Source organism: Phragmites australis, chromosome 13 (genome assembly GCF_958298935.1).
Source record: "Phragmites australis chromosome 13, lpPhrAust1.1, whole genome shotgun sequence".
NCBI lineage: Eukaryota > Viridiplantae > Streptophyta > Magnoliopsida > Poales > Poaceae > Phragmites > Phragmites australis.
In genome coordinates, this window is record NC_084933.1 from 12,664,230 (window position 1) to 12,736,318 (window position 72,089).

The 72,089-nt window shown below is 43.3% G+C and overlaps 3 protein-coding genes across 3 annotated transcripts; 1 reads left to right on the forward strand and 2 right to left on the reverse strand.

Annotated features, from left to right (window-relative positions):
- The first annotated feature begins 14,776 nt into the window (after positions 1-14,776).
- Positions 14,777-17,051, forward strand: LOC133889419 (serine/threonine-protein phosphatase 7 long form homolog). Its single transcript, XM_062329948.1, has 7 exons — positions 14,777-15,141; positions 15,230-15,314; positions 15,401-15,840; positions 16,027-16,123; positions 16,202-16,336; positions 16,410-16,618; positions 16,700-17,051. The coding sequence occupies exons 1-7, from the start codon at positions 14,777-14,779 to the stop codon at positions 17,049-17,051; spliced, it is 1,683 nt and encodes a 560-aa protein (XP_062185932.1).
- Positions 17,052-19,519: 2,468 nt separating this feature from the next.
- On the reverse strand, positions 19,520-20,525 carry LOC133889361 (uncharacterized). The gene is made up of 3 exons (XM_062329890.1): positions 20,279-20,525; positions 19,983-20,192; positions 19,520-19,902 (listed from the first exon to the last, which is right to left on the reverse strand). Exons 1-3 carry the CDS (start codon positions 20,513-20,515, stop codon positions 19,603-19,605), a joined length of 747 nt encoding a protein of 248 aa, XP_062185874.1. The 5' UTR covers positions 20,516-20,525; the 3' UTR covers positions 19,520-19,602.
- Positions 20,526-21,586: 1,061 nt separating this feature from the next.
- Positions 21,587-23,657, reverse strand: LOC133889420 (uncharacterized). Its single transcript, XM_062329949.1, has 3 exons — positions 23,631-23,657; positions 21,966-22,404; positions 21,587-21,780 (listed from the first exon to the last, which is right to left on the reverse strand). Exons 1-3 carry the CDS (start codon positions 23,655-23,657, stop codon positions 21,737-21,739), a joined length of 510 nt encoding a protein of 169 aa, XP_062185933.1. The 3' UTR covers positions 21,587-21,736.
- Between the last annotated feature and the right edge of the window lie 48,432 nt (positions 23,658-72,089).

Here is a 72,089-nt window from a genome sequence, read left to right on the forward strand (position 1 = left end):
CACTAGTATTATCCCTATCTTATTTACACTGCCGATTCGGAAATAACCGACAGTGATAAGGTATCACTGACAGTTTATAAGTTGAGCCGGCAGATCTAACCATGAACTCTTAAGAATTGGCAATGATAGTTAATATCACTGTTGGTTCATAGTACGAATCGACAATGATAATAACTATCATTGCCGAATCAAAAGCTCACCAACAAAGTAATAATTGAGCTAATACGAACTAGAAGTGATAATTCTTATCTCTGTCGGCTCGTATTCCAAACCGATAGTGATTAGAATTACCAATGTTGGTTCATATGCTCACCGATGGAGCAATAATTGAGCGAAGATGAACCGGGGGTGTTAATTATTACCACTACCAGTTAGTATTCTAAACCGGTAGTAATAATTTTTCTATAAATAGAGCATGTCTCACTCAATCGTGCCCTATCTCACTTCATTCCCAATCTCCAGAAGCCACTCCCGAGCGGTAGTGGCGGTCGAAGTGGTATGATGATCATCGTTGCAACTACAGCCGCCTCTACCCCTTGTGCCTGGCTTCCACGTCCTTCAAGCTCATCGCTGTCTCCCGAGCCCGATCCACCTCACAACCGCCCTCGTTTCCCAACCCACCTCGTGACCACTGTCTATCGAACCCGATACCACTCCCGAGGGGTAGTGGCGGTCGAAGTGGTCTGACGGTAATCTTCACCACTGCGGCTGCCTCTACCCCTTGGGCCCAGCCTCCACGTCCTCCATGCTTATCACCGTCTCCCCATCTCCCGAGCCCGTTGTCCCATCTCTCTAGCCCGTCCTCCCCATCTCCATGTCTCCCCAACTAAATGAGTGGCAAGTTTAGTAACTAAATTGGGGCAATAGATAGATCTAAATAAGTGGCAGAAAATGCATTTGCTTCAAGATGATAATATTTTTATCATTCATTTAGATGTACCATTGTCACTTGGATTGCACAAAATATAAAATGGATGACACAAGGTAGTTGTACCAAGAACTCTTTGATGTTCCCAAATGGAAGAGATCATACTACAACAGCTTTACAATATTCGTTCCTAGTTTTCTAAGTTTGAGATGTAAAATACTCTACCATGAATATTTTAGTATGGGTCTCTGTCTAAGTTCAAACTTAGACAAATACCCATACTAAAGAGTTTATGGTAGATTATTTTTGTACATGTGGATGGATTATCACTACCGATTATTGACTTGAACTGGCAGTATTGTATCACTGTCGGTTCATAAGTTGGTTGTATCACTGCTGCTATTTCACTGCCAGTTCTAAAACTGGCAATGATGACAATTTTAGACCGATAGTGATAACATGTTATGTAGTAGTGACTGCTCCTATTCTCGGTGCAAATCCTAAGAGGTCTCATCACGGTGGCAAGCCGTTGGATGGGTCCGGCCTGCTGGAGAACGGAATTGGGGTGGTGACGAAGATACTCGGCGCCGCAAGACCCAACCCACACTCACACTACTGCTAATTTGTCCAAATGATCATATGTATATCGTTCTTTCAATTGGGTCGACCTACCCTTGTGAAACTGTCAAAGGTTCACGCTAGCTTGTTGCCTCCATTTCTTTTTTGTTCATTCTTCGAAGAAATGAACTAATTATCATGCGTTTATATGAGCACAACTTGTTGTGTGCACATATTCAGATACTATAGTTGTATCCAGCTGAGAGACGTCTAAAAAAACACAGTTTGCAAATACACAATTTGATCTTTCTCTGGAGTATATTAATGATGACTTGTGTTTTTGCCTTTGCAAAAATATTAGATTTGGCGTTGTAAAAGTGAGAAACCCGACATTTTTGCCTTTCCAGTGGGGGTGTGTCGTGCTTTGCCTATGCAACCGGTGGCATTGCGTAGACAAAGCCCTTATACCGCCACTGTGGCTGTGCCATCCGGTCGTTGCTTGGCCACCGCTTCCACCTCGCTGTGACCTGTCTTCCTGTCACAATGGCCACATGATTGCGTGCAGCTAGAGTATAAATTGGTGAATCTAAAGATACCCATCGATCCTTTTTAGTTTAGTTAATTACATTAGTTTTCTAAAAAATTATTCAATTTAAAAAAGTAGTGTTATTGGTTGAATAAAAAGAGTTGGTGGATAGCATTAGATTTATTGATTTGCATCCTAGGTGAGACAACATGGCAGGATAAAGTGGTGGCACCATGGAGAAGAGAAAAGCTGAGTCATGGCGCGGGTGCTGATCGAGTCCCGTAGCCATGGAGAGGCTGGAGGGGGAGTGTCAAGGGTCGGCGGCTTTTTTTAAATTGAATAATTTTGAGTTGCAATTGTGTTATAGATGAACGTAACTCCTAACGAATTTCTTACCTAATGATGTACAACATAAGGAACATGATTGTAATCGTAGTATAATCTAAAACATAACTCATTAGCTTCTCATATTGCAATTATGTACTTCTGAACATACGGTTGTAATTGGTCTACATAGCAAATTGTAATTGATAGTTGATTGAGTTGTAACTGGAGGGTGACGTAATTGTGAACTACAATGCACCTAGGCGCATAATAGACTCAATACGAGAAGCTAATGAGTTACATACTCCTCTAATGGGTGTTAAAAACGAAGTATGTACATTTTGAAAAGTAATATATACCTATCAGAAAAAGTATATACTTCACTTATAAAAAAGTATACACATCTCACAAAATAATATATATCTTAGAAAGTAGTATATACATCTCAGAATAGTAGTATATACTTCAGTTATAACATGGTCAACTATAGATTAAGCGGGGAGTATGTATTCTCAGGAGTACATACTAGTTTATATATATAGCCTTTTCTGTACACCTGGATGTACATACTTCCCCTCTAATGGGTGCTCAGAAAGGAGTATGTACGTATTAAAAGGTAGTATATACATCTCGGAAAGTAATATATACATCTCATAAAGTAGTACTACTATAAAATATGTCTTATATGTTGGACCATCAACAATTTCTTACGAGCTGTTAGTGATGAAGTATCACTGATGGTTCATATCAAGGACTAGCACTAAAAGTGCATTCGAAAAGAATCGACAATGATAATGAATGATAACTTATCTTAAAAAAATCATAACTTATTCATACGAAGTCAGATGGGGACAAACTTTAAATGAAAATTGTAGTCTTCAATGAGATCTACAACTTTGTAGTTGAAAAACATTTTATTTGAAGTCATTTAGATGTCCAAATAATTGTTTAAATTTTTAAATAGAAGAGATCAAAATGATTGCATATGCTATTGTTATCACAAGCACTTCTATGGTGGGATGGTAAGAACGCATCACGCGAGCTGAGTGATCCCGGGTTTGAATGCCATGAACAGCACGTGCATGTATTTCACATGAAAAATCACATGATTTGTGACTGTAGTCATGCACGCGTGGGGATGCCTGGTCGGGCAAAAAAATCACTTTTTTCGGATAAAAAAATATCGATTCGGGCATAGACTATTACTACGAGCTGAAGTCCTAAGCCAGCCTTCAGCCGACAGTGATGATTGATTATTACTGTTGTAGCGAAAATGATCCTATTAGGTCATGATTATGATTTTGTTGATTAATGACAATATAGTTAATGGGACTAGCATGTTTGTCAAGAATATATGTTAGTATGTCTCATAGATGCAATACATGGAGAAGCCACCGCAGCCGGGACAAAGTTGGACTGAATTGGAGAAGTCTCAGGAAGATTTGCCTCACCGAATGGTCCGGTGATCAATGTGTTACACACACTGGACAATGAACAATGCAAAGAGGCAGAATGAAGATAAACGCATCGGATGGTCCGGTGATGAAGGTTGTGCACACCAAAGCATTATTTTCAAAGAGGATTGCATTGGCTCGGTTGATTGAAGTCAACTTATCAGATAGTCCGGTGATGAAGTGATGTTCACCGAATGTTTACACCGGAGCAATTTACACAGAAAAGAAGGAAATGCTCGGATGGCTCAGGATAACTCACCGGATAGTCCTATGATAGAGATGAAGTATACATCGGAGCGTCTGGTGTTCACAAAGGCTTGAGTGGGGTTCCAATAGCTAGTTTGTGAGAGTATACTCACCGAATGATCATATATTAGTACTATTGTTCTCACCGGATCATCTGGTGTTAACAACTTTTCTGAGCCGTTAGGTTAACGGGTAGTGCGCTACTTTGAGGCTATAAATACCCACTCACTCGGCTATTTGAAGGTGCTGAAGTCCAGAAAAGTTTATGTTCATCTAAGAAGATATCCAAGCCACCAAAATGCTTAAAGTGATTATCCAAGGTGATTAAGCACAAGATTAGTGAGTGATTAGTACTTATAGGCCTAGAGATAGTGTTACTAGGTGATTGCTGCCTAGAGAGTGGATTAAGGAGTGATCCAACTTTGTACCAAGTGGTACGCTGACACCTTGGAGTCTTGGTGACTCACCGGCAAGCTTGTTGACCCTTCGACTTGTTGTAGAGCGGCGGCAAGGTGATTGTGCGGGGACGCGGAGACCCTTACCTTGGTGGCTCATGCTCCATAGTGATCACGGAGCCAAGGAATCAGAAGAAAGGGTAGTAGTAAGATCTTGCCTTGGTGGCCTGGTGGCTCATCTGGGTGGAGCCTTGTCTTTGTAACTTGGTGGCTTAAGAGCCCTGACTGGGTGTCGATCAGGTGCATATATTTTGTGGAGTCCTAACGTATACTAGGGGTGGCATTCATAACATCAATACCACAGAAAAAAAATCCCTTGTGCCGAGTTTGCTATCTCTACGTTATTTACGTTTCCGTATTTATATTCTTGCAATTTACCTTCTTAGATAGGTTACAAGTATTTTGACCAGTAGAGTAGACACACTAGATAAACCTAGAGATATTTAGATAGAATTTGATATATGTTTATCTTGTGTTATTTTTAGAGCCGGGTTCTAAGTGTCATAATTTATCCCCCTCTTAGGACGTCACCGATCCTTTCAACTGTCAGCTGAATGCTTCAACTCACACTGATAACACCTTCAATGTTAGCCCCTGAGCCGGCAATGATAGTAGAGACTATCACAGCTAGTTATCTACTACAGGCTCTAAAACTGGTAGTGAATACCACTTTAGAGCTGATAGTAAATGCACTTTTTTAGTAGTGTATATAATTCAGTTATAGCAAGATCAACTATGTATTATACCGTGAGTATCTACTCTGAGAATATAAACTAGTTTTTCTGTATAGGAAGCCTTTTCTGTATATATCCACTCGTGGTCCTTCTGGTTTTAGTGAGAATATTCTCGAAGTACTTTGAAACCATCATAATTTTCAATCACCATCTTAGATCGTTGGATCATATACAACTATCCCAACTCACAAGTAGTTAGTTGTTGAGTCAAGGGCCTACCATGGTGACTGAAAAATAATTAAGTTGATTTTAATTGCTTGAAAAATAGTAAAAACGTTAATGTTTTTACATCTCAGATCAGAAGAAAGAATACATGTTTTTGTTCAACAAGAATGTGGACCGACGGATCGGTTCATAATTTGTTGAACTAAAAAATGTTCCGTGTCATGCATGACCTCCTCAGCAGTACAATTCACAAAAACATGTTTCGGTGGACCGATCATGGGCAAAACAAAAAGTGTTGCAAAACTTAAATTTTTACAGTTTTTACTAACCGAAGTACCGGCGCAAGTGCAACTGTACAAGTACTGAAATCAGAAATCAGGCATCCAATCTGATCTGAAAGCTTTTGTTGAATTTTGGAGAGGAATTCTCCTTGGAGGAATGCCCAAAATCGGATCACTTTGTCCTGTTGAATCGACCTAAAGTACACTAGAAATCAGATGATGACTAGGCCTTTAGCGGACTCTCTGTTCTTGCAGTTGAAGCAGCCGGGCGAAAGCTTCAGAGAGTGTTCGTCTCTAGTTTTCATCATATTTTTTTGTTTGACAAACTGATTGCTTGGACCAATGTGTTGGTTTCTTGTTTGAGTCGAGCACGTACAAGCCCTGTGTTTTTATCCCAGCGTATTAGTATTATGCAATTAGCTGCTAATCTATCATTGGTAACCACTCAAACTATATAATTTGACTAATAATACTTTACTAAATATCTCTAATAGTAGCATCGGTGGAAGTACTTACCTATGATTCTAAATGTTGTTTTTGGCACTCCTTATTCCGGGTTAAACTCAAAACTTCTAGATTAATCTTTGGGTGGGGGTCCCCGGGTTGCCACTTTTTGATTGACTTCAAGGTTGCAGGTTGAGGTCGGAACCTCCGGATTAAGTTGGAATATCCGAGTTTGGTTCCGAGTGAGAGTGCTCGGCTAATTCTAAATCGGATCAATCCAGAACTTCTGGATTGTGTCGGATGCTCTGGGTGAGGCTTCGAGCGAGGGCGCTCAGCTAGAGTTAAGTCAAATTACCCGGAACTTTCGGGCTACACCCAAAACTTTCGGATGGGGGTTTATGAGAAACCGTCAAAATAATATTCTAGTTAATCACCAAGTTGATCATTTATATAATCACGACTTCAACAATTAACCAGAATATTATCCCGATAGTCCCGACACATATTTTGTGCCTAAGATCGGAACACATGCCTTTCGAACATAAACAATCACAACCAAGTTTAATAAAGAGCGAGTAATTAAATTATATTACAAGTTTTGAAGCATTAACAAGTTAAACAATTTACAGCAAAAGAGATCTAGGAGAAAACTAAAACTGATCAACTCCTAGCTAAAAAAGAACTACGTAGCGGAAACAAAAGCTATAGACCATAAAAAGTGGGTGAAGTCATATGCCCTTAGACTTCACCCCAAAAGTGCAACCATCGAACAGTTGCCTACTTATGTCCTTCACCCTCGGCAGGCGTGAAGTAACCAAACACCGCATCTTCGTCACCTGCAAAACTTGTAGAACAGCTGAGTACGAAGGTACACGCATGACATAATCCATATATGGTACATATAAATAACCCGACTTCAAGGATCATGCATTAAGCCATTAGTAAGGAAAATATCACAAGGTTAAGTACATTAATATGCTTAAGCAACCCAGACATATATGTGTGAGCACCTATGCTTAACCAACATACGCTGTAACCAACAACTTGCACATAAATGTAAATGGGAATATAGAAAAGCATCAATAGCCAACATCAACATTTCCCAACAGACCATCCATACCATCGTCCAACACTCATAACTCTACGACCGATGAGGATGAACAGAAGCATGCTCATGATAGAGAGCGTGGAAATTCGAATTATATTTACACCATGCACGGGTACTCCTTTACCTACATGATTTGAGGATCATACGGCTCACATGCCCACACAGGCCCATGCAAGGGGCTACTCGAGTCAACCTTTCCCCCAACCATTTGCTCCTGCGCTGATAGGTGCGGGGGTCATCCAGAACTACTCCCGAAGCAAACTGGATACCCCTGCAAGCCCGCCCGTTCACACCATTAACTCACACACCAAAAGCCCACAGCTACAAAGGTATTCGGCTTGTCGTTCCCATAACACGACATATAGTAAGTACAAAAAGTGGTAAAGCCAACGGCACCGATGGACGGTGCTTAACAATGAAAAGCGGTCTATGGTGTCCGGACTCCTCTCCCGAACTATCCCAAGAAACTCCTCCAGGGCAGAAGACACCCCTAACACCGCCCACATTTTGTTTCATCCTCACCACTCATCCAACCAACATCATCAATTTTATCATTGTGAACCGTAATTAAACTTATAGCTTGTGGGCGATGGAACACTCCACCACTCGACTTCTACCGGTGACCTATGCATTGTTAAGCATTTCAAATGATCTTGTAAATTAGACATTAACAATATCGCCAAGGCTACAAGGATGTGGATATTCAACAACTCAAGGTAGAGGTAATGCAATCAACATAGGTTCTACCCACATAAACCCGACATTGACTCGCTACACATGCAAACATACATAGAGGTAATGCAATTCAAAGAGGGCAATATGCTTAGATGCTTGTCTTGCTGCTCTGGTGGTTACCTGATACTCCCTGCACAACACTCACAGAACTACGGGAGGTTGGTGTCGCCTTCAATCATGATTGCGCCACACTCTGGTTCTTCGTTTACTAAAGAAGAACGCATGCAATGATGAGCATGAATGAGGTGCAATAATGTATACTACAATATGTATGCGATGAAATGCCATAAAATATACTTCATAATGCATGAAAACATTTTTCCTAGCTGTAACAAGTTATAAGAAGACTAGCAAAAATGGTTTCACAACTTTTGGACTTGTAATGAATTAATGAAGCATCAATCTAATTAATTTATCTTAGAAATTGAATTAATTATTTCATAGCTAGGGATATTTTTAATAGGTAGATTAGGGCATTATGAAACCAATACAATTGGTTTCATAAGTTTTTAGAGCTACAGAGAATTTACTATGAATTTTACAAGTTTTAGGAAATAATGAACTACGCTAAAATGGTAATGCCTGAGTTGGCCACAGTCAGACCGCCAACATGGGCGATCAGACCACCGGGAGTGACGGCCAGACTGTGGGAAAACGTGATCAGAACCGCCAGCGTGTAGAGAGATTTGGGTCTAGTGGTTAGACCCACCCGATGGGCGATCCGACTCCTGGAACGGCGGTTAGACCGCTATGCACGGCCGGGGGAACTTGGTGAGCTCACTGGCGATGATTCCGGTGGCTTTTGAGTGGAGATTTTGGACCTAAAGTATCATCTTGACTTCCTCTACCGCGTAGGATAACATGCACATGCCAAAAACAACCGAAACTCGGCTATTGCCTCTAATGGTGGTGGAGGTCATTATTGAGCTTGGTGAGCTCAAATCCAGTCGATCTAGCCATGGAGAAGGAATGGGAGGGGGTCTAGGGTGCTCACCACGTTCTAGTAAGCCCGTGGTCCAGTCGTGGAGGTTGGGGAATGGTCGGAGCTCGAAATCACCATCGGGGAGATGGTGGATGGCTTGAGGAGGAAGAAGACATTGCCGAGGAGCTCGGGCTCGACGGGAAAAACCACCTCCGGTGGGGGAGCTTGCCGGAGACCTCGTCCTTGGCCTCCCCTCCTTGCTCCTCTTCTCCTCCTTTCTCTTGTTCGGTTGGGAGAGCAAGAGAGAAAGAGAGAGCACGTGAGGGAGAGGGAGTGGGTGAGGGTGAGAGAAATCAAATGAGATAGTGAGAGAGTGAGAGAGGCAATCGACCACCTTAAGTCGAGCCTCTGTGTGCTGGCGGTCAGACCGCAACTGGCTCCGGTCGGACCACATGAAATCCATATGGTAGCCCACGTAGCAACGTACCTGACGGTCAGACCGCGGGTGACCCCGGTCGGACCGTGAGATGGTTCTTTTGCCGAAATTTTTCTAAGGTATTTAGGGATTCTCCAAAGCGTTCTAAACCATATCTAAGGTATTTAAAACATGTGTAACTAGTCTTTGATAGGTAAACACGTGTAAGAACATGCAATAGTAACTATGCATGCTTAATTACGTAATTAGCATTTTTGGGACATGATAGGGTTCTCGGTTAGTGTAGTGAAAATAGCCTTATTAGGCCATGATTATGATATTAGTGATTAATGACAACATAGTCAATAGGACTAACATGTTTATCAAGAATATATGTTAGTAGGTCTCATAGATGCAAAATATGAAGAAACCACCACAGCCGGGACAAAATTGGATTAAATTGGAGAAGTCTCAGAAAGATTTGCCTCACCGGATGATCTGGTGCTTTGGGTGTTTGAGCTCATCGGAGTATATTTGTCAAATGGGAGGGAGGTCTGAAGATCTCACTGGAAGGTCTGGTGTTGAGTAGGGTGCTCACTAGAGCAATTCTTCTAGAGAAGGTGTTGTGCTGAAGAATATGCCTCATCGGATAGTCCAGTGATAAGTGGTAGTTGCACCGGAGCATTTCCAGAGAAAAGAAGAGAAAGTTCAACCCACCGGATGGTCTAGTGATCAAAAGGATGAATACACCAGAGCATTATTACCAAAGAAGGATGCAACCACTGAAGATCAAAGGTTCAACCCATCGGATGGTTCGGTGAGAATGGAATGAACATCGGACAATACACTAGACAATGAACAGTGCATAGAAACAGAACGAAGTTCAACCCAATGGATGGTCCGGTGATGAAGGTTGTGTAACACCGAAGCATTATTTCTAGAGACAATTGCATTGGTTCGGTTGGCTGAAGAAAACTAATCGGATAGTCCAGTGATGGAGTGATGTGCACCGGATGAATACACCGAAACAATTTACATAGAGAAGAAGAAAATGCTCGGATGTATAAGGATAACTCACCAGATAGTCCGATGATGGAGATTAAGTATGCACCAAAGTGTTTGGTGTTCACAGAGGTTTGAATGGGGTTCCAACAGCTAGTTTGTGAGAGTGTACTCACTGGATGATCTAGTACCAGTACTACTGTTCTCATCGGATCATCCGATGTTAACAGCTTTTCAGAGTCATTAGGTTAACAGATAGTGCATGGATTTGAGGCTATAAATACCCTTCCAATCGGTCATTTGAAGGTGCTGGAGTCCAGAGAAGTTCATGTACACCTGAGAAGACATCCAAAACACCAAATTGCTCAAAGTGATTATTCAAGGTGATTAAGTACACTATTAAAGAGTGATTAATGTTTATAGATCTAGAAAGAGTGTTGCTAGATGATCACTGCCTAGAGAGTGGATATGGAGTAATCCAATTATGTACCAAGTTGTACACTGGGACCTTAGAGTCTCAATAACTCGTTAGCAAACTTATTAACCCTCCAACTTAGTGTAACAGTGACATGACAATTATGCGGAAACACGAAGACCCTTTCTTTAATAGTTCAAACTCTGAAGTGATCACAACGACAAAAAAACTAAAAGAGAGACTAATGACAAGACCTTACTTAGTAACTAATTTAGATAGAGGCCTTGTCTACTAAAGAAAACATATATACACACCGTTCGAAAATCCTATACGGGATGTTTTTTCAAACCGTTTGAAAAAAATATGTATAAAATATTTTTACAGACGGCTTAGAACAGACAGTCTGTACAGATCCTTATCATTTACGGCTCAACACTTCGAGCCATCTATCAACTTAGAAAAAGTACAGACGACTTGTAATTTAAAACCATATGTACTAACTAAAAAATTAGAGCCCACCGCGGCTGCTGGCTACGCCGGCGGTACTCATCAGCTACAAGTAAGCATTGCAGAGAGAAATGGAAGGTTGTCCTGCAATCCACATATGCATGTACGTTCACTAATAATCAACAGAGCAGATACTACTAATCCTCCATGAGCACCAAATGTCCCAGCGCCTTGAGGCTCTTCACCGAAAGCGGCCTTACATCATGGATCTGAACAAAGAATTGCAGAGAGAAAATGTAGGTGATACTACCACCCATGTCAAGAAATTACACAGCGTTTGCACAAGGAAGAATTTTTTTTAGTATTTTTAAATTAATATTTTAATAATAACCCACCGGGACTTATATTTTCAGAAACTGGCCCCTTTTATCACGCCACATGCTTTGGCGTGACTGATCACTCCGTCACGCCAAAGAGCCTGGCGTGACTCCCGTGCCACGTCGGCGGGCGGTCCGCCCCGTGCCACGTGGCCGTGCCGACGTGGAAGCCTGAGTCGTGCCAGACCGCATGGCGCGACAGAAGCCCATACAGGCGCGCGGCTGTGTCCCCTCTGTCACGCCAAGGGCGCTGGCGCGACTCCAGTCACACCAACCCCTTTGGCGTGACAGAGGAGTATACAGGCCCGGCGCCGGCCCTCTCTCCCGCACGCGAACCGTTTCTTCCTCAACCGGCCGCGAGCAGGAGAAGGTCTCAAGCGCCGGCTCCCCCTCCCCCTCCCCCACCCCATTCTCCACGGATTTGAGCCCGATTTGAAGGGGATTTGAAGGAAAAGAGTGCTACGAAGGTATCTCCTCCAATCCTCTCAATTTTTTCCGGTTAAATCGGTGTGCATTGCTAGTTTTTGGAATGTTAGGGTTTAGAACTTGATTCGATTGATCTACGAATTTTCAACGTTTCAGTTTAGATCGGTGGTCATATATCATGCTATGTATGTATACCAACGCATATCTATCGTGTAGAATTTGTTGCATGCAATCAGTTGAGCGTAGGAAATTGAAATTCGTATATATATACGAAATGTATATGAGCAACGCAAGTTTTTGCATTTGTACGCTTGCGGAGGATGTTTTGCATTGTAGAGATGTAATGTAGTTGAATTGAAATGTTTAATGTGTAGGTTTTTAACGTGCTATAGCGATGATACACATGTAATGTTTGGATGGTTTGTGTAGATGGAATGCATTGTCCGTGTTTTTTATGGTGGCACGATTAGTACAACTGGGGAGATCGATAAGATGCGAGAGGAAGTGTTGAAATTTGGGAACGCTCCTTGCTTCAATGAAATTGTTGCTCGGGTTAGGGAAGTTTTGAATGTTGATGCAGAAGGAAGTAATGTTACCGTTCGGGGAAGGTTGGATGCCGGCAGGGGTGGTAAGGCTCACTATATTGTTATGGAGCTGGCGTTAGAAAATGATTGGAAGCTGTATAAGGATTGTTTGAATGGTTCTCAAGTCTGTTGCGCAGAGTTGGTAGTTGATGTGGCTGTAGGCAGAAGCTCGATGCCATTGGTTGATGATGTACCGGGCATAACTAGCCAGGATGTTGAGCCTGTTGAGCAATTGACCCAGGAAATTCCATGTATTGTCGCAGAGGGTGCCGGTACCACCATACTCGCGGATGGTACAGTTGCAGAGTTAACCCGGGCATCTGTTGAGGAGCCACATGCTGGTGGTTCAAATAAATTTGACCTGGCTGTTGTATGTAATGATTTCGATGATGATTATTTTGAGGATGAGGAGGCTCAGGAAAATGCAGAGGAAACTAAAACATTTTCCTTCGAAAGTGAGGATGATGTCGAAGATGATGAGACATAAGAAGTTGAACATGTTAGGCAACGACACGGTGGTGTTGAGGCGGGAGCAGAGGCGGGAGAGAATGAGGAGACAGCTTGGTGGGACGGAATTTACACGGAGCAGGAGGTAAGGACACTCAAGGCGGTACATGTGGATGTGCCCGAGGTGCCTGGTTACGAGGATATTTCGTTGACGAAGAATGCTCTATGTGATAATGGCTTAATGTCGATGGAAGAGGAACAAGACAGTGAGAAGGAGTTGGTTAAGAAGGGGATGTTATTTGATAGTCTTGAAGAGGTGAAGTTTTGGTTCAGGGACTACTCAGTTCGGCACCACCGGCCGTATGACGTGGTTCATTCGAATGCGAAAGAGAGGTACACTTTAAAGTGCCAGAAAGGTTGTGGATGGGGTGTATGTGTTCGGCGTATCCCAGGTGACGGCCAACGATGGAAGGTCATAAATGTAAAACAGCCTCACACTTGCGGGTTTGTGAGGCCGGAACAAGTGCACTCCCAGTGCACGGCAACTTATCTTGGTCGACGCATCGCCCCAATCATTAGGGCAGACCCGGACACGACTGTGGCCTCTCTAATTGAGTCTATAGTTGGGTTCACAAATTACCGGGTATTGTACGGCAAGGCATGGAGAGCCAAGCAACATGCCATGGCATTACTTTGGGGAGATTGGAAGGAGGCGTACGCAAGGGTCCCTAGGATCTTGAATGCAATTGCACACATCAATCCCGGGACGAAGTGGTTCATATCAACTGGTAGCATGATGGTCAGCGATGGCGGTATCATTAAACCAGTCATGCAGCGTGTGTTTTGGTGCTTCAATCAATGCGTGGAGGCCTTCAAACATTGCCGGCCCGTGATAAGTGTCGACGCCACATTCTTGACGGGAAAGTACAAGGGCACACTGATGATTGCTGTTGGTAATGATGCAGAGGATCAGTTGATCCCCCTAGCATTTGCGTTGACGGAGGGAGAGCAGAATAGTAGCTGGTCTTGGTTTATGTGCCTGGTTCACCGTCACGTAATTGGAGTGGGCCGACAAGTCTGCATGATATCGGATCGGCACCAAGGTCTCCTCAATGCAGCAAGGGAACACATGGAAGGTTACCCTCCTCTCGTGCACCGGTGGTGCATGCGTCATTTTGCTGCCAACATTTGGAGAAGGTAGAAGAGCAAGGAGGTACTTGCCAAACTCAAAGTAGTTTGCAAGGTTAAAGAAGAGAGACAGTTTGAAAAGAAGCTAGTAGAATTGGAGAAGATATTGAACGAGCCTGCGACAGAGTGGTTGAAGAGCGAAATACCTAACAACTCCAAATGGGCGCAGGCCTTTGATGCGGGTGGATGTAGGTACGGAATCATGACAACAAACATCTCTGAGGTATTCAACAACGTCCTTAAAGGCATCCGTGCAATGCCGGTTTCTGCCATCGTTGAGTACACCTTTCATAAATGCAACTACTACTTTGTCGATCGGTGGAAGAGAGCACGCGCAGGTATTGATGCTGGTGAGGTGTGGGGAAAAGCCACTGCTAAGCACCTCACGTCGCAGGGGGAGATATTAGTTACACAGGAAGCTCAGCTCTTTGATCCAAGGAGCTATGTTTACAGTGTGAGGTCCGCATTTCGGACATGCGTGGGGGGCGAGGGCTCCGGTGGCAGAATCTACAGAGTCGACTTAACCACAGTGCAGTGCACGTGCAGGACCCCACAATTGCTGCATATCCTGTGCTCCCATGTTATCACAGCATGCCGGGCGAGAAGAGTTGACCATACAAGTCCCGACTACTTGACCCCATTGTACTCTAAAACGATGGCTCTGAAGACTTGGGAGTCCACCTTCGAGCCTTTACTTGATGCTTCACAGTGGTCGGAGTACAATGGCGACGAATATGTGCCCGATTGTGGGCTATTGAAACAAAAGGTAGGGAGGAGGAAGAGGAAACGTCTTCGGAATGAGATGGATGATAGCAGCAAAGGTTACGGTGAAGACATGTACGGAGCAGGAGACTTTGACGAGGCACCTATTAAAATTCGTTGCTCCATATGCCACCGGTTGGGGCACAGGATGGAACAACACAAGGTGGGTCCGAAGAATAATCCTAATCGTAGGAAAAGGGGGAATTCTAGTAGCGGAGAAGTAGATCTCAGACAGGTAGAGGTGCACTACCCGCTATCGTTTAGTTCTTCTTTATGTAATGTTTTATACTTGGCATAAATTATTATTTTTCGCTTGCTAACAACTCTCTCACTACTTACATTGCAGGGCGATGGCGCACCCCGACTACCCGCTCCTTGAGACGTTTTACGACAGGGAGCATCGAGCGCACCTTATGGTCGACGATGGCGAGGTACGATTTATGCTTGCTTGTTACTTCTAAGTGCTACGTAAGATGCATGTGTCACTTACATTTTGAAGTTACAATGATTCTTTCAGGTGCTATCACCTCTTCGGATTTGCACTCACAACCCTCTCAGGTGGGATGAGAGGTACGCCCAATACATTGGGCGTGCAGGATTTCTACCGTTGGCCCGGTTGGTCACGACCGGGTTGTCGATGTTCGACAACGCAGCTTTGACAGCGCTAGTCGACCGCTGGAGGCCCGAGACACACACCTTCCATCTCCCTTGCGGTGAGCTCACGGTCACTCTCCAGGATGTGGCCATGATACTCGGGCTTCCAATTGACAGCCAGCCTGTTTGTGGGAATGTGCAACCCGCAGGGTGGAGAGACATGGTCGAGCTGATTGTTGGGACTAGGCCACCAGAGCCTGCGCAGGACGCGAAGGACAAGAAACCTTCAGGCGTCAGCTCCGCCTGGTTAGCTCAGAACTTTACAGAATGTCCTCACGATGCAGCGGAGCACGTCGTCGAGAGGTACGCCCGCGCTTGGTTGTGGCATCTTGTTGGAGGCTACTTGTTCCCAGACGGGAGTGGGAACACAGTATCGTGGATGTACTTGCCACTACTAGGAGAGGAATGGGAGAACGTCGGCCTTTACAGTTGGGGATCAGCCACGCTCGCATGGCTGTACCGGTAGTTATGTGATACTTGCCGGCGTAGTGGGGACCATGCCAACCTTGGTGGATGCACGTACCTCCTGCAGGTGTGGATGTGGGAGCGCCTGCCGATTGGTAGACCCGATCGTTTCTCCCCCAGGGTACGTTTTAAAGTTTTGTTTCAATTTGTATTCTTTGCGGATATTTCAAAATGTCATATGACGCGTGTTTCCTTGCAGGTTTGGCAGTTCGAGGATGAGGGCTCACTCCCGACCGTTGCTTTCCTATGGAGGAACGTCCGGGCAGTGACTGGAAATGCAGGAAGGCGCTACCTCTTCTACACTAACGAGCTAGACTGCATCATGCAGAGCCACGTGAGTGCGATTGGTTATGAATTACATATGGCACACACTTGCATATGCCAATTGACATTTTCGCTAATTTCAGGTGACATGGGAGCCATACGAGCGGCACAAGATCCTTTCGATGGGTCTAAGCCCTTTGTGCACACGGGACATGGAGTATTGGCGGTCTGTTCTCCCGCTAATTTGCTTTTATATTGTTAAGATGCACTGTCCAAACCATGTGATGAGACAGTTCGGGATTTTACAGCGGACACCTCCGGACACGACACCCACGTCCGTGGCTCTGCACAAGTGAGTACTAATACGTCTTGCATGGTCGAAGTTCTCTTTTATGTTGTGCTTATATGTGCCCTTGGTTCCGCCATCTTGCAGAATTGATAGGAGGAAACAACACGGCGCTCGAGATTGGCGTGACGTGCACCACAACTACTTGGTGGAATGGAGCAACCGGGCGCAGACAATCGTTCATGGTGGACCCGCCCACCGCTCGGGTCCGTACCGTGAGTACCTAAGGTGGTTGCACGACTCCTCCAGGTTGGCAATCAAGCCGCCACGAGTTGCAGTTGCAGCGGAGAATTTGCCGGACTCTGATGACGAGGACGACCTCGTAGATGAGTACGACCAGATCACGAGGCACAGCCGTCAGCCCGAGCGTGCTCCGCTTCATAACTACATAGTATTCGTATTTTGCCACATCGTGTATTCCTTCATGGTTTGTACCTAAATTTACGGATTGCGTCGGTTTTGCAGGGACAGCAGCTCGGGCGCCTTGCTAATGAGGCTGGGCAAGCTTTGCTTGTCCCTCCCGGGTCGGCGGAAGAGGTTGGCCAACTGCGTGCTTTTGTAGAGGTAATAGTTGTCTAAGTTATAACTGTTCAAACTGTTTCCTACTTGTGCACGCACTCAGTAATTTTGATCAATTTCTTTACAGAGGGTTCGTAGGAGCTGCCGTCGCCTTGCTTACAAGATGAGCTGCATGACGACCCCCGATGTGGAGTTTGCACATGGTGGGCCTTCTTCGGAGCCATCTGCTGGCCATACGGGTGCTTCAACACAGCAGTAGACGCCGGTGCATTACGGCACCCGGACTTGCACGCGTAGCAGTAGTGTGGCTCGGACGCAGTCGCGCAGCATGACTGGAGCCGCCTCTACTTCCGTTGGGACGGCTGCACGAGGCAAGGCCCCACAGGAGCAAACCGAAGAGAGCGAGGATCAGAGCTCGGACGATGGAGACCCATCGTACGACGCAGATGTGATGGGGACCTCGCAGCTCGCAGGCGCCCCTCCAGCTACCCAGCCTTCACAGCCCCCACGCCGTCGCCGAGACAGGACAGACATCGCCAGTGGCAGTGTCCTTCCGTCCAACACGGCCCGCGAAAGGAGGAAGAAGAAGCCCTACACCCTAGGATGTGACCGACTACATTGTTGGCTCGGCGAGTTGCGTTTGTCTGTTTGTGTTTGCAAGGACAACATGTACTGTTAAACTCCAAATTTACCATGTCCCATTCAATAACTAGTCTCTCATCTTTGATTTTAAGGAGTTTAGGGACTTTAATCCGTGATCTTAGCTACCACGACTTTGTGCTCTACCACTTGGTGGTCACTTTAATGTCTGAAATGTTAAAGTGATTCGATAATTCTGTGTCAAGCTTAGAAATCTGAGCAATAGTGCAAATTGTAAGCACCTTGTAATTAGTTGCTCCATTATATTTAATTTTCTTGAATGGTTACACATGATTGTACTAGAAACAGAAGGAAGCGTGATAGCTGAAAAGGTGTCAGCTCATGGAATGGAGGGTGGTACATCAATAGCTGAGCAGGTAGGCTGCAGCCACAATGTTTTTCAACTGAATGAAACTAGTTACTTCATCTTACTATCTATCGCTTTCTGCATGAAGACTTTAGTTCAAGCCCTAACGACGGCAAGAGAGCACTTGGCCAAGTCTCTTCTCATGTGATGTTGTGCTTTTGGGGCTGAAGATGGAGTATCATCCTATTATAATGTGTCAAGAATAATACATTCTTTTCATTAGTAATGGAGAAAGATAATATGTGAAATCTATGAATGTGTAGAATGATACGTTGCTTCCAATGCTCCCTGGTTCTTCACTTTTGCAAGTCATCGATGTTTTGTAATATGATTGTTCAATTTTTTTTTTGGGTTCAGTTCTTAGTCGTTTCGTTTTACCTTCTGCTGTTTGACAATGGAAAAATAACATGCTTATGGAGATAACGAGGCATGCCCAATCTTCACGAATTAGGGCTGTCTTTAAAATGGTACTAATGTCTCACCGAAACCAACATATCAGAATCCACCAAAAACCACCTTACAATTCCTGACTCAATGCTGAGTCGCGCCATAGGGTCTGGCGTGACAAACTGTGCAGTCACGCCGAGGTCCGCCCTCCCACCCCGGAAACGGTCCTGTTCTGCAATTTCACGGTTTCTGGCGCGACTGAGTAATGAGTCACGCCAGGCACGTTGGCGTGACTCCTTAGGCCTTGGCTGTTCTGGGTTTCGAAGACCAAAGGCGCGACAGCGTCTTGAGTCACGCCAGAGGCCTTGGCGTGACACAGTACAGAGTCACGCCGGGCACTACCCCCCCCCCACACGATCCTGGGGGGGGGGGGTACTGCAAAATGGTAAGGCCCGGCGTGACACGACACCTTGTCACGCCAGGGAGGTTGGCGTGACAAGGCTAGTCACGCCAGGCTCCTTGGCGTGACAGAGAGCGCAGGGTGGCAGGGGTTTGTGACCAGTACCCTTTTTGTAAAAGATTTATCCTTATTATGTTCGACAAACCATTCTTTGCTAACATGGCTCTTAACTGCACCAAGACATCCTTGTCGCCCTTCGCTTCCAACCAATAGCTTTTGGGCGCGTTGAAAATTCCCTCCCTCACTTTACATACGAATTTCAATTTACCCAACTCATATTTGGATATTAATTCCTCAGGGCGTGGATTACCCTTCACCACAGAGTCCGTGTCAGAATAGTACACATGCCACTCCTAACAAACAAACTTTGCAACCAAAGTTTACAAGAAAAAACTAGAACGACGTGGCGTCCGAACATGAAGTTATGCGAGACAGAGAGCGCAGGACAGTAGCGTTGAAACTAATACTACAAAATCCATTACCACATTTGACCTGAAAATGAGCAATGTTGTTGCCATATTAAATTTAAGTCCGACTTACAAATATTCATTGCTCGTCGACGATGATTACATATCACGTTCATAAGTAGGTGACATAAGACAATTTGTGCTGCTAGGTCTAATCGTCTAGCCCATCATATAACACCTCGTCGTCATCGTCGTCCGGGATAACCATGGGTAAATTACCAACAAGCGTCTTCATTGTCTCTATTTCCACCTCCGTAGCTGAAACATCTTTACCTGCCATGGTAGTACTTCTCATGGGGGGATACAAAGCACGGTAGTAATCACGAGTTTCTTTCTTCCTGTTCTCCAAATAGCTTGACAGCACGTTTGGAGGACGCTTACTCCGCCATGCAATCTCATGATCAACCGCTCCTTTATCGAGATACTCCTCCCACGAACATTTCCACGTTCTCTGCTTAAGAAAATAGATATGCACAACAATTACAAATATGATAGCACAACATTGAATATAAATACTACGCATTAACCAACCATATCATTGCCGATCACATGTCCGCAGTAGTACCCCACTCCAAGTTCCGATGGCACTATCCCGTGATTCGCATTCACATCGCAAGGGCACTTTCTTGGGGCACAAGGTTCTATAACTCTTTTCTCCTTCATTTCATCTTTTTCTTCATCTTTCCATTGACCATCAGGTCCGTACAATGGATCCCGGAAGCCACATGTTACACCATGGCGCTGCATTACAGTTCGATATACATGTTACATAATACAATACTCTTCCGAATTCATATCGTAAACAAGGACTCCTGCACATTTCTTACCCTTGTCATCCCTTCGCAACGAAAGTAAGGCGACCCCCCAGAAGGTTCACAAAGTACGCTTCGCTTTCCGTAATTGCACAATGGAGGATCCGCAACACGTATACTCTTCAATTGCCACTTCTCTTTATCCGTCAATTTTGGCGGATTTGGTGGTAGGGGGACCCAACGAACAAACTTGTCAAATGGCTTCGGATACTGACTAAACCGTTTCACCTGCAGAATCCTCTGATCATACATATCGGGTCCATCAATCCATTCGAAGAAATAGCACATCTCCCACTCCTACAAATTATTAAAACGTCATGTATGCAAAAGTATTGCCATTTACTTGTACCATTATCTTTAACAAAAATACACTCACACGATAATCCGAGCACAGGTAGTAAGCCCGACCGGCAGTATCTTCGTGTAGCGACTGAAGAACCACGGCTCGCTTACCACAGTCACAAGTCGGGACGGGGAGGGTGGGGGGAACGGGAGCATCTTTGCAACTCACATCGGGATACTTCTTATCAATATGTGCCCACTTTTGCTGCGCCATAAATTCGACGTCATACCGATAAACTGCATGAATATCGAAGCTACTCATTATACATTTTAATTCGACTACAAATCATCTCACAAATGCAAAAACTTGCGTTGCTCATATACATTTCGTATATATATACGAATTTCAATTTCCTACGCTCAACCGATTGCATGCAACAAATTCCACACGATAGATATGCGTTGGTATACGTACATAGCACGATATATGACCACCGATCTAGAGCGAAACGTTGAAATTTCGTAGATCAACCGAATCAAGTTCTAAACCCTAACAACCCAAAAAGTTGCAATGCAAACCGATTTAACCGAAAAAAATGGAGGGATTGGATGAGATACCTTTCTTCGACTCTTCCCGCTCAAATCCCTTTCTATTCGGCCACCAAATCGGTGGGAATGCAGAGAGGAGGCACCAGCGGGGTTTTGGGGTTCTGCCTCTGCTGCCTGCCTCTGCCTCTGCTGCGTGCGGGAGAGAGGGCCAGCGCTGGGCCTGTATACTCCTCTATCATGCCAAAGGGGTTGGCGTGACAGGAGTCGCGCCAGCGCCCTTGGCGTGATAGAGGGGACACAGCCGCACGTTTGTATGGGCCTCTGTCGCGCCATGCGGTCTGTCCAGTCGCGCCACGCGCTCTGGCGCGACTCAGGCTGCCACGTCAGCACGGCCACGTGGCACGGGGCGGACCGCCCGCCGACGTGGCACGGGAGTCACCCTAGGCTCTTTGGCGTGACGGAGTGGTCAGTCACGCCAAAGCCTGTGGTGTGACAAAAGGGACCAGTTTCTGAAAATATAAATTCCGACAGGCTATTATTAAAATATTAATTTAAAAAAGGCTAAAAAAAAACCTATCTCTCAGGGGCTCGAGGAGCCAGGACCTCACAGCTCGTCCGTTTCTCAGAGGCTCGAGGTTGCTGTCAACTGCTGCCGATCTCAAGGGCCGAAGAGGAAGAAGAACCACCTAACCAAACCTCGAAATGGAGGATTGAATCAGTACGGCACCACGTAGCACGCAAATCCGCAACCGAACTGAATCGAAATAGAGGGAGATTTGGACTCCTCTCACAAGAAGGAAAAAAAAAAACAAAATCCTAGAACAAGGGAATCCATCCACCCAAAGCAAGCCAGGATGAACCACCCACTCACCAGCACAAGAGAGTGAGCTAGTCCACCTCCGAACGGGTGGATCCCTGCTCCTCCGGACCAGCGCTGCGGTAGACTGGGGGAAGCTGCGGGTGGAGGATCCAGCGGCGGGTGGCAAAGGGAAGGGACCGGCGGCCTTGGCTTTCCTCCGCGCTGCAATTTTTGGTGGCTTGCAGGCGTGGGTCACCAGGTCGGCGCCTCGGTGCGGCCGCGCGGGGATCGGTGAGTGCGAGGGTCGGCGAGCGGCCAGGTGCAGGTCGGCGTGGCGGTGGATTCGACGACAACGCGCGCGGAGGAGGAGCGTGAGGCCGCCGCGGGTGGCGCTGTTGCCGGCAAGTCGAAGAAGAAGAACAGGGGACCACGCTCTCGCTTTCGGAGTTCGCTCTCGGAGCTCTGGATCTGAGGCATGTCCAGCAGATTCGGTTTCCAATGCTACAGTACCCTGTAAAATATTGTACCACTCGAATTCGTTCTTCAACAGATACAGTATCTAGTGTTACAGTGTTAAGGAGAGAGAATCGGGTTCTCTAAATTTGCTGAAACATTGTGGGTCCAGAGGGAGGATATAAATAATAGAAGGTAGAAAATATGGTAGCTGCTGCAGATAGAAAAAATAAAAAAGGTACTGTAATAGTGTAAGGGGATGTTGTAATAGTGTTATAGACAATGATTTTTTAGAGTATCTGCTGGAGATGGCTTGAGTTTGCTTTAGATGGAGAAGGTTCTAGGTCTACAATGCGTGAGGCGTTGTGTGTAGAGAAAAGCAGGACGCTAAGTTGCTGATGGGGAGTATATTTTTTTTAGCTTTAACCTAGATTAGGGGTGATATTTATATCATCAATATTATGAGGAAAAAAAAATCTCTTATGCTGAATTTATTTTATCTACCTTATTTATATTTTTTACATTTACAATTTTACAATTTACCTTCTTAGATAGGTTACAAATGTTTTGATCGGTAGAGTAGACACATTAAATAAATCTAAAGCACATTTAGATATAAATTGATATATGTTTATCTTGTGTTATTTTTGGAGTCAAAATAGTTCTAAGTATTCTAATTTACCCTCCTCTTAGAACGTCACCGATACCTTCAGTTAGCTCTAATTAGGATCACTCGCAACTTTCAGGTTGCAACCCTGAAACTTCGGTTCTGTAAGAAAATGCGTTCTCATTGATTTCCTTACCGATTCACCTTGCATGTTAAATCTATCACACATAAATATGTATATGCATTATGCCAAGGGTTCTAGACTAAATTCACAAACTAAACCCATATGACCTCTAAGTACAATTCAACAGGGATTTCTTAGTGTTACTCGAAACTTCCGGGTTGTACCTGGGACCTCTGGGTTTGAGGAAGCCTTGCATGGCGAGCTCGTGTATATAGCTGCGGTGCAGCCGAACCCAGGCAGGCGTACGGCTCGGTAGTCAGTACAGTACGCGTTCAGTCGCATGCATGGTTTGAAGTCTCGTGTTCTTTGTTCGGAATAGTATTATACCTGCACGGCTGGTTTCTGATCCGTTCCGATTCAAACGCGCGCGAGGACGACGAAGCAGGAAGAATTTCTGCGCTAGCTTTTGTTCCCCCACGCGGGGAGCTCCGGTCTGAACCGATCGTTGCCTGATGACCGCGCGACGCACTAGATTTCTTGGGACGAGTCGTACTCTGCTGCAGAGTACAGGAACGTGCATTGCGGCGTGTTTTTGAATTTTGAATGTTTACAGCTTCAGGTCAAACGAAAAGAATATTATGAGTTTAATGTTTCATGAGTCGGTCTTGCCGTCCCGGTCATGGAAAGACGATTCCTGGTTGCAAGCTGTGTGTCATCGTCCAGCGTTGGTGTCGCAAACAAGAACGACCCATCGCTGCCACATTAGTACTTGGTCAGGAAAAAGATGTTGTACTCAGTTTCATCTGACCAGATACTAGCTCCTGTATCTCAAATTCTCAGTGCGACCAGACTTTTCTCTTTTAAAAAGACAATTGTACCGTAGTACTACTTGCCAATTTCCACGAAGCAACATGCATGAGAAATGTCGACCTTCGGAGTTGGAAGTCAGAATGTCAGACTGATCTTGGCTGTCGGTTTTCTTGGCGAATCAAATGAAAGGTGCTGATCTGACGATTCGTTTGAGCTGCTTGCCACACAAGGTCAAAGACTCAAAGAGGCAACGGCAATGGCTGCGGCGGCAACGAGGATGGCGAAGATGGTGCTGGTGCTAGTGTTCTTGGTCCAAATGTTGAACGCCCTAGCCGTGTCGGCGAGGCCTTTGAACGGGGACGGATGGCTGGAGGAAGGGATTGGGATGGTGGTGCAGATACTCCGCGGCCTCAAGTCTAGGTCCAATTCCCCCTCGCATTGCAGCTAAACAGTAGCAGTTTCTGCAACTGGAGATAGCTATAGGTTGCATGCAGACCAAAGTGTACGCAGTGGTGCTCTATTTTTGTCCATTCTCAGTTTTGCCTCTGTTAAAGATAGAGAGGATTTTTTTTTTTCCGGGGGAAGTAGAAGAAGCCAAAGAGATGTAGATCCATTTAGATATCCTGTGGCTTCGAAGCTTCTGTTTAGTTAAGAAAGTGACCGTGACTGTTGAATTTTAGTTATTAGTTTTTATAATAAATTTTTAGTTTTTCAACCCACCCAAAAACTAGAAATTCCAATCACAATCCGTTTTTCAATTTTTAGTTTATTTTAATCATAACCACTTCCTTAGTTAGTCAAAATCTATAAAAAAATCAAGACTACAGTCAACCGTTTGAATAGAGTTTGATTTTTTAATAAAAAACTGAAAAAAAAGTATATTCAAATAAGGGTAGTTGTGTTGGCAGGGGCATGCAAAATCCATGTCTTATCATTTGATTCATTCAATTTTTTAAAACAAAGAACGGGCTCCCCATATCAGGGTTCAAAAAACCGTCGGTAACCGCCCAAAAATCGCGGTTACCGACCTTCTCGGTCCGGTCCGGTTTCAGAAACCGAACGGTAACCAAAATTTGAATTCAAAAAATTCGAAAAAATAAAAACAATTCAAACAAAATTCAAAAAAATCTTTAAAAAAACTAGATACAATTCTAAGACCTTCTGTTAAAAAAAGTTTCAAAAATAATGTCGTTTGCATCATATTCTATAGGGAGAAAGTTTGAAAAAAAATGAAAAAAATTGAAGCGTGCGGCTCAGTTATTAATTCACGTTAAGGAAAAGTGTAACATGCAAACACATATTTTTCTTATATAAAATGTATTTTAAGAGAATCTTTAAAATTGATTTCACTTTATTTAGAGTTTTATTAAATTCTCTATGATTTTTACAAAGTTCACAAGCATAAAGTGAATATGTTCAGAAACATCACTGTAATTAACTTTTTCATGTCTACTATTATTTTTTCTACGTAAATAATAGTATAAATAAGCTAATGAAAGTGGTTTTACTAATTTTTGAGGTGTGATGGGTCAGTTATGAATTAATCTAGTCGCAACACATTTACACAATCATGCATGTTACAATAACTAATTCATGAGTTCATGTATTTTGAAAAGACATAGGATCATGTAAGAAGACTAAAAAAATTAGTTTCATGATTTTTGGATTAGCAAAGAGTAAACTATGCATTTAACTTGGTTTAATAAATAAAATTTCTCACAGACAATTTTGAACTTTTTATGAGTATAAATACTTTTATCATGTAGATCATATTACAAGGAAGCCAACAAAATTTGTTTCACTTGATTTGAAGCTCAGATGAATTAGTTATTGATTTTACAAGGTTGAGCCTTTTTTTAGGTTTTTTTGTTGAACTGCGCTGAAATTCGATAAAACCGCTCGATAAATCGAGAAAACCGAGCGGTTACCGACCCAAACCGCTCGGTAACCGATCAATTCAAAAATGCGAGAAAATCACTCGGTAACCGACCCAAACCGCTCGGTAACCGACCAAAACCGAGCGGTTACCGAATAGCTAAAATTGCGATTTTTTTCCAAAATTCAAATTTTGCCAAATGAATTTTCTCTAAATTTTTTTGAATTTTTGACCGTTAACCGCGGTTATCGCGCATTTTCAGTTACCGTCGGAGCTCGGTAACCGTGCTCCGGTCGGTAACGTAAACCTTGCCCCATATGCGTGAGGTAAAACAAAGCCTTCCAATCGCCTCGAGCTGCCCACCCCACGCTCGTCGTATATATACCTCACCTCACTGGCTCACTCCAACTAACGGGCTCACTCCAGCTAACCTAGCAAGTGAGCGCACAGCTTTGGCACGTGCAGTTTCAGAGAGAGAGAGAGAAAGAGAGATGCAGAGGTCATCCATCGATCTTGGTGGGGGAAAGATCAAGCGGTGGCCTTCGCCATGGCAAGCCCGTCGTCGCGGTGCCAGTTCGGCTGGACGTGTTAGACTAAAATCATCCTAAAACATGAGCACTAGCTCTCAAACTTGAACACCCGACTTGATTCGGATGGCGCCATGAAATGCTTGATGATGATTCAGGGCAGTACAACTACGCTATCAGGTTGGTGAAAATGTTGCAACTGACGTCGGTGTAACCGATGCTGTGGACACCGGTGCCAGTGATGCTAGGTGAAGATGTGTGGATAATGTGGTGACATCGGCTTTCATCCTGTAGAAACGCTCTTAGGATCAACTAGGGTTAGAGACATAGGGGGCGGCTGGACCTTAGGTGAATTGATCAACCCATCATGCTAGGCTTCTCGTTCTGTTTCTATAACGTCACACAGGATGAGATCGTAACTAAATTAAGGTTGATTGTACCCCAATTAGAGCGCATAAAGGATGTACTCTTTCTTGGACTCGATCTCATAGATGACTCGTGATGAAGCTGAGATCAAAACATCAATATTCTCCTTAATTATAAGGTTAATATAATGAGTCTACTCTTAATAAAACAACGTACCAAAATAAAACGTTTCAACGCTAATGAAATACTACGTTAGATCACTATATGTTAATTGTAGTTACATCTATTATTGTGTATCTAACTGCATGTTGAAAAGGTTAACTTATAATATTCGTAAAGGTTCAATACAGGCTATCAGCAGTGCAGATCGTATCTGCTACTCGGCTATATTTGTTCCATCTTGCAGGTTTTACTGGTTTTTGTTTTGGAGATCGATGGCTAAGGTTCGATGACTTAGGCCTCACAACAGGAGCCGTACGATGGAAACCGAAGCATGCATCGAGCCGCCGGGGCAGGCGTTCGAACGGTCGATATGGAAGACTGCAGGCATGCTTTATGATAATCTTACTGTAGAAACGGTGATCGGAGAAGGTGAATATATGTTTTAATAATTTTTTTTAAATCGATGGTCTTCTTCTGTTCGGATCACTCAACGCATCTCAAAACTGAAACGGAATAGAGAGAAATTTTAACAAGAAAAAATCTTAGTGACACGACTCCACGAATGGTATATGAATCATATATTTTATTTAAGATCAATCCATATATCTTAATACTCGAAAGATCACAACTTGCAAAAAAACAAGAAAAGGTGAACACCGAGCAACGAAACTTTACAAGTTGATTATCTAGAGGCAAGGGAATTCAAGATCCTATCATAAAAGCGTCTGTATGTAAATTTTATGCCTTTAACAACAAGAAGAATGACCTCACAATTTGTTGAAATTTCATTCCAAAAACTAAAACGAAAATCAAAATTGAAAACCGAAAAACTTGCAAATTTGTAAGGGAATCAATAGAGATAAACTAGAAAGAGGAGAATTCAAACATATGCAAAAAAAACTTCATTACTCAAACAGATCAGCCTCATTTTAGACGGATTACAATATCAAAACTCTCACCTATTACATACGCTAAACACTCATCTTTCTCTCATCTAAAACCCTAGTTCTAGGCTCTCAAATGGGTGACATAAGTGGGCTTAAGTAGTTGGTTCAAACTCTCTCATATCCTTACCTCTCTGTTTATAGGCCTAAAAAATTTAACCCCTAAGTTTCCTAGTTTTTTCCAAAAGTACCCTCTTTTATAGTACACTCCTACCTACCACCGAGTGGATTTTGATCTATTTTCTTCTCTATTAATCGGACGGCCACAACGCCTTCACGACTTAGCTTTGCCTTGATGCAAGCTTCGCGATAGTGCCACATACTTCTCCAGTCCTCCCATGATTTTAAGGCCAAATCGTGAAACCGCTTGCACACTTCTCAAAGTGTGACTCACCGCTTTGCTTACATCTTAAGCAAGCATTTCGATGTCGATGCGTGTACTTCATCATGCGATGCTGACCGCCGGCTAGTCTCTCTTGCTCCTGATCTCTCTGACTGCCTTGTCACTTACACCGGCATCCCCTTCGCTTGACTTTGTCAACACACCGTCTCGATCTGCCTTGCATGCTCTGCTTGACCTCCACGTGTTCAGCTAGAATCACCCTTGACTCCGCCCGGCTTTTTTATCGTCTGGCACCAAGCATTCCGCTTGGCCCCGATCATCCCGCCATCAACCGCCAAGTTGCATCCATCATCTGCACACCTGAGACAAGCAAACATATATCTCCAACTCCAATTCCAGTTAGTCCATAATCAATATGCTTAAATGAAATCATAAACAAATTCAAATCACATCAAAGCTCATGCAAAACCGAAGATCATCAAGCCAAATAAATACCAATATCAATCATTTATTACCAGTAAACCAAAGTACATTTTAACTTGGTTTCTTCTTGGTGAAGGCCTCGGGGAGAGAGACGGGGACGACGTCAGGGTGGAGCACGAGGGCAGCATCGGGGAGGAGGATGGGGCCAACGTCAGGGAGGAGGACAGGAGTAGCCTTAGGGAGCAGGGCAGTGACTACATCGGGGATGAGGACGAGGCCAGCATTAGGGAGGAGGATGAAACCTGAGTTGGGGAGGAGGACCAGAACGACGTCAAGGAGGAGGATGACGATGAAATCAAGGAGGGCTGGGACAGCAGGCTTAGGGTCGTCGATGCGGACTCATGGTCCTCCAGCGACGTGGGCGAGGACAAGGCAGAGGTGATGGCGCTTGAGGACAGCGTGGGAAGCAATTCGGTGGAGGGGGAAAAGTTTTCTAAGTCTGGAGGGAGAACGCGACACATCAGTTATATATGGCGCCCTTCACTGCTGGCACACACGGCCCATAACGTTAGCTAGCAGTGAAACATCCGCCATCGCTACCGGCACACATTTTGAGCCAGCAGTGAAGGTGGTCTTCACTACCGGCTCAAATGTGTGCCGACAGTGAAGGCGAGATTCACTGCTGGGCCATGAAGAGCCGGTAGTGAAACCACCTCTCCCGCTGGGTGCGTTGCGAGGCAATTTTTTTTGGTTTTGAGCACTAGCGTCGAACCTGCTACGTCTGGTCCCAGTTGGGATGAACAAACTAATCGCTAAGCTACTCAAGTGTATTCGATTGTGATCCTACTATCTACATTTATTAACCTTCTTTTGACCTCCAATCCTAATACATATTTATTTTAATTGAACTTGCTATATACCAAAATTAAGTTTGCTATATACCTAAATGTCATGGTTATTTTTTGTAGTTCAATAAAATAGAAAATAAATATTGTTGGAGCTTGCTAATTAATTAAAAAATATAATTGGAACTTCCTATATATCTTAATTTCATAGATAACATTTTAAATCATTAAAAAGTGAAAAGAAATATGCTCATAACTATAGCAAATGTAAATCAATAGTAAAGACAACTTTATTAATACATAGTAATACATAACAATTAATACAATTTAGCTACTTTATATTAACGATTCGCCCTTCATTATGATCATGTCGTAAATATGGAGGTTTGTCGTTGTCTTTCATGGGACCTAGGTTGACGTCCTCTCCGAAAGGAGGTAGCACGTTGAATTGATTGTAATCTTTCTCGTTAATGACATTCTCTACTTAGACAATCCTTCTTTTTCCTTTAAGAACCACGTGACACTCCTCCTTATTAGCTGGGTCTGTGTCTTTTACATAGAATACTTGCATAACAAAATTCGCAAGTATGAATGGTTCTTCGCTGTATCCAACGGGTTTTTGGTCCACTGTAGTCATATCGTACTTGTCGATCTTCATGCCTCCTGGGATTCTGACCCATTGGCACCAGAAAAGAGACCTTTATCACTCCATAGTCGAGCTCCTAGATCTCCTCTATGAATCCATAGTAGGTCTCCCTATTTCCATTGCAGTCGTAGGCATCTATACGGATGCCACTAGTTTGGTTGGCGCTCTTATTATCCTGAGCTCTCGTATAAAATGTATAACCATTTATATCATATCCTTGAAATTTGAGGATTGTAGTTGACGGTCCGTGAGCCAACACATTTAATTGAGCACTCTCTATCTACTTATCCATCACATGTCTACGTAACAAGGCTCTAAAATGATCTCTGTGCTCTCGCATGATCCAAACATTAGACTTTCTTGGGTTTTTGGTGCGTAGCATCTTCTGGTGTTCTTCGACATGCGGGTCCACTATAACTGATTGTTGCAGAATTGCGAAATGTGCTTACGTGAATGAAACAAGGTCATTAGTGCGAAATGAGTTTGCACCTATCGTCCCTTTCCCCTATAGAATCCCCTCATAGCGAGATACAAGCACACCAATCGATTTTATATTCATGTAGTCGACGTAGAAATCAATGACCTCCTCGGTTCCCTAGCCTTCAGCCACGCAGCCTTTTGGCCGATTTTGGTTACGAATATATTTCTTCAGAACTCCCATGAACCTCTCGAAACGGTATACTGATGCAAAAACATGGTGCCAATAATCTGTATCTCTTTCACAATATGAACAATGAGATGCACCCTGATGTAAAAAAACGATGGAGGGAAACATGCCTCGAACTATGGTAAAACCTCGACCAAGTTCTCCTACAGCTTATCTAGCTTGGTCGAATCGATGGCCTTTTGTGATATCACGTTGAAGAATGAACACAACTTTATGATTGGGTTTCATACCTTTGGTGGCAGAATACCTCTAATTGCAATTGGAAGCATCTGTGTCATCATCACATGAAAATCATGAGACTTCATGCCAGTTAATTTCAAATCTTTTATATTTACTAGTCTCTTTATGTTGGCAGAGTAACTGAATGAAACTTTGATTCTATGCAAGCACTTGCATATTGCAATTTTCTCCGCCTTGCTCAGACTGTAGCTAGCGGGACCAAGATATTTGTCGCCTTCTTGCATATCTTTTGGATATAGATCCTATCTAAGTTTCAAACATTTCAGGTCCTTCCGTGCTTCGAGTGTATCCTTTGTTTTGCTAGGTATGTCTAGTAACATACTAATCAAGCTATCACACATGTTCATCTCAATGTGCATAACATTGATTGCGTGTCGAACCACCAAATCCAGCCAATAAGCTAAGTTATAGAAAATATATTTCTTTTTGAATATAGAAGCTCTAAGATTAGATTTCGGAACCAGTGTAGTCCCACATCCCTTTCCAAGGATAACCTTAAGTCCCTTTACCATCTTATATACCCTTGTGAAAAAATTTATGATGACCTATGTACACCATTTTTCGACTGTTCTTCAGCCACAAGCTCTCTTTTTTATCCAAGCAATGCACATATGCACAATAGCGTTTGACAGTCTGGCCTGATAGGTTGCCAAGGGCTGGCCAATCCTGGATTTTTACGAATAGCATTGCGCGTAGGGTGAAGTTCTCTCTTTTGTATGCATCAATACCTGCACACCTTTGTTCCACAGTATTACAAGATCTTCCATTAATACTTTCAGGTAGACATAAATATCGTTGCCAGGTTCCCTCGGCCCTGGTATCAGTACTGACATCATAATATACTTTCGCTTCATACACAACCAAGGACGGGTAGTAGATACGTAGAGTCATAGGCCAAGTGCTATGACTACTGCTCATGTTACCGAATGGATTCATCTCATCCGTACTCAACCCAAATCTTATATTCCTCACATCTTCTATAAAAGACTCATTGTATTTCTTATCGATGTTTCTCCACTGCGCAGAATCAGTGGGGGCGTCTGTAGGAATGAAAATGGCGACTAGAGGGGGGGGGGGGTGAATAGGCACCTCAACAAATTTCTTTCGAAATAGATGGCTTTTTCCTATTTCTCACCCAACGCACCTCAAAACGCTCAAGCGGAAGCAAAAGAATTAGAGAGACAAAGCAAGAAGACTACTTCTATGGCAACATGACTCCACAGATGGAATATGAACCATAGGTTCCATTCAGGACCATTCCATGTGTCTTTGTGCACAAAAACTCGCAACTTCCAAAGAAACTAGATAAGATAGACACCGGACAAGGTTATCCTCCAAGATGATAGTCTAGTGGCAAGGGGACTCAAGACCCGCTCAAATACATGAGTATGTGAGTATTTAAGCCACTAGCATTAAGAAAAATAACCCTGCAAAAGTGAAATATTGCAGCTCAAAGAAAAAGATCACAGGGCAAGAAACCTCTCCAAGTTGATGATCTAGAGGCAAGGGTACTCAAGACCCATGAGCATACACTCATATGTGAGTTTTTATGTCTCTAGCAACAAGAAGAATGATCTCACAAGTGCTGAAATTTCAGCCCAAAAACCAAAACGAAAATCAAAACCAAAAACCGAAAAACTTGCGAACTTGCAAGGAACCAATAGAGGAAAACTAGAAGGAGGGGAATTCAAGCATATGCAAAAATATAAACTAAATTACTCAAAGAGGTCAGCCCTATTTTAGGCGGATTACAAAGATTTATCTTTCAAAACTCTCACATATTACACAGGCTAAACACTCATCCATCTCTCCTCTAAAACCTTAGCTCTAAGGCTCTCAAATGAGTGTCACAAGGGGGCTCAAGTGGCTGGTTCAAAGCTCTCTCTATCCCTACCCCTCTATTTATAGGCCTAGAAAACTTGGTCCTTAAGTTTCCTAACTTTTCCCTAAAATACCCCTCTCTTGTAGTGCACTTCTACCTACCACCGAGGGTATTTTGGTCTATTTTCTTCTTCATTCATCGTACGGCCGCGGCGCCTTCACGACTTAGCTTTGCCTCGACGCAAGCTTCGCGATGGTGCCACATACTCCTCCAATCCTCCCACGGTTTTGAGGCCAAACTGCGAAACCGCTTGCACGCTTCTCAAAGCGTGACTCACCGCCTTGCTTACACCTTAAGCAAGCGCTTCGATGTCGACGCGTGTATTCCGTCATGCGATCCTGACCGCCGGCAAGTCTCTTCCGCTCCCGATCCCTCGGGCCGCCTTGTCACTTGCACCGGCATCCCCTTCGCTTGACTTTGTCAACACGCCGTCTCCATCCGCCTTCAATGTTTTGCTTGACCTCCACGTGTTCAGCTAGGATCACCTTTGACTCCGCCCGGCCTCCTTGATTGTCTGGCATCAAGCACTCCGCTTGGCCCCGATCATCTCGCCGTCGACTGTCAAGTTGCATCCATCACCTGCACACCATGAGACAAGCAAACACATATCTCCAACTCCAATTCCAATTAGTCCATAATCATTATGCTCAAATGAAATCTCAAATCAATTCAAATCACATCAAAGCCCATGCAAAACCGAAGATCATCAAACCAAATAAATGACAATGTCAATCACTCATCACAAGAAAAACAAGGCACATTTCAACTTGGTTTCTCAGCGTCTTAGCATTCCATCATTCTTGCGCTCCTCGGTGTGCCATCGCATCAGTTCGGCATGCTTTCCATTCGCAAATAAACGCTCCAGACGGTGGACTATAGAAAAATACCAAATCACCTTGACGGGAGGCCTTTTCTTCTTTCCTTCACCGTCGATATCATCCATCACATTTGTACTATGCTGCTACATAGACGAGACACGATTCTAAGTCTGCATGCTCTTCGCGATACAACATGCAATCATTTGGACATGCATGTATTTTCTACACTTCTAACCCGAACGGGCACACAACGTGCTTGGCCTATTATGTATTTTTTATAGCACATTTCCCTTAGGAAGCAATTTCTTCAAGAATATTAACAACTCTGTGAAGCTTGTATCAGATCACCCATTGCTTGCCTTCAATTATAGCAGTGAAAACACGGTACGTAACTTTGTGTGCTCCTTCTCGCAGCCCAGGAACAATGATGTTTTAGAGTCCTCTACCATACGCTAGAACTTTTGAAACTCTCTTTTATTGGTGAAGTTTTCCTCCCCATTGTGCAACATCTGCTCTAGATTATTGGCGTCGGCGGCGGCCAACATTTCTTCTAGATCATCATCGACCAACATATCTTCGGCAGGCGACATATCGGTATATTCATCAGCCGGCATATCGATGCACAAGTCTTCGTCTTCTCTGCCAATGTATTGCCCTTCCTGTACGATCTCAACTTCACTGTGCCTGGTCCAACGGGTATAGCCAGCATAAAGCCCATTGACATTAAGTGAGAATGTATCTAATGGGTGATCGAAAATTATTTCTTGTTCTCGCAATCGATGCATGGACAACACATGTATTGAGACTGTGTATTTGACTTGTGCGTTGCGACTATCACCAGAAAATACTCCACTCCATTCTTGTATTATGCGCTCACATGGCTCGCATCGCACATCCATCTTCTGTTTATCTACAATTATATCATTATTGTAAATCCAAATTCATAACATCTTGAAGATTTTGCAATCATAAAAAAATAAATTATCTCGCCATCTCCTACCAGCAATTGGACCGGATTGGAGGAGCCACCTTTTTTATGCTTTCGTGTCTGCTTCCAATGCGTGTTTGTTGGTGCTATCCCTAGAAATTTTCATTATTATTTAACCCTTATGTAGGACTAATTAAGTAAAAATGAAAAATAAATATGCTCATATATAAAGTTTCTATGTTAGAGCTTGCTAATTAAATAAAATATAAAAAATATTATTGTATCTTGCTTCATACCTAAATATCATGGTGAAATTTTTTACTTCATTAAAAATCAAAATAAATACGCTCATAGCTAAGTTTCTATATTAGAGCATGCTAATTAATTAAAATATAAAAAATATAATTGGATCTTGCTACATACCTAAATATCATAGCTAGTTTTTCTAATTCATTAAAAATCAATCATAAATATGCTCATACCTAAAGTTTCTATATTAGAGCTTGCATTAATTAAAATTAAAAATATAATTGGAGCTTGCTATATACTTAATTTCACGGCTAAATTTTTAATTCATTAAAAATCAAAAATAAATATGCTCATAAATATAGCTAATGTAAATCAATATATAATAAATACATAAGCTACTAATTGAAGGTTACATATTATAAATAAGGTATAATTGAATCTACATTGTCTTCAAACATCATGATCATAGGTTCATCTCCATCATTTTAAAATCTAGAGCAATTTTGCAAATAAAATTCAACTAAAAATAGATTGAAGATGAAGTTACATACCTTGGAACACAAAGGGCATGATGATTCCTCAAATTTTTGAAGCCCCTAAGAGCTAGGTTAGCAAAAATGACCGCCACCGACTAAGAAACAGAGCTCCTCTTTGTTGTACTCAGACTTAGGGAAGGAGATGACCACTTTTATATAGTCGAGACATCACTGCTGGCTCAAATCACCAGCTAGCAATGACACCATTATATTACTGCCGGTCGGTATCTTCAACTGGCAGTAATGATAGAGCTGGGCATCACTATCGGCTTAAACTATCGGCCGGCAGTCATTACCCTTATCACTGCCAGTTCATAAGCCACGATGAGTGATTCTTCCCATATGGCGTATGAACCGGCAATGCTACCCCATCACTGCCGACCTATTAGGAACCAATAGTGATAGACCAGCATATAATGCCGATTCTATAGTTGTGATTCAATTAGTATGATTTGACTTGTACTTCACCTGTTGTTAGGATCAATTTCCAGTGCTTTCTTGACATCTAGTTTTTCCAGCTCCAGATGAAAGCTCAATGTATGCTTGAGCCCTTCTGTGCAGGGCCTTAACATTTGTGCCTCAAGTTCCAGAACCTGAAATCAGTGTTGCATGGTCAGCTTGGGTACTTTAAGACATCAGGAAATCGTAATTGCATGGCCTGCTTTTTCAAGCCGGCCTCCCTCCCTCCTTCTGGTTGAGTCACTACACACCACCACTTGGCCACAACCCCTACAAACTTTCTCTCTTCTCCACCATGTGTGTCCTTCTCGGCTACTCCTCAGACCACAAAGGCTACCGATGTCTTGACCTTTCATCTAATCGAGTCATCATATCATGTTACGTTCGATGAGGCCTCCTTCCCCTGTGCTGAGATGATCTCTCCACCGGACACACATGAGTTTGATTTTTTATCTAACTTTGACACCATGACGGTTCCTATCGGACCACCATAGCTGTCTCTATGTGCAGGTACTCAAGCTCTAGCCACCTCCAAGGACGGCGTGCCGCCCACTGTGCTTGCACACACGTCCCCCCATTGATGCTGTGCGCCTAGTGCCTGTGCGCCCATCCTCTTGCGGCCTACCTACACTGTCCAGGATTGCAAACCCCTCATCTCCTATGACTGGCTCTCCCCTGCGTAGCACGCTGAGCCTCTCTTCGCAAGATGATCTGCCCGGCGCGGCAGATTTGCCTTTGCTCGCGCCTGGCCCATCCCCGCCGGTCTCCTTTACTGAGCCGTACTGGGTGGCTGGCACCCCAGCCGAGCTGACCCCGCCCGCTCCACTTGTTGCCGACGCCAGTGCCACCGATATTAGTATCGGCTAGGGCGGTCCCTATCACGCTGGTCGACAACTCACATGCGATGGTGACTCGCGGGTAACACGGTTTCCGCCAACCGGTGCAACACATGAGCCTTCATGTCATGACATTGTCTCCTATTCCCAAGTCTTACCGCTTGGCACTCACTAATCCAAATTGGTGGAGTGTCATGGAAGAAGAGTTCTCCACTTTGCACGGCAATCACACGTGGGATTTGGTTCCACGGCCTACAAATGTTAATATTGTCACCGGCAAGTGGATCTTTCAGCATAAACTCAAGTTATATGACTCTCTCAACCGGGGTTCTTCGGGGTTTTACGCAACGTCTAGGTATTAATTTTGATGAGACTTTCAGTCCTGTTGTGTAGTTTGCATAGTTCTGTCCCTAGTTGTGTGTCGGGATTGGCACATCCATCAACTTGATATAAAGAATGTGTTTTTGCATGGCACATTGACTGAGACAGTATATTGCTCCCAACCAATTAATTTTGTGTACTCCTCTTGCTTGGACTTTGCCTGCCGCCTTAACAAGTCTCTCTACGGCTTAAAGCAAACACCCCACATATAGTATAGTCGTTTTGCCTCCTACTAGCTATCTCTTGGATTTGTAGAGGCCAAGTCGGTTGGCACCTCCCTGTTTGTCTATCATCGTAGCACCGATATTGTTTATTTTCTACTTTATGTGGATGACATAGCGCTCATTCTTCAGCTACCAGTCTACACCGGACTATTTCTGCACTTCAACAAGAATTTTCTACGAAGGATATTAGAGAACTCCATCATTTTTTGGCATGTCTGTACAGGCCGCAGGGATATACAGCACTTGCATGTGAAGCACGAATCTACGTAGCACGTACGCGTCAACTGAAAATTCGTCAGGCGGGACCCAGCAGACCAGGAACCCGGCTCTGGCGTCAGGGAGACCAAAGGTGCATGCGGTCAAAGGGAAAAGGATCGAGCCGGACAGTGTATTGCAATACTGTGTGACCTCGTATGCGACTGACGCCACGATCGACTTTGATTTCTTTAGAAAAAGCAACATACTTAAGTTATAATGGATTTATATTTGGGATCAGTACATGCGATCTTTTGAAACATAATATGCGTCGTTATTAATTGATTGTTAGCAATTTTATTGCCTCCCGACGGCCGGCTTACATGGTGAGTTTTTCGCATGGTGAGCTCGATCGCTTCAAGTCTTTTGTTCCTGTGCTACTTTTACATTAGCTTGTTTAATTTCCGGTTTTTGGTTTGAAGGATTAATTCAAACGTAAATACGTAACAGTAACAAAATCTGTGCGAAAGCGAGAGTTGTTCAGTTTCTTGACAGTTGTGTTTATGCCGGTGCGATTTTGGTCCTGACTAAGTATAGGGTTTTTACCGATAAATAAAATTTACTAGTGACCTTTTACTAATATATTAGATATACCGATTTAAATTTAAACAAATTAGATAAAATTTAAATAAAATATTAAGTAAATATGATAATTCTTTCTATCGGGATCCCACGGTAAACTAGATTTATCACCAATTTTTAGTCGAATTTTTTCCCTACTCCTGAGTTGGCGTAGGACGAAGAGACCCAGAATTGTACGTTCTACGTGTGCAGTGTGCTGGACATTCAAGTCAAAACAAATACGTTGTGCTGTGGGAATCAGATCGAGCGATTTTCCTGAGAGCTGAGCCACGCACCGTACCTTTTGTGTGCTGGAGATTCGACGATCGTTTCGTACGTGCACATATGTGCAGCGAGAATTCAAGTATTCCGTCTCCTCTCCTTTCCTATGTCCAGACCGAATTAGAGCGATCCTTTTTGTCACGAAACAGGATGAATCACTGTATGTCTAATTCTTGCATAAAATAAAAGTAGACAAATGGTTAATGTAAGTACATAGGAGTACGTAACACCAACAATACTAGGTGACTTCAACAGAACTTTATATATATGCAGAAGACGACGCCGTAGAAATGCAGAACATCACGGGACGAGCTGAGCTAACCCACTGCGAACTTCTTTAATTCTCTCTCTTCTAAGAGTTTGTACGTTTGCAAGCACTAAGTGAAAAAAGATTATATAGGTACGGATGGTAACGGTCAGTAGTAACAGATTATAATTTATAAAACAAAATTATAAGTGATGGGGGGATAATTTGATCTATCATTTAGAAAGGTTATAGGTGATGGGTTATAACAATGATCTATCACGTATGATTTATTATCAATGACTTATTACGACCCACTATTTATAATTGATAAATACTTTTTATTTTTTTTGTAAAAAAGAATAAAAAAATTTCACCTAAGCCACCTTAATAAGGGGCCTATCGTATATGCCCCATAAGCTATGCTATTTTTTAAACTGTTTTTAGTCTTTGACTTCTGTTTGAATCGAACTCATGACCTCCTCTCGCGTGCGAACCACCTTTACCACCTCAGTTATCATGTCATTATGATAGAAAATAGATATTTTATCCTTTTAACCTTTGTCACTAAGTGAAAAACAGATAAAAGAGATACGAAATTATTGACGGGTCGTAATATGACATATCCCTTATGATAATAGTGATGGGTCGTAGTTGTGACTCGTCACTTATTATCAGTCATAAGTGACGGGTCATCCTTAGTTAGTCATAACTGACGGGTCAAATTGTAACCCGTTACTTATTACCTATCATAAATGACCAGTCATTCTTAGCCAGTTATAAGTGACAGGTCAAGTTATGACCTATTATTAATGATCAACTCATCAGTAACGTGTTATTCTAGAGACTTATTAGTGACAGATCAAGTTGTGACCCATCACTAATGACCAGTTTGATGAAACAGAGCAGGTAAATTAATTCTAATTAATCAATCATTAGATGTATTAGTCAATCGATTTCCTATCACAACTTACTTAATTTTTTCTTATATAGCACATAGCATGATGCTATATTTTTTTCACCTCAGTAGCACTAAAATAAGAATTATTTTACATTTCTGCTCAAGTTTGATGTAAGGGGTGGCGGCTATGGACACAAATGCGGGTTCTGAAAACGGTGTAGAAACTTCAGAGCTCGAGAACCCAATCTTCCGGTCCATTTTTTGCCTTGAAAAATTTGTCGAACCTGACAAGTTTGGGCAGAAATGGATGTAACTTTTTCTGTATATTTTTGTCAAGTAAAAAAAGTTAAAATCGGAGTCCGTATGTAAAAGTTATGCCCGTTTTACCGAAGACACTCTAGATCACCTATTTGTTAATATGGTCATATGTGATGGTCATAACTTGTCACCTAGATGACCTTTGACAACGAATAAAAAATAGTGTGGCTTGTGGGGCATATGTGATGTGCCCCTGTGTTGGGTGGCTCAAGTGAAAAAATATATATATATTTTAACTTTTTTATGTCAAAAAATGCAAAAAAAATTATAAGTAATGGATCACTGTTATGACCCGTCACTTATATTTTATCATAAGTGATGGGTCATTGTTACGCCTTATCACTTATGGCCTTTTATCATCCGTCACCCATAACTTTTTTTCACGTAGTGTGTTGCCGAAGTTCATAGGTGATGGGTCACAACCCATTGATCACTCATGCACTGTCATAAGAGGTTTTTTTGTATTAGCAGTTTACTCAAAAAAACATCAGGAAGGCATATTTCCTTCAACTTTGGCGGAAGATACCTCTATCAAGGGTCTAACTTCTGACCTTGTTATGGTAGTAGTCATGATGATATTGATGAAGAGACCTCTATGTTCCCCATGATCAGGGGCATCGTGGAGGGAGGCAACGTGGAGTTCTAACTCCAAAAAGTTCCTAAATTTATCTTTTATAATTGCCCTCGGTCCTTGTTGTTGTCGAGACACAGAAGCATGCGATCGAGGCCTTCCTTGGTCCCTATTGCCATAGACGCGAGGGAATGATCCTCATTGTGTTGAACATGGTGTGCTTAAAAACACCATCTCAGAATTAGAGTATGTCGGGTCAGGTGTGGTCACGACATCAACTGCTAGGGTGGAACGACCCAAACGTTCTTCTCCATCAGTGTTAGGGAAGAAATACTTGGTGTCTGCATGGTGCACTTCTTGCATTGTGTATGGGAACAAGTTACCGATGATTCCAGGATGCTCTCCCTTATTATCCATGAACTTGAAGCACTGGTGCAACGTAGAGGGGACAACCTGGCATTTGTGTATCTAGGGTCTATCCAATAGTGCTGAGTAGGACATTACATATCGATAAGGAAGAATTTCAGCTTAAAGCTGAAGGTAGACATCTGTAATTTCACGGTAATAGAGCCTAACACCTTGCTCTCATTACTGTCATAATCATATATGACCATACTAGTCAGCTCATGTCAAACTGCGAATAGGTAGAAGGTTGACTGCTATACCAGGGTCTAAGAGCACACAACGAAGATGTGTGTTGCCAATGTCTCCTTTGATGTATAGTGGATGTCATGATTATTTGTCTTGACCATCTTATCTTCTTCAGAGAATGACATCTTGTTGGCTTTAGCAAGGGTGCTGAGGAGCCGATGTTTGGCCATAGCCGTCTCATACACATGAGGAGTCTGTAGAGCCTTGATTAAGGCCTCTTGCAAATCTAGCTGCAACATTAATGCATCGTAGACGCTCAATAGCGTTAGAATGTGCATCAAGTGAGTAATGACGTTGTACTCCATATCGTCTTCTTTAGCATGCACCTTTGACGATGAAGGCTTGGATTGTTGAATGGGGAGCTTGGAGCACTGCAACCCATTGGTCTTGTTAGCTCGAGGATCGCTTCTCAAATTCGTATTAACTTCTTCAATTTCTCCCTCTTCAGCAGATGTAGCTTTCGCTTCTAGGGCTTCATGCTCTTCGGGAGTAATAGCAACTCCCGAATTCTAGTCTTCATCATCCTCACTCATGAAAATGGCATTACATGACACCACTTGGAAGACGGAGTAGCGTTGAGAAAATGTTCATCACTTGATGTTGTTGCCTGCCCGGTCTTAGGAAAGAACCGACCTAGTGTAGGAAACATAGTTATTCTCCGCGGAAAAGCTACATTTCCCTCTGACTTGAGAACAAATCAAGGAGGCATACTTCGTTGACTTGTATCATGCCGTTCAACTTGCACTGGTGTCGGAGAAGGACTAGATTGATAGCTTGATCATCGGGCTCTTGGAGGGCACCTTTGCGGCACCTGCTGCCACTGTTGCTCCCTCACACAATGAGTAACGGGCGTGAGTCGGAGCCTCTCGAACTTATCTTCTACTTGGGAAAATGTCACCAAATACTCTTCTTCTTTGTTTATGTGAATAGATGATGAGCCATCATGTCCCACAGTTACCATATTAGCGGTATGGTAGTTTGGATTCATAGCTTTAGGCTGAGGGCCAACCTCTTCTTGCCGACCACTCTTTGTAGCCACTCTTTAAAAGCAATGCAATCTTCAATGACATGTCCTACGTATCGATGGTATGGACAATACATGGGGTTATCAGTCATGGTGACCTGATCGGGTCTTGCCGGTGTAGGTAGGTTCACGAGCTTTTGCTCGTTCATCTGTTTGAAGAGACTTTTGATGATGTCTCATCGGAAGACATATTTCTTATTCAACATCTCCCGAACATTAGGATGCCTAGCTGGTCTTGGCTGCTCACTCTTCGAACCGAAGACTGGAACGACACTCATGGTGTTTGACTCAATAGGTGCCTCCACCTTGTTGCCATTTCCGGTCGGCTTACTTGAAGACTCAAATCGTCTAGTGTTGTCAACAGAGCTGGTATTCTTGTACATCTCCATGATGTGTGATACTTTCTCAAACTCAAGCTTGGTAGCTGCTACGGCATCGCCAAGCGAGCTGAAAGTCTTTAGGCCACGTCACTGACCAATTAGTGTTGTTGCATGACATGTATGCATATTTGTATGGCGTCTTCTGGATGCATCTCTTTTGCGGGACAGCCATAGTTGTTTCTAAAGCGGATGATGTAGTCTTTGATCTTCTTATCTTGCCTTTATTTGATTGAGACAACTCTAGAATCGAGATGTACTTCCTTATTGTGATAAAATTTGATTTGAATAACTCCTTCATTGCGATCCAACTAGGCAACGAACCCGCAAACAGACGGCTATACCAGTGGAAGGCAGCTCCGGTCAAGGAAACTAAGAAGTAGAGTAGTAGCAATGATGGGTGATTCGCCGTGTCTCCACAAATCGATTCGAAGTAGGCGAGATGCTCAATGGCATCACCAGTTACATCAAATAAATGGAACTTCAACGGATGCCAACCTGTGGTGAACTTGACTCGGTCGTGCCAAGCTTCATATGGCTTGTCAAGCTCGCTCTCTAGTTGTCTTAGGGCCTGCTCGGCCGCTAGTTGATGCATTCTTCTGTTAACTACGTCTCTTCTGCAATGCAGTGATAATCTCTTCGTGCCACAGCCAATGCAGGTGCATCATTTGTGGCTGAATTTGCCAGCATGGCTATGACATATGGAGGAGTTGCACCCATTTGATGGCTAGGCACGCCCCCTGCCTCTATCGGAGGAGGATTGCATAACTGAGACGCAACTTCAATCTCGGCAAGCTATAGGTCAATTTAAGAAAAATGTGGTACATTAGGTGGTACTGGCAGTGCGCCTCCTGACACAAATTATTGCATCATGGCACAAAGCTAGTGTACTCTTGCGGACAGCTCGCTTACTTGTCTTCCAAGAGCACTATTATGCTTGTGTTAAGTGCCCGAATGCAGTGAATGTACTTGCTGCTGTTGATTGCTTGTACCCACTAGGGGCACGATAGATTGTGCTATACCCGCACTTGAGGCTGGTTCTTCACAAATGCCTTCATTTTTGTTCGCCATATTCACAGGCGCAACATTTAGTCCTTCTAGATCTCCTACCTCTCCGGACAAAGCCGAAGGTGCTAGCCGAGAGTAGTGTGGCGATTGTGAGTGCACTTCAAGAGAGTCTAGTGTGTGAACCCCGAGACTATATTATCCCTTATCCTCGGATGTAACAAGGCTACTCTCTATCTGACATAGAGTGCTCATCTTTAAACATGTGTCGGGGCCAGGGCACATAGCCACCGTGTGTAGCTAGACTTGATCTTGTGGTAGATGAGAGGGAATACTCCTATAAGTGTCAGGGTGGTCATGCAAAAAAGACCCCCCTTCAAGAAATTTGTATCTCCTGAACACGGGAAAGCAAGGGGCAACTATGGCCTCCTTCTGTAGCCTTGAATCAATTTGCGAGAACCTACCGAAGCAAGCCTTTGGATTTAGCAAAAGTTCCTCCTTTGAGGAGTACGCTAACTCATGTGTGACAGGAAGAGGTTCCCAATCAGAATCTGATTCTTTGGGCATGACGATACCGACTGTGCCGCACACCACGACATCTCCGTCATTGGACTTCTTTGAACTTTTTAGAAGAGTGTTGTAATTCGATGAAGCGTTCGAGCCTGACTTTATAAGCTACTGAGGTGCTTCAGTTGTAGATGGTGGTGCCGTTTCCTCGGGGACAGCTGCAGGTTTATCCTCCAGTGCTGAATTTTCATTTTCTTTGGTTACGATGATAAGGGAGGGTTGAGGTGACTCAACCCTTTGCTGTTGCGCGGTAGGCCCTATTGAAACAGGGATGATGCAAACATCTTGAGCTTGTCATGGTCTTAGGGCCCAGCGCCATGAAAGAAAGTTGTATCTTGGGTTTTGCTCCAGGTTTAGGGTTGCCTGAATGCTAACTATTCTGTCCTCCGAATGGACTTGTCCATCCGTCCAGATGTGGACTTTTAACATGATGTAGCACAAGGTCTTGCAATTCTCAGAACCAGGCTTGTTGGTTTCTCTTCCTTTATTCACACATTTGTTGATTCTCATTGAGAGTATACGGGGCTTAGTATCTTATAGGTGAAGTGGGACAATGTGTTGGCCGCAAGAGCCTTGGGCTCTCACGACTGGAGGAAACCGCCTCATAGTGGGGCCTCTGTCGCACCCAAAATACCTTCACAGATATGCATAGTCATGACAACATGATTCTTGATCCCATCTAATAGGTGGCTGTGTTTGGCATGGCCGATAGGACGAAGGCGGAGGACCTCTTTGTCGAGGAGCCTCGACATAGCGATCTTGATGTTCATAACGATTTGCAGGACGGAGATTGCCCCAGTTCATGAAGTCTCCAACATAGTAGAACTGCAACGTTGTCTTCCGAGACTGTTCATTTGGTCTCTAAGCTATTGTATTTGTCTTTGTAATTCATTAAGATGAGGTGCCAACACTTCACTTTGAAGTACGGGGAACTAGTTTGTGTTGATATTAGATGAACACAGAATAGACATTACGCTGATGTAAAAATAAGGCACCTAGTGCTTGAAGCAAGCTATACTGGGGTTATAGAGTCTATGCCTCCTTCCAAGGCGTTGTGATAGGAATTCTTTTACTATAGCTTCCCGGGCGGGGAGCCCAGCTCGCGACGCATGGTAAGTCCATGTGTGGGGAATGGCTTCGCTTGGAGCCGCTTCCTCTTTTGGAGTAGTGAGTGTGGTGAGACGAGAGGCAATCCATTGTCATAACCTCTTGCCCTTGACGATCTTCCGCCAGCAGTTCTGGCGTGCATGTGGTCTTCTGGCTTGAGGGGCGAGGGTAGTGCTTTGACGCAAGTTCTCGCAAACTGCGTCTAAAGCTACAACCAACTCGGCTTCGCTTTTCTTAGTGAGGGAGGATCCCTCTAGGATGGCATAGCCTCAGGGATAATACTATGGCATTCTTCTTCGATATGTTCAAAGGCTCTCTTCTGAGACTTCTTCATCATCTGAGCTTGATTTAGCTCTTGCGTCATCTTTGAGTAGACTTCGCCCCCCATGTTCGAAGATGACCTCAGGCGAGAACGTTCCAAATTGGAGGGTCATGAATCGAGTCACGGGCAGGGACGAATCTACCTGCAACAACATTGTCTCTTGGTTAGTACTTTCCCGATGACCTCTTCGCAAGCAGCACTTGGAGACTCAAGAGACCATCGTGATGACCAGTGTAGCACAACAAACAAGGGAGGAGAACCAAGTCCCACCGGGCGTGCCACTTTATTTTGTAGATTTGAGAAACTTGCATCGAATGTATGAAGTATAACTTTGAATATTATAATATATGGGCACACTAGCATAAATGTAGTATACAAGAGACGGGAGAACGATGTAACAAAAACATAATCTTTATTCATTCATGTTGACGGCGGCAAAGTGGCAGTGGTCACGATCGGTAGAGCTTCTGCATGGATGGCAAAAATTGATTCCCAAAACTGGTCGGCGTCCCCGATATATATATAGGCGGCGGATGAGGAAGTGGGGTGAGAAGATAGAGTTCGGGACTGTTAGGATTTGGGGAAATCCAGAGATTGATCCCAATTCGCCCAAATCCACCCGCACTGGATAGAGATAGAGGGGGCAATGGTGGTGGGCCTACAGCTCAGCGGAAGAGGCAGGGAGTAGAGGAGCACATAGTCCACAGTGCAAAGGGGGCGACAGCGCTCTTGGTGCACTCGGGTGGAAGAAGCACAAGGGGTGGGTCACCTGCGTGGGCTTTGCTCGGTGTGCATGCAAGAAGAGGGAGAGAGGAGCTGGTCCTTGGGCTGGTTCGGTTAGGAGAAGCAAAGGGGAAGGGGGAAATGAAGAAGGAGAGATGGATTGATCTTAGGTTGGATCGAGAAAGAAGAGGGCTCAGACCAGCCGAAGCAGGCCGAGCCCGGCCGTGGGGACACAGGAACGGGCTCAGGCCAAATTGGCCCCGAGAGATAGCTCTTCTCTTTTCTTTTCCGTTTTCTCTTTTTCCTTTATTTCTCCTTTATACATATGCTTATAGATATATAATATATATGTGTGTGAGTGTGTGTGTATATATATATATATATATATATATATATATATAGGACACCTATTCTATACTCCTAGGAGTATGTACTCCCACATGCAATATACCACCTAAACAAACACTTTATACTCTTTTATCATTTTTAGTATACTCTAATACTAATTCTAAGATACTCCAATATGAGTTGTATGAAAAAAAATTCAATGTTAGCCTTTCATTTTTGCTATATACTCTTTTTTATACATAAAAGAAGTATATACGCAAATTAAGATAAAAATCATGGAATTTCATAAAATTTTCGTGGGATTTGTATTGTAGTATCTTATAATTATTAATGAAGTATATTTAAAGTAATAAAGAAGTATAACTCATGTGTAAAAGTGGTATATGAGAGGTGGGAGTACATACACCCAGGAGTACATACTAGTTTTCTTATATATATATATATATATATATATATATATATATATATATATATATATATATGCATATATATGCATATTAAGCGTACCTTCGGCAAAATACCGTCGAACAATGTGAGACAGGTTGGACGTTTGCATGAGTCGGTCTTGCCGTCGAGTCCCGGTCACGGAAACACGATTCCTTGGTTGCAAGCTGCGTGCCATCGTCCAGCGTTGGTGTCCCAAACAAGAACGACCCATCGCTGCTACAAGTAGTACTTGGTCGATAAATAGATCTTTTACTCAGTTTCATCTGACCAGATACTAGCTCCTGTATCTCAAATTCTCAGTGCGACTAGACTTTTCTCTTTTAGAAAGACAATTGTACCGTAGTTGTACTCGCCAATTTCCATGAAGCAACATGCATGAGAAATGCTGACCATCGGAGTTGTAGTCAGAATATCTGACTGATCTTGGCTGTCGGTTTTCTTGGCGGATCAAATAAAAGGTGCTGACCTGACCATTCGTTTGAGCTGCCTGCCACACAAGGTCAAAGACTCAAAGAGTTGGAACCTGTCCAGCGGGCGAAAAGCACGAGGTGGGACTCGGAAAACAGCGACCGGTTCTACACGGCAGAGGCAACACGCATGCGCATGCATCTGTCAAGTGCGACGCTATAGACGCAAACCATGCACCGAACCCTCACCTATATAAGCAGCCCAGCAAGCATTACTTTCTCCAACCATAAACCAAGCTCGAGAAACTGAACAACGAAGCCTCCATCAAACTCGGAACCAAGCAAGTCTTTTTTCTGTCTGTAAATCTCTGTCTCCCGTCTGCACGGCAACGGCAATGGCGGCGACGGCGGCAGCGATGAGGATGGCGAAGATGGTGCTGGTGCTCATGTTCTTGGTCCAAATCTTGAACGCCCTCGCTGTGTCGGCAAGGCCATTGAACGGGAACGGATGGCTGGAGGACGGGATCGGGATGGTGGTGGAGATACTCGGCGACCTCAAGTCTGGCAATCCCCCCTCGCACTGCTGCTAAGCAGTAGCAGTTTCTGCAACTGGAGATGGCTCTAGGTTGCATGCAGACCAAGCTGTATTCAGTTGTGCTCAGTTTTTTTTACCATTCTCAGTTTTGCCTCTCTGTTACAGATAGAGAGGCTCATTTTTTTTATTGGTTCCGGGGAAGAAGCCAAGGAGATGTAGTTGTGTTGGCAGGGGCGTGCAAAGGCCATGTCTTGTCATTCATATCAATTCAAAAATTTTAAACAACGACTGTTATCTTTGTTTCCGGTCTAATTACGACGTCCAATAATCGTTTTTGTCCGTCAGCTAAACATAATATTCTTATTATAATATCCTCTTTATATATATTCCGGTGAAATGCCACCGCACAATTCTCATTGTTCTCAGAGACAAAGTAGACTCCCATTGTTCTCAGAACAGAGTAGCTCTTTTAAATTTAGCGCCGGACAAAAGCAGGAGACCTGAAAGAACACAAGATCAGGAAGAGGAAAACGGCCATGAAAATCTTCTGTAGGGATCAAAAAATTGACCACTAAGTTTCGAGCCCTGTGGTTGGTGCTTGGTGGCCTCGCCGCCTAACCAAAACTGCCGGCCATTGGAGCGGCCTTGCAAGGTCCGGACTTAGGATGGTGTACGTCTGAAAAACGTTACTGGTAAGTGTAAAGGGACTGCCGGACCGACGACCCTGAAAATCACTGAATGGTTCTTCACGGTCGGTCGAGCTCGGACAGCGTTTGTGTTTGGTGGTAAACCAACGTGCGGCACGTGTCAGATTGTCGGCCCTTCGCACTTGATTCTTGGAAAATGTAGTCGACTCTGGACAGGCAGGAAATTAGCCAATGAAAAAGTTCAGAGTCGAGTTCGTGACTTTTGCCCACGGTACTTTTTTCTCTGGTTATATCAGATTGAAAGTAAATTTTATAAAACCTTGATCTCTATGAGATCTTGATTCAGTTACATATTCTCTGATCTAACGGCTGGGTTGAAGAGAAGAGAGAAAGTGGGGGACACGTGTCATTATAGGGAAAAAGATCTTTTGTAGGATTCGGTCCTATAGAATTTACTTTCCATCAGATTGTCCGATTTAGCATTGGCACTGTTTTCAAAATGTGATTTTTGCCACTAGTCCTATTGCGGTATGTTTACCAACATAATCCCTATATATTATCTTTTTATGCTCTGTTCAGAAATGGTATATTTATTTTTTTTAAAAAAACTTTATATACTTTAACTAACATTTAATTAAATTATAACAATGTTCAGGGTATAAATGTCGACGATTTATGAACCGCTGATCGAACAAACTTGTTGAAGAATTGAGTGATGATTTGAGTAGACGAATCACAAGGGGAACACACAGGGGTTTTTATACAGGTTCGAGTCTTTATGAGAATAAAAACCCTACGTCATATTTGTCTTATATTGATCTTAGCTTGTTACAAGGAGGTGTGTGCCTAGCCTAAATGGATATAAACCTAGTCGCTGAATTCATTGCTCGACTTTTGTTGGCTTGTCGAAAGATTTCTCTTGCTCCGGTTTGAGTTGTCTGGGTTTGTATTGCTTGTCCTCCACAGTGTCTCCTGGTTCTGTATATATATGGTGATATTGTACGTCATCTGAACTCCTCCTTCTTGTTCTTAGAGATAAACGTTTTCAGTTACAAGATATCTTAGGTATCTATAGGTAGTTTTCTTTCATCCAGGGATCTCCTTCCCAGAGATAAAGATATGCCCCGAGAATTATAGGAAACCATAAAGTGTCCAGATAGGGTAACTATCTATTATTCATTATCAAGCCTCCTATCAGTACATCAAATAAGGCTTTGATGAATCAAGTATATGACCAACAAAGATAATTCTTTTGTCAAACCATATCATCAAGTAGGACTTAGGTTCCTGATTAGGGTGAAGTATCTAAATGAGTTTTCTGATCTTCTACTCGGGATTCTAAACGCCTCCGAGTCCTCGAGAATACTTGAGAAGGTGTTCCATCTGAGTAGGTTTTCTGTTAGCTTTGCCCTTTGGGTGGAAAAAAAGTTTGTTACTAGTTTATTTTGAAAGTTGAAACATCATAGGGAGATTTTAGGTAGTGATGAGAATCTTTTCCTACCAGGGTATCATGATTATGGTAGCATGGCAAGGAGTCGGACTCCTTGGAGTACGGTTGAAGAAAAATGGAGTGGGAGATCATGGTCTCGAGTCATGTCACGTTGTCAACCGAAATGCCATTTTCTGGAGCCCCTTCTCTGCATAAAGGTAAAGGGATAACTTGCTTCAACGTCCATGCTTCCATCATCGATTTTTTTTCTGTCACACTTATCGTTCTCCTCGTGTTCTTGCCCCTCAAAACCCTCTTCCCTCAATCTCTCCACCGCCATAGGGAAGTAGAAGATCGAGAAATAGAGCTCCTCCACTAATGAGATGGCGATCGCGATCTCGGAATGGTAGGAATCTGAGATCACAGATGAGTCTCTGGAGAAGGCCGAGAGTGAGGAGGTGATTCCTCCCTGGGTTTTGATCCCCTGCACACCGACAGCAGAGCAGACAATCCCAAGCCCGTACACCCATAGCTCGATGGTCTTCCTTGACTTCTTCCGCTGCGGCTTCGGCTTCCCTCCTTCCAGTTTCTTTCTCAAGGTGCTTGCTTTCTAGGGCCTGGAACTCATCTACCTCAATCTAAACTCCATCATCATGCTGCCCGTCTTCGAGTATCGGTGTGAGGCCTTTCTTGGCTTCTACCCATCTCTTGACCTCTTTTGGTATTTCTATGTCCTGAAGAGGCTCGAAAACAAGGTCACCGGCGGTGTCGAATTTTGGCTCCGAGAAGGCAAGTCGGTGTAATACATCTACTTTGCCGCCAAGTCCTCAGGGTCAGGTTGGCAAAAGAAGTGGTTCTACTGCCAACCTGGCCCAAAGGGGTTCCCTTACCGGGGCTTGCCACTATTGTCGAGGCCCGCCTAGACAGAAGAACTGGCCTCCACCGGAACCTTATCGGGTAGATCCTGCACCTAAAGAAGAGGAATTTGACAGCTTACGACATGGCCAAAGACTTCATCACGCACCACCTTAGTCCTCTGAAGTCAAGCGTTACTGGCGCTTAGTAATTTTCAGTCGGATTGGATCTGGCCCGAGAAGGTAAGATAGGTACTTCTCAATTTTGAGCAGCCATATTTGAGGGATCTGCAAGATCTATTCTCATTTTCTATTACTTCTTCTCAAAGTTTTTTCATCGGAGGCTACCGACAATAGGGTCAGGGTTCTCTTCGAAGCTATCCCCTCTTCCAGCTATAAGAGAGTCTTGGTTCCCATCGTGGAAATGGACTCCGAAGCTTGGGAAAGAATCATGTTGCTAAGTGTTTTAGACCTTCTGGATTATTGTTTTCTTTTTGAGTAGTGGTAGTTTTAGCGATGGCTATCACGGGCTTGGAGGGCCTGATCCAAAGCCCAAGAACGCAGGGGCCTGGCGTAGACCTGGATTATGTTCTTATCACGGGGAGCAGAGGTCTGAGCAAGAGTGGTAGCAGCATGTTGCAAATCACATCATTTGATCGTGGCATGGGGTTGGAGGATGATGACTTCGCGGGAGTAGATTCGACAGCGGGTGGCGTTAGGCCACCGATGCCAACTGTTCTTGCTCCCTCTGCTTCCACGAACCTTGTGCCGACTTCAACAGCAACTTCGACCCTGTTAAGTTGAACATTCACCTAGATCCTTTGCTTGACCAAGAAACAGCTCAGGTATGCTAAGAATTATTTCCTATGCTTGATGTATTGTGTGGTTTGAATTCATCTTTCCTACAGGCTAAACGGAATACCACCGACAATACCGAAATCTAACCTCCCTAACCTCCAACCCCTACCTCCTCTGAAGGAGATGGAAGCAAGCTTGGCGAACCCCTGGTAGCAGTGGCTACCAATCAGGAATTGGAGGTAGCTAGAGTTGAGGTCACCGCTACCCTTCCAAAGAAGGGGTATGTGGGATCTCACTAGATGCAACATAGGGGAAAATGCTCAAAGGGCGGGTAGGCCATTAGCTAGACTTGATGTTCGACACCTTTTTAGTGATAAGACTCTACTAGCAGGTTAGTAATCTAATTAGTGGAATGACCGGTACTGACCTTAACATTCTTTGAAGTTTGTCATGCATCACTCAAACAAGACACTCTACGATACTGAGAAGGCCACCGTCTGAGTAGCCGAGCTTGAGAAGAAGGCTGTCATGATACGCCACCAGCTGTCTCAAGTGATGGCCGAGAAGGATGTAGCGAGCATGGCCCTTTTAGGGCATGTATGCAATTTTGGTGATTAATGACAGCAAAGTCAATAGGACTAACATGTTTGTCAAGGATATACTTTAATAGGTTTCATTGATATAATACATGAAGAAGCCACTGAAGCCAAACTCAAGAAATATTGAATTGGATGGGTTCAAAGATTATTGTACTCACTAGATGGTCTAGTGCTCTGAAAGTTCTACACACCGGAGTATTTTTAGCTCAGAGGAGAAAATGAAGATTACACCGGATGGTCCAGTGCTCAACAAGATGTGCACACCACAACATTTTCTAGGAGAAATATTTTGGTGCAGAAGATTTGTACAGACCTGATAGTCCGTTGCTCAGAGATGATATACACACCGAAGCATTTATCCAGAGAACTGTTGAAGACTGATGATCTACACATCGGATTGTCTGGTGCTCGGAGGTGTACACACTGGATGGTTGCATTGGAGTATTTTCTAGGAGAAAGTCTCAACAACTAGTTTGGCGTGGTTGTACATGCTGGATGGTTTGATGTCCTGAAGTTCTACATGTCGGATAATAAATAGTGTAGAAGAAGTGACTCGGTCGACTAAAGTATACACATCAGATAGTCCTGTGTTGGAGTTCAAGGTTACATCAGAATATCCAGTGTTTGCAATGTGTTTGAGTGAGGTTCCAATGGCTTGTTTGCTACTGCTGTACACACCGGATGGTTTGATGTTTGTACTGTTATTAACGCCGGATCATCTGGTGTTCATAATCTTTTATGACCGTTGGAGCAACGGCTAGTGCATAGGCTTGAGGCTATAAATACACCCACTTGGCCATTTGAGTGTGCTGGAGTCCAGGAAGCTCATATACACTTAAGAAGACATCCAAGCCACCAAAGTGCTATAAGTGATCATCCAAGGCAACTAAGCACATGATTAGAGAGTGATTTGTGCTAATAGGCCTTGAGAGAGTTGTTGATAGGTTGTCTACATAGGGGAACAAGGAGTGATCCTACATTGTATGAAGTGGTACGCTGGCATCTTGAAACCTTGGTGACTTGCCGGCACCATGAGCTTTGATGGCTTATGCTTGTTGATCTTCTAACTTAGTGTGGGACGATGTCAAGAAGCTTGTACTAGGATGTGGAGACCCTTGACTTGGTGGCTCAAGCTCTGAAGTGAAGACGGCAGCAAGTGACCCGAAGAGAGGCTTGTGGTGAGGCCTTGCCTTGGTGGCTTGGCGGCTCAACCTAATTAAGGCCTATGTGGCTCAAGGGCCATGACCGGGTGTTGTTTGAGAGCTATAGACTAGGTGGCTGCTCTAACATGGACTAGAGGTGTCATTTATGACATCAATACTATAGGATAAAAATCCTTTGTGCCTAGTTTGCTCTCTCTACCATCTTTATGTTTCCGCATTTACTTTTTGCAATCTATCCTTGCATGTTTACCTTCATAGAGTAGTTTGATAGCATTGGCTATAGATTGCAAACCTTTTGAACGGTAGAGTACACACACTAGATGAACCTATAGTACATTTAGATAGAAATTGATATAAGTTTATCTTGTGAAGTTTTAGAGCCGATTAGTTTCAAGTGTCCTAATTCACCCCCCTCTTAGGATATCACTGATACTTTCAATTGGTATTAGAGTTGGGGCTTACACCTTTCACAAGGATGTTCCAATTCAAGCGACATTTGAGTCGTGTTATCATTTTGATCGATCATGCTTTACCGCCTAGTAAGTTGTGACGTCTAGGTACAGATGGATACCGGTAGTGCTCCACGCTTTGATAGCACTCACTTTCCCCGTTGGAAAATTCTAATAACCTGTTATTTGCAAACCAAAAGGTGTTTGGAGATTCACCGAAGAGGGGATGAAGCAACATATCACAAACATGGGAAGACAATTTGATGCTTTAGCAAAGAGTATCCTTTTATCATCTCTAACCATTGATGCATTTAATCGAGTATATTCTCTCGTCAATGCTCATGATATTTGGACTAGCATCATTGAAATACATAATGGCACAAATGATGTGCGTAATGAGAAATATGATATGCTAGTCTCTCAACTCAATAGCATTAAACATCTACCCCATGAAAGTGCTAATGATATGTACTCACGTTTGAATATTCTTATCAATGAGATCAATAGACTAGGTTTGATGCCAATTAGAGACGATCAAGTGGTGAGAAGAATACTTCAAGCTCTTCTTCCAAAGTACATGTTGATTATGTCCATCATCTATGACAATAACAACCAAACTCTCGGCAAGAACACCGCCCACGAGATGACGATAAACATGAAGGTTGAAGGCTTTCACATCCCAAAACCCATAATCACATAATTATGCATAATTATGCTTCATAGGCATCATACTTAATTTTGAGCCATTTTGTTCTAGAGCACTAGAACACTTTGTTTTGTGGCAATAGGATGAGAGAAAGAAAGAGAGAAAGATTGAAACTTGCATTGAAAATATCTTGTCTTTAGCAAATGGGGCCCACATGGGTGAGCCAACCACCCCATCTCTCAATGGGACAGGAGCCTCACCCACTCACTCCCTCTGCTTCACTCTCTCCTGTGCTCCCTCTCCTCCCAACCGGCCAAGAGCAAGGAGCTCTCCCTACCTCTCTAGCTCTCTCCCTTTCTCCTCGTATTCCTCCCCCAAGAATCAAAACTAAAGTATGTATGTAGTACCCACGCGATCACTAGCTCCTAAGCTTCCCATCCATCCAATTCTTTTGCGCATTCTCGAAGGATTTGAACCGTTCTTGACCTCTTTTGGTGTTCTTTGGGTTTCAAGCCGATCAGAGGATTTTTGATGAGTTTGAGCTGGGGAATCATGTGGTTGTGTTGGTAGATGAAGTCTAGAACTCATGAGTTTCAAAGCCCTTGTACTTTTGAATTGGTGAGGCGTGCAATAGAATCGACCAAAGTTTCCCTGTGAGAAATGCTCTCTGCAGCAACCTGGATGTTCCGGGTTCAACCCAGAAGATTTGGGTAGCCCTGAGAAATCCCCATTGAACTATCCTCAGGAATCATTAGGATTTAGGGTGCAAATTGAGTTTAGAACCCTTTGTATAGTGCATATGCAAGTATATGTGGGGTAGATTTAACATGCGAGTTGAATCAGCCGAGGAAAATCATCGCAAAGCTCAAGTCTGCCCAACCTAGAGGTTCTGGGTTAGAACCTGAAAGTTCTGGATACCTCGAGTTAGGTTTAACAGAGCCCCCTCACTCGGAGCCTCCCCCGGAAAATCCTACCACACGGAAGTTCTGGGTACAGTCCGGAAGTTTCGGGATAAACGGAGCAAAGCCAAATAGAGAGCCCTCACTCAGAAGCTAACCTGGATATTCTAGCCCAACCCGGAAGTTTTGAGTTGAACCAAAACTTCTAAGTTAATTCAGAAATTGCTAACCGAGGACCCCTGTTCGAAGGTTAACCTGAAAGTTCCGAACCCGAAGGTTCCGAGTTGAACCTGAAACTTCCAGATTCTGTCTGAGTTTTTGAAGTCATTTAGATTGCAAACTTCGTTATTCTTCCCCATGTCTTACACTTTTAACTTAATGTTATGCATCATGTGGCATACTTCATTGCATCCTTTTCATGCTCATCATTGCACGCGTTCTTCTTTAGTGAATGAATGACCGGAGTGTGACGCGGGCGCGACTGAGGGTGGTCCGAAATTCTGTGAGTGTTGCACGGGCAGTATCAGGCAGGTACCAAAGCATCAAGGCAGGCATCTAAGCATACTATACCTACAATTTTGGATCATGTGTTGTCTAATTTGATAAATTATGCTCTATGTATGTTTGCATGAGGGGTGAGTCGAATGTCGGGAGTCTTGTGGGTAGAACATATGTTGATGCGTTACTTCTACCTTGATTTTGTTAATTATCCTTATCCTTGTAACCTAGGTATAATATTGTTGATGTCTAACTTCAAAGGTTAACGTAAATGCTTAGCAATGCATAGGTCCTCGGTAGAAGTCGATCGGTGGTTCGATCAACATTCGCGAGCATAGGGCTTAATTGCTTTCACCACAAGAACAATGATGGGTTGAGGAGTGGTGAGAATGAGATGAGATATGGGCAGTGCTAGGGGTAGGTTGGGAGAGGAACTCAGATGCCATAGACTACTTGCATTGTTTAAACATCATCCGTTGGTGCCTTTGACTTTAGCACTTTCCATACTAACCACATGTCGATCTAGTGATAAGACAAGGCAATTATCACACATCATGCTAACGCTTGCCGTGCGTCCCTATGACATGTAAGAGAAAAAGAAAAGGGAGAAGTAAGGTGGTGGGGAGCCGGAGGTGTTCGGGACATGCTCGCGGTAACCTCGGTGCCATAGGGGCATGTGCAAGTGGGTAGTTCCAGGTATGAAAAACGTTGACATGAGTACCCCTTTATGTGGGCTTATGTGGTCATCCAAGTCGAATGGTCATCGAGTTGTATGGGTAAACATATACCCCTTGCAGAGTGTAAGATCAATTCGAATTGTCATGCTCTCGATCATGAGCATGTTTCTATCCATCCACATCGGTCATAGAGTCACGAGTGTGGGATGAATGGTATATTGGGATTTGGTAGGTGATGGCATTTGACTAATTATTATGTTCAAGTCACATATAGGTTCATGTTAATGAATATAGGATAGAAAGATACATGTGGTTAAATTAGATGCTCACACATTGTATCAAATGACTTTTGCACATGAATTTACTTAACCTTATAGCCGACTCCTTGCTAACTAACCAAATACATTCTCCTTGGAGTCAGATTATTTATATGTATCCATTATGAATTAAGTCTTGCCTAGACACTGCTCTTTCAGGTGCTACTGGTGAGGAGGAGCTAGTTTTTGGCTACTTCACGCTCGCCAACATTGGTGGTGGGCATGAGTAGGCAACTACTCGGGCGATGTTATTTTGGGCTGGAGCCTAGGGGCATATGGCTCCACCTATCTTTTGTTTTTCATAGCTTTTGTCTTCCGTTGCATAGTTTCTTTTGTTGTCTAGGAGTTGATCTATTTTATTGTCCTCCTAGCTCTCTTTTGCTACAAATTGTTAAAATTGTTAATGCTTAACAACTTGTAATATAATGTTAATTATTTATTATTTATTAAGCTTTGTTGTGATGGTATATGTTGGAAAGGTATGTGTTCCGATCTTGGGCACAAAACACATGCCGGGACTACCAGAATGGTATCCTGGTTAATCATTATAGTTGTGATTACGAAAATGGTTGAGTTAATGACTAATTAGAATACTAATTAGACGGTTCCTCACAAAGGCTCATCCTTATCCGATGCTAAGAACTTTACCCTCACATGCAAGAAAGATCATTGCCCACACATGAAAGAGAAGATGAGAAGGAAAGCAAGAGTCAAGCTCAAGTGAAGATGATGTTGATTAAGATGAAAAGAGCAAGAAGAAGATGAGCAGAACACCTCAAGTGATGAAGAAATGGATCCCAAGATCGCCAAGATCATCTCAAGATTGGAAAAGAACCTCAAGAGGATCAACACCAAGGCTAATCTCCAATCTCTATGAAAGACTTAGTAAATACAATTGATCATGTCAAGAAGGAGAAGAAAACAAAGAAAAAGAGAGAAACAAGGGGAAGAGGCAAAGCATTTGCATGTATAGGAAGATGGATGAGTGAAGATGAATATTCAACCTCAAGTGATGAGAGCTTCACCATCCACTCCTCCAAGAGAAGCTCTTCCTCAAGGTCGTCATCACAGAAGTGGCTTATGGCTAAAGGTATGGAAAGGGATGTAAGTAATGATGAATTCGATGAGGATTCACCCTCTAAAGAAGAACTTCTTAAATTGATCAATGAGCAACAAAGAGCCTTAAAGAAATAAGCTAAAAAACTTAAGAAATTCAATGCCCTTAATGATATTCATACTTCTTTTGTTTCCAATTATAAATAATTGTTGAGCAATTTGAATTGCTAAACATGTAGCATGAAAAGCTTAAAGTAAAACTTGAGGACATTGAATCTCAACCTAAGACCCCTTTGAAGCAATCTACCTCTCTGTTTTATTTTAATTCTAAGGTAGATACTTCCAATTCTTGTGATGATTTGTTTGGTCTATCTAGCTCACTACTTTGCAATTAGACATGTGTTAAGAATGTTGTTGTAGGATCATGTAATGATCTCATTGCATAAGAAAATAATGAGCTCAAGCAAGAAATGGAGAAGCTTAAGAAGGACTTAGCAAGATTGAAGGGCAATAATTATGTCCAACCTCCTCAAGATAACTATGACAACATGGTGAACAAGCTTGCAATAGGGTCCACTATGACATGTTTCAAGTGTCATCAAGAAGGCTACAAGTCCTTCCAACGCAAGCAAGTCTAGAGGGGGACCAAGGACAAGCAACTCCGGAGCTTGAAGATGATGAGTCCATCATTTTCGTGAACTACTTTCGAGCATGGCTTCGCCTCCCCTGTAATGAGGTGGTCCCCAAGGTTCTGAAATAGTTTGAAGTCTACCTCCAACAGCTGACGCCGAACGCCATTGTTCGGCTCAGTTTATTTGCCTGGGCAACACGTTCAGAAGGAGTGAAGGCATTGGCCAGGGCTTTCGTTGCCACCCACAAACTCCAGCACCAGCTGAAGCCAGATTTCATGTCCAGTGTGCAAAGCAAGGCTCACTACGACCGTGTGAACTTCACCTACCATGCCGGGCTGGCAATGCTTGTCGTGGCATACAAAAACAAGTGGCTGCAAGACTGGACACAATGGTGGTTCTACCATAAGGTAGACCAAAAGAGTACCTTGTGTCCATGTGCGAAGACATTAAGGGGAACCGAGCCCCAGATGTACTACTGAACAACTCCCAGAGGGCGACATTCAAAGCCTTCACTAGGTGTGCGAAGCACCTGAGCACACGCGACCTCGTAGAAGAGTTCGTGGCATCTGGGGTGTGGCCCCTCTGCCAAGGCTGGTCCATCCCAAGATTTGGTGATAAAGGGCCAGAGGGACTTTGCCGTCCCCAGCTTGATTTTAGAGGTTTCTCATGCATTTTTTTTATCTTGTTCCTAATTGCACTTCGGCTTTCTATCTTTTCCTTACATTATGTGCTTCAGGACATACTTAACAGTGGGAGAAGTGGAGATTCTCATGGGGAAATTCACCCAAGGCGAGGCTCAACTTTGCGCTGACCAGGCTCTTGGTTGCCAGCTCAACCAGATTTTTGATCTATGAGGTCTTGTTTAAAAAGACGGGCCGAAGGTGTCCTTGCTGTCATCAGGTCAAGGTGAAGATTACCAGTCCCCAAACGCCGAGACTGGTGAAACCTCTGCTGCCAGAAGTCAAGAAAAGAGGAAGATCAAAATCCCTTCATTGCGAGAAGGCAGAAGAAATAAAGCTCCAACCCTAAAGAAGAGACTTCATCAAGTTACCTTTGACAACTTGAGCGACGAAGAGATCCCCGAAGGCTCAGTCGCCATTCGTGATATGCCTCTTTGACAAGCGCCTCCAAAGGGTACACAAGAATTTTCCGCCGCTTCGCCAAAGTCTGGCGTTTCTGCACAAGTGGACCTTGCCATGCTCATATTTAGCGACGATGAGGACAAGCCTTTGGATTGACACGTCATTGTTGAACTAATAGAGGAGGGAGCCGTGAAACTTGAAGGAACAAAAAACGCTGAAGGAATCGGAGTTGAGTCATCCTCTAGCTCTTCTTGTGAGGATAGTTCCTCCGAAGGCCATAGAACCACAGACACCAAAGAGGAGAACGCTTCACCACCTTCATCCCACCGTAGCGGCAAGGGACTCATGAGCCATAGTGGCTTACTCGATGCTAGGGCAATCAAAACCAAAACCCTGAATCTTACTTCATTTGAGCCAAGTTTTACGGAGGTGAATGATGTGACAAAGTATTCGACAGCTTCATTCTTCCCAAGCTTGAGATTCCACTAGTGTGGAAGCCTACTTCTAAACTTATCAACACCTCCGACGTGGCGATTGTGAAGGTACTTTGTATTGTCATTCAACTTTTCTTTGCATACCCGTTCTCATGCTGTAGTGTTGTCACATGCTATGCTTCTTTCGTGTGCTCAGCGCAAACATGCGGAGCATGTAGAAGCTCGTGCAAAAAATGCGGAGGAACAACGGGCTTTGTATCAAGCACGAGCAAAGAAAGTTGAGCCCAGAAGAGGGATTATGCGCGGCAGACGAAGGAGGTTATTTTACACTCGCAACAGCTCAAAAAAGAAGTGTGCGCCCTTCGCTCGGGTAAACAAAGTGCAGAAGAAGAGGTAATTTCTCTCCGCAAGAACCTAATGGCATCCGAAGGTAATGTGTCTTTGCTTCAAGCCCTTTACAATGCTAAAAAAGATGTAGCACAATGGCTGCGTGAAGAATTAGAGGAGGCGAAGCAGCTGTGTAATGATGTCTTTATAGTACTTGAGTCTTTGCAGCCGAAGGCCATTGCAGCTAGCGAAACTATTAGCAAGGCTTTTGAGAAAATCGGTGCTTCGGCTGTGCCACTAGCGCTTAATGATGTCGGACTAGATGGCCTTCTCGGATGGATTACTGATACCATTAGTAGCCTTTTGCCTGTGGCTCAGTTATATGGTGACTTCTTTTCCATGGTCTCGGCTAAAGTGTAGTCCAATCTATTGAGATTACTAGCTGCGACCATCACACAGCGCTTCAAAAGCCAACGTTTTGCTATCCTTCGGATATGTCGACTGTAGCTGTGACAAAGGCGACGAAGGTCACCACACAATCATTCACAACCAATTACTGGTGTAAACATGGTCGTGAATTGGCCCTCCGAGAAGCGGAAATGAACTGTCAACAAGTACGCTTCTTAGCTATTCCCTCGAGATTTTTGTCACCTGGCCTCATATTTATGGTTTTTTTGTTCTGTAGGCAAAGGCAAAGGATGGTCCCTCTTCTGCTAGAGCCTCTGCCTCACCAGCCTCACAGGCTACTGCTTCGCGAAACAGCGGGGACACCACCAAGGCGGTCGAAGATCGATAGCAGGTCTGAATGCGCGAAGTGTAGTTTTGGGTCAAATGTTTGATTATCTTCTGTAATATATATGCTTTTATTTCTTGTTCAAAGTTTTTGACTCCATTAAAAAATTAGAGTATGCACATGTGGAATTAAATCTTCTTATAATTGTTAATCTCCATATCTGATACCGTAATGGGTCTAGCCGCACAATTTGCACGGGTCATCTTGCTAGTTAAGTAGATTTTATCTCTCTCGGGATGATTCTGGTCGTCCACAAGGAATACATGAACTATATCCTTGACTTCAATCCAACGGAAACCTGGTTCCTTTTTCGCATGGAGACTCCTCAATCTTGTTCTTACCTTCACAATATCTTCCTATTTCCCAAATTTAGCATAGATATTAGACATCGCGACATAAGCAGATCTATGCTTTGTGCCCATGCAAAATAACTTCTGAGCTACTTTCTCACATCTCCAAATCTGTCGAATACCAGCGGGCAGTAAGTAGGGCTCCCCAGACCACACCATCTGCTGCCCCGGCGTTTCAGAGATGAATGAACTTCTCAGCTTCTCTGATACGTCCAGTTCGACCAAGAAGATCAACAATGCAAGTATAATGTTCCACAGTTTTCCATAGAGTGGAGGATTTTCACTCCCTTGTTAACCAAACCAGCGTGAGCACTAGCCATAAGGAGGCATAAAAAAGTGATTTCATTGGGATTGACATGATGCCTGAACATCCACTATTACAAAAGCTATTTTTGGATACACCTAGGTTTCATTTATACAGATAGTTCATATGACAAACCGTCTGAGTAATAGGCTGCGGGCCCGTGCGGTCGTGGACCGCCTGCGGAAATTAATTTCCATAGGCGGTTCCTTATATCAACCACCTATGGAAATAGACTCTATTTTTACTGACAGTTCACATAAGAAAACACCTGTAGAAATAAGTCTATTTTCACAGGCGGTTCACATAAGAAACCGCATGTGAAAATTAGTTTTCATAGGAGGTTTCTTATGTGAACTGCTTGTGATAATCTCTTCATAAATAGTGCCTCCCAGCGAGCTTCATTGAGATAGAGAGCTCGCTGTGTCCGAATAGTGAAGCTCAAAGGCGGCCGTGGATTTGGAAAACAGAAGGGGAAGGTTTTGTTTGAATTCCTTAGAGGAGCAATCTAAGGTAAGGGTATATCATCCCTAACTAGCATCTTTTTGAAGTTTAGATTTAAGGCTTAATTAGCGTTTAGATGTGATCTAGAGATGCTCATGGTTCTAGCCATTTAGATAATCGAATTAGCTAAAATTTGTAGCCAAATTTAATTCAATTGTGTAGATTCACATGATTCTAGCATTATATTTCAAAAATGTAGCTAGAATTTGATATTTTTCAGCCTCTAGGAGGTTTTATCATGAATGGGGATTTTTAGGATAGATCTAGATCTAGAAGGAGAGGGAGAGAGAATATTGAATTCAAATTATTTTGAGCCATAAATTTACGCCAATGTAGATTCAATTGTGTAGACATATTACAATCATAACGAGCCCATTTAAAGATTTTTCTAAAAAAATCTTTTTTATTCTGATTTTATAAGTAATTAATTAATTAATCTAATTTTGTGGTTGAAGTTAAAGATGGACAGAGTATGGAAGTACGATGCGATAAGACATGGATAAATATACATCAAAGGACTCTCTGCTTTTATTAAAGCCGCCAGGAAGGACGCTTTGACTAAGAAGACAAAAGAAATATACTGTCCATATTCTGACTACAAGAACTAAAAAATGTAGAACAAATCAAGCATAATCAAGTCACGCATGATCTTGAGAGGTTTTGTCGAGGATTATACATGTTAGTCTAATTACGGCGAACAACGTACATGCGAAAATAATGACGACATCGTTGTTGATCAAGTGGATGGTGATGATGAGGGAGTCAAAGGCGACACTGATGTTATAATGGATAATGATACTGATTTCGATCTGGAGGAGATGTTGTGCTACGCAGAACCGCATGTTTTAAGGGAAACGAGAAGTTTAGATAATTTCAATGCGTTACAGAAGGCATCGAAGGAACTTTTGTATGAGGAATTGAAGGGCTGTGATAAGGAGTTTATAGTGTTGCATTCGGTGCTTGAATTTCTAAGGTTGAAGGCCAGTAATGGATGGTCCAATAAGAGTTTCTCGGATCTGTTGAGTTTCTAGGAAAATATGCTTTCGAAACCTAACTCCTTGCCCACCACCACTTATCAGGTGAATAAGCTTATCTGCCCATTGTTATTGGATGTACAAAAAATACACGCATGTCTGAACCACTATACCCTCTACCGTAAAGAGTATGAAGCCTTGGATAGATACCTAGTGTGCAATGTGAGTCGGTACAAGATCAATGATGATTGTGAGGATGAAGATGCTTCTGCCAATGCGAAGAAGAAGAAGAGTAATGCTGGTCGTGACAAAGAAGACACTTCTTCCAATGCAGAGAAGAAGAGAAGAAGTCCTGCCATGGTGATGTGGTACCTACTAGTGATCTCCCGCTTGTAGCATTTGTACTCGAACCCTAGGGACTCTGAACTGATGTGTTGGCATTTCAATAAGCGCAAGAACGATGGAACTAATCTTCGACACCGCGTTGATGCTAGCCAATGAAGGAAGTTCGATGCCATGTATCTAGATTTTGCTGGAGAACTAAGGAATGTAAGGTTCGCATTGAGTACCGATGGAATGAATCCTTTCGGTGACATGAGCACCTCACAAAGCACTTGGCCAGTGGTCCTGGCCATCTACAACCTTCCTCCATGGCTATGCATGAAGCAGAAGTACCTTATGCTGTCCATTTTTATCCAAGCACCGAAACAACCAGCAACGATATAAATATGTTTCTAGAACCATTGATGGAAGATATGGCAAAACTATAGAACGATGGGGTCCTGGTGTGGGATGAGTTCTAACGATAGTAATTCACGCTAAAAGCCATGATTTTCATTACCATTAGTGATTACCCTGCCCTTTTTTCCTTATCGGGACAGGTTAAAGCGAAGCAAGGATGTGTAGTGTGTTTGGATGAAACTGCATCTGTGTACCTTCCATACTCACAGAAGGTATTGTACACGTGACACCGACGGTTCTTACTCAAAACTCACAGATACCGCAAGATGAAGAAATATTTTGACAACATGATTGAGCAAGATATTGGCCCAAAACCTCGCAGCGGGGCACTAGTGTTTGAAATGGTTAAGAACATCAAGGTTGTTTTTGGGAAGCCACGGAAGGGTAAAAGGAGGAAGAAAAGTAAGACGCTGACTGGGATGTTGTGGAAGAAGATACCTATTTTCTTTAAGTATTTGCTCTACTGGAAGGGCTTGGATGTTCACCACAACATCGATGTCATGAACATTAAGAAGAAGAAGAATATGTGTGATAGCATCATTGGCCTTTTGCTGTACATACCGAGCAAGACAAAGGATGGAATCAAGTCATGTAAGGACTTGGTCATTTTAAAATCAGGCCAGAGCTACACCCTGTAGACACACCAAATGGGAAACATTATCTTCTCCTGGCTAGCTACTCTATGACACCTAAGAAGAAAAAGGCATTGTGCAAGTGCTTACGTGGGGTGAGATTACCGACTGGTTACTCATCCAACATCAAGAAACTAGTCTCGATGAAAGATTTCAAGCTAATCCGCATGAAGTCTCACGGTTGTCATGTGATGATGATGCAAATGCTCCCTATTGCAATCAGGGGTATCAAGCCAGGATACATAATGGTGGTCATCACACGATTGTGTCACTTCTTCAATGCAATTGCTCAGAAGGTGATAGATGCTGAAAAACTGGGTGCACTACATAGTTACTTGGTAGAGACTTTGTGCCAACATGAGATGTGCTTCCCTCCATCCTTTTTCAATATCATGGTACACATCTTGGTTCACATCATTAATGAGATAATTGCACTGGGCCTTGTATCCTTACATCAGATGTATGTGTTTGAACGGTACATAGGCATTCTCAAAGGCTATGTATGGAATCATGCTCACCTAGAGGGTTCCATGATCAAGGGCTACAGTACCGAGGAAGTTGTTGAGTGTTGCATCGATTACATAAAATATGCTAAATTGATTGGTGTACCTGTATCCCAACATGAGGGGAGGTTGTCTGGGAGAGGGACCAAAGGAAAGAAAAGATTCATCGATCATAATTACAAAGTAGTGGAAGAAGCACATTCACCATCTTGCAGTAGCTCCAGATAGTGGCATCGTACATCTTGCAAAACCTAAATGAGCTTCACACAGAAAATAAAGGCCGCTCATATGATTGGATCTTTAAAGAGCACAAGCGTCGCTTCACCACATGGTTCAAGAACCAAACCTTCTATTTGGTGAATCCGTAGATGAAAAAAATATAAAAATGTTGGCTTGTTACCCATCAAGTTTAGTTACATCATGGCAAGCGTATAACATTAATGGGTACACGTTTTATACCAAAGCAAAGGACAAGAAGAGCACGACCTAAAACAACGGCATTCGGATAGAAGCCTATGACACAACAAGGGGAAAAGATCACCTACTATGGGTTTATAGATGAAATCTAGAAACTCAACTATGGAGTGAATCTACAGATCCCTATCTTTCAGTGCAAATGGGTCAAACAACTACGGGTTCACAACTGTCGACCTCAACATTGTAGGCTACAAAGATGACATGTGGGTACACGACGATCATGTCGCTCATGTTTTCTATATAATCGACCCTGCGAATGACATGTGGGTACTCGTTGAGCACGTAGTTGTTGCCGGAAAACAAAGAATTGTCGAAGTTGAGAATGTGGAGGATGAGGAAGAATACAATCAGTTCGACGACGTGCCACCTTTCAGATATCCAAAAAAGATCAAAGTTGTAGAAGTAACCCGCGTTAGATATGTGATGCCCTACATGCGCCTTGATGGTGTAGGAAAAACAGTTCAAGGCAAATAGTGCCATGTTATGCAAATTATTTTCCAATGTGACAGAACCTGAAATTTGTATAAATTTAGGATAAACTTTAATTTATATTGAGGACTTGTTTGCATGATGTAAAAATATGCTTTAATTTATATCGAGGGCATGTATGGAGTAATAATATGCTTTAATTTATATTTAGTGCATGTATTAACTAAGAAGATTAATATGTAATTAAAGAACATTTTCTCAAAAAATAAAAAATCAGTGCCGGTTCTAGGTAAAAACTGGCACTGATATGTTTCCACATGCGGTTGACCTAAGAAACCACCTGCCAAAAAGCATTTCCATAGGCGGTTCACCTAAGGAATTGCCTATGAAAATCATTTTCACATGCGGTTGCTTAGGTGAACCGCTTGTGGAACTGGATTTCCATAGGCGATTTGTTAGGTCAACCTTCTATAGAAATTTACCCACACCGTCAGCCTGCCCAAGTTAACCGCGCCCTCTTCCTCCATCTATCGCGCCCTCTGCCTCCGGCATCTGTTCCGCCAATGTCCGCCACCGCGCGCTCTCCCTCCCCGATGAGAGGGCCACCCCACGACACTGTCGCCCTCGATGAGGTGGGGCCAACTCGCGCCCCATCCCCCCCCCCCACGGAGGAGGATTTGCCGCGCCACTGCAACCGCCAAAGAGGAGTCACCCGAGCCACCACCGCTGTCGAGGAGTCCGAGCCACCACCGCCCAACCTACCACCGCCACCGTCGTCACCGAGGAGGAACCGCCCGAGACACCGCCGCCCAAGCCACCGCGACCACTGCCACCAAGGAGGATCACGTCGACGTTGCTGGAGTGGTGAGTAGCCATCCCCGCTTTATACTCGGTCGAGCCATCTTAGCCGGTGCTCCGGCCGGACTGTGGTCCTTTCTTGTGCACTTTGTGATGCTCGGCCATCATGTCGCCATGCTCTCGGTGATGCCCGATCATCGTGCTGCTAATATTTTGATAGTTTTGTTTGCATCCTTGGGAATGATAGTGCTAGCGTGAATGAATTCCTCATTGCTCAATTCGGCCATCATGCCAATGGGAATAACAACATCCTGCAATTCCATTGAATATAAATAGTTCAAAACTCATTTTTTTAAGCCCAACGCATTTTATCTGTTTCTCCAAGCAGGCCCTTAGCATTTTCCACTCATTTTTTTTCCTGCAAGGCTGCAAGGACACATGTATAATAGTGTAACATCCTGATTTTCAAATTTCTCAAATTTCTAAAATTTTCCAAGAGTATTGAATAGCTTCACTAGTAGTATAGGTTTAAAACCTATTTTCTTAATCAATCAATCAATATAGGTTATTATTTCTTGTGCATTGCATGCTGATTTTTGTTAGGAGCCAGGTAAATGCATTAGAGTTTTTCTTTTTATTTCTCTTTGGTGTTTTGAGTGAAAAAGATTTTGAAAAGGTTTTTACAAAACTCAGTAGTGAATAAGTTAAGGATCTTAATGGTTGGAATTCAAAATATTTGAATTCATCATCTATTCAATCCTTGATCATGCCTGATCCTTCTACAGCTCAATTCAAATCTTATCAAAATCCTTGTTTAAAGTCAATCTCTCCTTTTTCTCAAATTCTACCCAAATCCAAGTTCAAATTCCTTATCTACTCCTATTCTTGATCAACCTCATTTTTTGTTTCTCTCAAATTCACTCCAAGCTCAATTCAAATTCAAATCCTATTCAAATTTCTCTGCAAAAGTTTCTTTTCTAAACTCTAGATATACCTAAAGTGTCTTTGGACTAATCTTTCTCAAGTCCAAACCCTTAGCCAAGTCTTCTAGATGACCCAACAAAGGATCCACGAAATATGTAAATTTTCGCGGAGTCCTGGACAGCCTCATCTTCTTATGACGTTTCAGAGTTCAAAACGGCCTCAAATGCAAATCTTGACAATACCAAAGGTGTAGGTCTCGTCGAGAGCTTCGATTTGAACCTATGAAAGTCACCTTTTTGATAATGGAGCTGGGAGTTATGGCCCCCGAAATCAGTACTGTGCAGAGAAGTCTGAGTTCAAACAGTTTATCTTGTAACGCATTTTTGGAAATCAAGATCATGTTTTCAGAAGTTCCAATGACTACTAAAGTTGTAGATTTTTCGATTACTACAATTTAGAATCAAGAAACGTCCAATTTGGAGTCCGGGCGATGGAGATATCATCCTCGGAATACAGAGCTGCGAAAAAGGAAACCGTAACCGACTCGAACTCGAATCCAACTCGTGTTCGGTTTGGACTCTACCTCATCCAGCCGTCCCTAGCCCTATATGTATGAGTTGCACGCCCTCTCCTACACCTATTCCACGCCCCCAAGCCCTAGAAGTCGCTGCTGCCCTGCCCGTGCGTCGCCGGAGCGCCGCCGTTCGCCGGAGCCGCCGCCGCCGGATCCCGTGATGCGCTACGTCATCTACTCCGCGAATCCTCCTTCTTCCACCATCAAAGCAAGGTAAGGACCTCTTCTTCTCCTCCCTCACTACTGTTTTAGCATCATACTAAGTCCCTAGCCAAGCCCTAGCCCCGGCCAAAGCCCGATCTACGCCTCCACGGTCGTCACCGTCGCGGACAGCCGCGAGACAGCCACGCTGTAGCTGATTGGCATCGATGTTCCCAACCGACCAGAGGTCAAATCACCAAGCCCTTTCACCGATGCATGTCCCATGATGTTCCCCACTCCCTCACCAACCATCTTGGCCAGTAGATTAGCCAAACTACCGCAATCAAGGTCGACATACCCGCTGTCCGGTTTCTGCACGCGTTCTGCGCGCGCACCGGATTTGCATTCGCGTTCCCCGTCAATCCGAAAGCCATATGGATGCACCAACCGCGTCACGGCGTGTCCCATGGAGTCTTCTATGTTACCCTAAGAGCCCATCCCCGTTTGTGCAGCGACACGACCAAGACGCCATTGCCAACCACAGCATGTCGCAGCCATCACCCGTCTCATCTATGCTGATCGTTCTTCCTCTTAGTGGATGATCTACCAAAACCCATACCATAGCATTGTGTTCCCGGGTTATATGAACATCCTTGTTCAAACGGTTCCTCAAATTTCATAGCCAATCTCCTGAAACACGAGCGTCTTTGTTCCTGAATCTGTTCGCGGTCACCACCAAACCTAGAAGTAGTCATATCTGTTTTGCCGCTACCTCGGATGAACCCTTCCAAAACCAACCATACCGTTGAGTTAGTCTTTCCGCATTCTACGCCATGCTTCCCTCGTTTCACTGAAACACCACTGAAGCCGACATCGATGTCTGTGGCCACGTGCCTGATCGCCATCTCCGATGAAACCCGAACCACCACCGCTACATAGAGTCACCAGTAATATCCTTAACCTAGAAGCACAACCTTCAGCCTTTTTGATCCATCATAGGTGTTCGATACTGGATCTCAGCGTATCCCTTCTTTAATCCAAGATGTTACTTGCATAGCATGCCAAGTCAGCGCGACATCATTCCCCTTAGCATAGTCAATAAAGTCTAGTCTGCTCTACACTTCTTGAATCTTGCATAATGGTGTTGTCAAGCCTGACACAGTGATTGTACAATAAATCCTTTCCTATAGGAAGATAGTTCTGGAAAATCAGCATTTCCTTTTTAGCCTAATCCATCTCTCAAAAGCTGTTCTCTTTTCATCTTAACTCCGATTTAGGCGATTCCTGCGTCTAAATGTTTCTAAAATCATCCCTATCCAACCATAGTGTTTTTAAAGTGTTTTAATGATGTTGATATGTTGTTCTTAGTGTTTTCCTTTGTGTTGTTTGTCGGTAGTTCTCACGATTAGTCGATAACGTTCCGGAGCAGTTCGAGGGACTTCAAGACCAAGATTTCGACAACACTGAGCAGCATTGGGAAAAAGGCAAGTGTCCTTGATCATATTGAACCTATGTTTTTAAATGTTTTGTTTAAAAAATTGCATGCAGTGTCAATATGATGGGTAGTCACCTATGTTAGGGTTTTCCCTAGATTTTCCCTTATCATCCCTTGGAACCTAGATGGTATATGGTTAGATGTCCTTTGTGGGTAGATTGCTTAGCCATGCTTTTGGGATGTTGAGAAGTGTCATAATCTTGACTAATGAACATATGCAACAATGGTGGTTAATGTGTTAATGGTCTAGAAACATGGAACCTTAGGCCTTGAGCAAAGTGGTTATGATGTTGGTTTAGTGTTTGCTCAAGTAACCTAAGTAAGGACCGGTTCGTGGAGCGACAACCCAAAAAGTAACGTACCAACCACGAGACTGATATGAGTAAGGCGTGACATACTGATTAGAGTCTGTCCAGTGTGTGTTGGGTCAGCACAAAAGGGGGCTTCTGGGTAGGAGCTTTGCTTGCGTAAAGCCTGGTGGTGAAACCTAGTGGGCAGACACATACTGGATTAGTCTCTGGTTGGTGGAAAATGTCATGCAGTGATTCTTGGTGGCACACCACTGGCGTGTGTTAAGTGTTTCGCAAACACGGCAACATGTAATTCACTGACTCGTGGGGAAAGCTGGACAACCTCTGCAGAGTGTAAAACTGTTATAACAGCCGTGCTCACGGTTATGAGAGACTTGGATCCTCACATGATTAGATGGTTGTGGTTATGAGCTTGGTTGTGGTTATGGTTTTGGTACAGGGAGTACTAGATGGTTGTGGTTATGAGTTTGGTTGTGGTTATGGTTTTGGTACAGGGAGTACTAGATGGTTGTGGTTTTGGTTATAGTACAGGGAGTACTAGACGGTTATGGTATGCAAGGTGGGGAGCCTTGTATGCTGCGGTTGGATTGTATGGGTTACATTCACTTAATAATTGCTTAATGCTTTTGAGTCCAAATATGTTTTCATTACTCGCATTTACGCAAAAATACCATTTGTTAGCCTATTCTTGATATAAGCCTGCATATCATTACTTTCCCCTACTTACTGAGTACTCTATGTACTCACACTTGCTATTTTCCCTATACCATGCGATATGTATGCTGTTGCTCAGTGAGTGAAGATGTTGAAGACTATCAAGACGAGGTTGTAACGTTCTAGGCGCGTGTCTCCTGGTCAGTTGCCTGCGGTGTTGTTGGGCACCAGTGCTTCTGTTCCGCTGCAGATATTTTCATAGAAGACAATATATGTCAATTGCTGTAAGAGTTTAACGTTTATTTAATAGAAGTATTGTTTTTGTTACTTCACCTGTGACGTCCTTATGTGTGTTGAACATCCTGGGCACACATAAGCCGCATCTGGTTTTGACAGTTAAAACCGGGTGTGACAAATAGCTACCTTAAAAAATTTTAGAACCCACAGAACATCAGAGTATGGTATAGATGTGTAGGAATGAAGCAGAATATTTCAATTAGTTAAATACAAAATGAAGTGTTGTCAATACAAATTGTCATATACATAAATATTGGCAAAGATGAAATATGTTAGATCAATGCTATCCAAAGTTAGCAGATAAAGCCTATCAAGTAACTAATACATTTTGCCCCCTTTTTTTTTTATCAATTTCAACACAATCAATACTTGGCAGCACAAATCATTGGAAAACAATGCAAGATACCTTGGGAGAGAAACATGCTTCCTGTTGAGTGCGCCATTCCTCCCTCAATTTTTCTTCTAAGCTAGCAAATTGCCTCTGGAAATTGTCAGCGGCACTATATAATAAAAATGGAATCAAGAGCTATTAAGGATGTATATTGTGAATATTACTAGATAGAAACAAAATAACAAGAGGGAAAAGAAACTAAAAGATATCGTCAAGGTAAAAAAACCTAGGATATAGAAAGCCTGTTTTTTCAGAGCCGTTCATGTAATCCTTAAGTAGTTGAGGATGGTACTCTAGTATCTCTCGAAATATAAGTTCCTTGACATCCTCTTTGGTAAATGTTTTTCGTTCAAACTCAAATTCCATTTTCAAAATTGGCTGGCAGGACGGTTACCTCTCCACTTTTGCA

Coding starts and splice junctions, on each gene's coding strand:
- LOC133889419 (XM_062329948.1), top strand. CDS start 14,777: ATGGCTCTGAAGACTTGGGAGTCCACCTTCGAGCCTTTACTTGATGCT. Junction 15,841..16,026: donor GCGGAGCACGTCGTCGAGAG/GTACGCCCGCGC, acceptor TTGCCGGCGTAG/TGGGGACCATGCCAACCTTG. Junction 16,337..16,409: donor ACTGCATCATGCAGAGCCAC/GTGAGTGCGATT, acceptor CGCTAATTTCAG/GTGACATGGGAGCCATACGA.
- LOC133889361 (XM_062329890.1), bottom strand. CDS start 20,515: ATGTATGATCAGAGGATTCTGCAGGTGAAACGGTTTAGTCAGTATCCG. Junction 20,193..20,278: donor GTTGCGAAGGGATGACAAGG/GTAAGAAATGTG, acceptor ACTGTAATGCAG/CGCCATGGTGTAACATGTGG. Junction 19,903..19,982: donor ATGTGATCGGCAATGATATG/GTTGGTTAATGC, acceptor TTTCTTAAGCAG/AGAACGTGGAAATGTTCGTG.
- LOC133889420 (XM_062329949.1), bottom strand. CDS start 23,657: ATGCACGTTCCTGTACTCTGCAGCAGA. Junction 22,405..23,630: donor TTCCTGTACTCTGCAGCAGA/GTACGACTCGTC, acceptor AATATTTTACAG/GGTACTGTAGCATTGGAAAC. Junction 21,781..21,965: donor TAGCTCACTCTCTTGTGCTG/GTGAGTGGGTGG, acceptor AGGTTTGGTTAG/GTGGTTCTTCTTCCTCTTCG.